General features: G+C 39.5%; 1 protein-coding gene across 4 annotated transcripts; it reads right to left on the bottom strand.

Annotated features, from left to right (window-relative positions):
• Positions 1-10,936: 10,936 nt before the first annotated feature.
• AADAT (aminoadipate aminotransferase) lies at positions 10,937-29,003 on the bottom strand. Of its 4 annotated transcripts, none has more exons than XM_068403174.1 (14): positions 28,971-29,003; positions 27,535-27,603; positions 25,688-25,856; positions 24,505-24,637; positions 23,801-23,875; positions 22,283-22,492; positions 21,687-21,752; positions 20,420-20,502; positions 19,053-19,149; positions 18,151-18,212; positions 15,765-15,829; positions 14,174-14,280; positions 13,415-13,516; positions 10,938-12,228 (listed from the first exon to the last, which is right to left on the bottom strand). In XM_068403174.1, exons 2-14 carry the CDS (start codon positions 27,599-27,601, stop codon positions 12,187-12,189), a joined length of 1,278 nt encoding a protein of 425 aa, XP_068259275.1. In that variant the 5' UTR covers positions 27,602-27,603; positions 28,971-29,003; the 3' UTR covers positions 10,938-12,186. The 4 variants fall into 4 exon arrangements, with proteins under 4 accessions (XP_068259277.1, XP_068259275.1, XP_068259274.1 ...); XM_068403173.1 differs by lacking the exon at positions 28,971-29,003 and adding an exon at positions 28,627-28,942; XM_068403175.1 differs by lacking the exons at positions 27,535-27,603; positions 28,971-29,003 and adding an exon at positions 28,627-28,942.
• Positions 29,004-71,041: the final 42,038 nt, after the last annotated feature.

The raw sequence follows: 71,041 nt of genomic DNA, 5'->3' as shown, positions 1-71,041 counted from the left end.
CATGTGAGACAAAAAATAAAACAGTTTCTTAGAAATAGTGTCAAGCAATTCCCAATGTAATTTTCATTTTTAAGTGACAGGTAATGTTCCAAGTGGCAGATGTTTGGAGACCTCCCTATTGGGAGGCTTACATCTAAATCTATGTTTATTGTTACTTTGTCTTTTATCTTACTAATGCCATGGAAAAGGAAAATGTTACATAGTAATACAAACACATCACTCACTCACGTGCCTCAGGAAGCCTCATATCCATCTCTGAAGAAGTTGGGATAATGGTACCCAAGAAAGAATTATCATTATCACTGCTTAATAATTTGAGTGCTGCTTTGTCAGTTAGTGATCTTTTGAGTACTAGGACAGCAGTTCTGTGGGCTAAGCTCTATCTAAATATTACCACCTGGAGACTTGCTAAAATGTTTTATCGTTCTGCTTCTTCGCTGGTGTGGTGAATGACACTTTAGTTTGAAACCACTCATTGCTTTCCAGCCCCTTTTATCTCTTAATGTGAACACCCCAAGGCCCTACATGTTCATGGTCTTCTAACACACGTGTTGTGGACCATACTCTTAATGCTGTAAGACTTAACAGAAAAAGCTTTGCTCCTTTAAAGTTTTCCTTTACTGGCACAATATTGTTTCCATATGTCCTTCCCTTCTGACAGCTCTGTAACCCTGCTCCTGTTTAACCTCATGCAAGAAAGCAGAGCTGACATGCATAAAAAGGAAAGGCATTTCTTTCTTATTTGCAGATTGTTACTCATATACGCGGAAGCGTCAAGATATGCTCTGAGATCTGCATTTGTAGAACTGTGCTGTAATAAGAGCATTGGGATCAGTTAAAAGGCCCAATTTTATTTTTAATAAAGCTCAACTAAGTAGAAAAGTGAACGCTTTAGGCCTGCTATAAAAAGGTACCTTTAATTGCAAAGATGACTGGTTGAGTGTATGGACTTAACAATGTGACTGGAATAGTTATACCTGTGTGAAGAATAACAGAGAGTGCTGTGAATCACAACTGTCTGCACATTGTAGAGTTATTTCCTGGTCACTGTTCTGGAGCAGCACTTATCCAGGAGGAAAAATAGCAGATGTACCAGGCCCTCAGCTTCTGCTAACAGAAATATTGGTGCCTAAGACATGAAGGGAAAAATGAAGTTACAAATGAGCTAGTTATACTATCACCAAACCCACCATTTTTATCTGCTTTCATTAACCAAGAAAACAAAAAATATTGCAATAATTTCTAAAAACTTATGTTAAGCTGTCACTAATACACATCTCTAAGAGGAGATCCAGCGTGACATGGAACAACAAAAATGTAACATCATGAAAAGAACTATGGAAGATGAGATTCTTCCCACAGAGGTTTTGATAGCTAAAATATAGTGCTCTATAATGAAGTGAGTCACTGTAAGCTCCCCTTAGGGTCTACAGAAAGAAAAAGGAACCTTAGAAATATGATTCATCTGACTGATTTTAAACCTCAGTTATAGGGAAGATTAATTGCATTGACTGATGTGAATAATTCAGATGCAGATATGTACATTGTGGCCTTCATAAACTGACATTTGTGTAGATGGGTTCCCAGAGCAGCATCTAGTAAATAAGCCAGTTTAAAAAGCTTTGTAAATATTAATAACTTAATTTTCCCTCATAATTACTCTTAATGTATTGATGATTTTTTCCCAATTTCCTGCCCTATGCTTCAAATAGAATTGAAATGAAAACACTATAGGACTGGTTCTTGCAATGGCTCTAAGCAGGGAGATGTTTTTAGGAGGCACTTATGAGGGGATCTACAAATGACAGGCACTGTGATTCAGCGACACCGCTGATGCTCTGCCACAGTGAGACTTCTAGAGCAAATCCCGCTTTAAAATCAGTCTGCTTAAGAATGTGAGAACCACTATGCCAAGTTAAAAGTCACGTACATGACCGTGTAGTGTCCAACTGCCTCATTTAACACAAGATTACCTCAAATGCCTCTCACTTTCTGCATTCAGAACTGTGCGTTATGGGAGGCTGAGTTGAGAGTCTGTCTTCCAGGGCCTCTGTGTATTTGGTGGAGAGAGATGGGGTAATTGCCTTCAGTGCGGCTAGAGTGACTCAGAGCAATGAAGCCTCCTGACCAGGACATGCCTCTCTTTCTCCGTTGCCTTCAGAGTGACTGGAGAGATGACCTTCCTAGCATGGAAGTGATACAAGAGCTGCTAGTTTAGATTCTTAAAGACAGGGTGTATACCCTTATCTTTCCGCTCTCTTCTTCCCCTCCTGTGAACACTAGTAAATTCAGAAAAGAATTTTTTCCTCTTTGAATCACAAAAGATTATATGGATCATCCTCTTCTATAAGAATATAATAATATTTTGCAGCTACGAAAAAAAAGAATCTCAAATAAATTTGCATTCTTTGTCAGGTCACTAAGTAATTAGATGATGTAGGTACCTGGGAATGTCAATAGCATCAATGGATATCGAAGTTCTTTACAAAGGATTGTAGCTATCGTTATCCCCATGGATACAGAGAATGAAGGGACTTCTTCGAAGTTACTCAGAAAGGAGCAGGAAATCCCTTTTCTGCCCACTTGGCAACACCATTAGGATTTTTATTCCCTTCGGTACAGAACCAACATGTTGTTTCAATGCAGCTATTCATTCTATCTATATTCAACAGCAGTTAGAAAGGGGAAATGCAATATTGTATAGACTCTGAATGATAATGCAGCCACTGGCTTAAGCTGAGCACACAGAAACCAAGCCAAGACTGGAAAAAAATGTGACCTGAAGAAAAGCTTGAGCTTATTTAGTAGTAAACTGACTTGGTGCCTGTGTGTGGATTGAGGATTATTTCTAAACATTGTCCCTAGATTTTAATTCTATCACTAACTTCCTATACAATAATCTGTCTTGCCTGAATTGTCCTTGCTAAACAGAGAGAGAAGTTAACATAAACACCTGTATTGCCATACTAGTTTAGATCAATGGTTTTTCGTCCAGTATAATGTCTCTGACAATGGCCAAAGCAAGAGCATAAGAAATGGGGAAATATTTAGTGATCCTTTGAGCTCCTCCCTCTTTCAGGCAATCATTGGATTAGGAACTCCTCATCTGGACCATGCAGATCATTGTGTTTAATAGTCTTTTATGGACATGTTCCCGATTGATGTGTTTAATCCCTTTTTCAGACCCATTTGTATATTTGGCCTGCACAAAGTCCTCTGCAATGTTATGGTGCATGCAACACTTTTTTGCTGTTTTTTTTTTCTGTATCTGCTGATTAAATCCCCCCTACTTCTTTTGCTAGGAGAACACTGCACACTACGCATTTTGCCTATGCCGTTGCTGGTTTTATCAAGCTGTCTTGCATACCTTCAATCTCTTTCCAAACTGCAGTGCCTGGCCTATTTTATACATCCTTTAGAGAAGCTGTATCATATCCCTGTGTGCTTTCTAATGCTGTGATGCTGGCTGCATGTGTAGAACTGTTCTGATTTTCTGAATGAAGAGCGCTGCATAAGAGAGAGAGAAGTTTTGTTGCAGGTTTTGTTTTTTAGCAGGGGCAAAACATTTGTGTATCTCATTCATCACAGTATATTGTATCTTTTGTGCTCTGTGAATCTGTTACTGGTAGCAAGCTGTGGCAGATACTAAATTTCTAGTTCGGTGGTAAAGATGTTAGCAAACCTATTAGAATAATTCTGTTATAGCCTGGGGAAAAAACAGAGTAAGCAGTATTTTCAATGAGATTCTTTGAAATGTCAGTAGTTACATAGTCATATATGATTGTTTCGGCCTGATGTTTATCATCTTTAATACAAAAATAAATTTTAAAGAAATAAAATATTGATGTCCTTTGAGAAAGAAGGCCATTTCACAATCAGGAGGTATGGACAGCACTGTAAATGAGTATTAGAAACATCTCTGACAGAGCGAGTCTCTCTCAACAATATGTAGTGGCTTTGGGGAAGATTTCTCCTTGTCTGTTATCACTGGACTTTTCTCATATGCTTTGTCCTACTCTCCTCCTCTGCTGTTGGACTTTTCTCCAGTGTTATCCTTCTCACTTCATTTGTCCTGAGAATCACCAGTACTTTATTTTGAACAGTGAGAGAAAGGTCAGAGCATGCTACTAAGCTGTTTGCAAAGATACTTTCCACTGTCATTAGACCTCAGAGGCAACGTGTGGGTGTACATGTGGTCATGGCATTGCAACATTTCATTCAGAAAGCTCAAAAGAACGTGGCTAAGATTTCCTCTTGCCCTTACAATTCTTTTCTATGGGATTTCATTAAAGAGGACATCAAAACCACATAATTGTCCTAGGAATTTTGGTTCCATTTTAAAAACTAACTAACTTGGTCATTCAGGAGTCTTAATTTACAAAAACAATCAGTAGGACTTCACCTTCCTAAATGCTTTACTAGCTCTGAAAATCAGTTTTACTTTTATAAAAAGTTAGGAGATTGTAGGAACTTTTTTACCTCATTCCACAGCTAAGCAATTCCAAATAATTTTTCTGAATGCCACTTTTACAAAATGCACCAATGCCTAAACTGCTAGAATGCAAAACAGGCATATCCAATGGCCTTCTAAAATAGAATGCTACTGGCATCAGACGTCTATGTTTTTTATGGTAGTAAAATAATCCTAAAAGGCTCAAATGTGCTTTCCTTATTTCTGACACGAGACAGCAAAGGGTAATTTGCCAGTACAGAAACTATTTCCATTGGTGTATTTCCCACCTGCTCTCTTATCTGCTTTACAAAACCTTCCTGTCTAAAAGGGAAATTTCATGTTTCCCTGCTTAGGATACGTTTTAGGGGAACTATGGAGACTCTTTTGAAAACTCAAACTCATTAATTAGGAGAGCAGCTCCAGACTTCTGAAATAAATCTTTTTTATCCCTTACTTAAGGGAATTAGTTGAATTCATACAAGTGACATGACTGGAGAGAATGCCTTGTAATGAAGGGCTCTTTAATCCAGTAGATTATTCTGGTGGGTTTTTCATCATTTTAAGCCTTAAAGCCAAGATATGGTGTCTTTCTCAGAGATAATGAAAATGCGTGGCCTTCATTATAAGCTGGTGATTATTTCCTCTGGCTTTGAAACTCATGAGTCACTGGGATTCTCGTTCACAGCAAACACCACTTCCAAACATGACTGATATCCACAGAGTTCAATCCCTGAATCATCTGTGCATGTTGCTTTCTAAAGGTCCTCTCTGTCGTGATCTATTTTGTGGGAACTAATTTAACATCTAAGGGTTATCGCAGAATTGCTAGGGAGAGAATTAAACATGGCCATAGAATATTGCCATTGTAATAGGCTTGATAAAGATGCTACTGCTGAGTAACCTAATTCATCTTGAGAGTAAAAATAAAGAATTCCTAAAGGTATCCAACAGAAAAGTTTAAACAGAGCAACACAAAGTAGTCACTTTCCTGATAAATATGACTAGTTCCTAATTTATATGACTGGTAATAAGTGACAGTAACTAAATAAAAAGGAATAAGAAAGATAAAAAATGGGAAACATTTTATTATGCAAATTAGGAAGCAGAAACAAATAACACTCTTACTCATTTGGTATAACTGCTGTTACTTGAAGAGAAAGGCAATATTATATTCCTGATAGTTACCCTTCTGAGATACATCTCCCCAAAGTCAGTGCTGGTCTCCTGTAGTGATGCTGGCTGCTTTAAATGAAAAAGTTTGGGTCAGACTTGCCACCAGCCAAAGATTAATTATGGATGGGATTATGAATGATGTGACCTACAACAAATGCAGAGAATAAGGTAATAGCATACTTGGTCATCAAATTAACAGATAAACAAAATGTGGAGGGAATCATTAGAGAGACCCATGAAAAGAGGTGAACAAAGAAGTGCAGATGAAAAAAAAAATGCGCTGAGATTGCAAAAGTGTGGGTTCAACACTTGGGGTAGAAAAGGTATGAAAAAAATTGGGTACTTACTAATGTATCTGTAAGAATCAAGGCTGTTCTCTTTTGGTTTAGCTTTGTGATAAAGTATTTCCTTTCCTGTCTTAAGGGCTTTTTCCTGTTTCCTTTCATGTTTGTAGGATGCCTAAAATGTTTACAGTTTAACTGGCTATGCCCATACTAAGACAGTAACTATCTCAGTCTTTCTCAGAGATGCAGGAACTAACTTATTTGCTTATTACATAATCTCTTCCAAGTTCTTGGAACTGTGTTGAAAATGGTATTTTTACATAGTCTACCAAGAAAACTGAACTGGTGTTCCCATCCCTCCTCTTTATTGTTTTGGGGGAGAGGCAGACAGTGAGAGAGTGTATTAAATTATGCATTGTCTAATTGAAAGATAATTCCATATAAGGCAATAAAATAATTTGATCTTCTCAGAAAAACTTCTTTATCCCAGAAAAATGGAAACAGAAGTCATCAATACAGATGTAATTCAAAAAACTTCTCTGGGAATAACTAGGCTAGCACTAGTGCAACTTCATAAACATGCAGTGGTGTAGGGATTAGTTTGCTGAGTTAAACTTTGTTTAATGTTGGCTTTCACTAGATGCAATTTAAATTTTAATTTAAAGACATTTAAAAAGTAAAATGTAAAGGAAAAAGTAAAGAAATCCAGTGTTTCAAATTGTTCCTGTGTTCTGATGTCTACAAAATGGAGGTGAACAAGCCACGTACGTGATTGCTAAAATCAAACTTTGCAATCAGTTTCACAGCAAGAGGTGTTCTACCTTCTGCTAAATCTTCATGGCTAAATAACAATGGAAAATTTAATGTTATATCAGTTACCCTGGGTATTATTCACTTAGGAGCCAGACTGGATAGGTTTTTCCTGAAGTGTTTTTATATGCAGATAAACTGGTGATAATTCATGCTCATGACACAAATAAGCAGATTTCTGGTTTCGAATGATGTAACAAGCTGAAAAAAGAACAGAAAAGACTTCTCATTTCTGCAAAAACAATAGTTTTTATATTCTCAGATTCTGGGTTTACACAGATGGTCATATTCTTCTTCCTGAAAGAGACACTGCAGCGGTTGCTGCTCCAGGGTTCTGCTGCTGATCCAGAGTGCATGTACATGCCAAAATGTGCAGTGTACAAAAGCTGCGATCTTGTCCTTTCTTTAGGTCTGTTGACTACCAATAATTCAGGCTGTGCCCCCATCATCTTCTGGTGCTCATTCCAGTACTGTGGAGCCACACAGATGCTCCAGCATGTCCTTAGCGGCTACAGGCTGGTGGTGACATGCACTGAAAAGATCGAGTTTCCTATCTGCTAATGCACCTGGATACGAGGAGAGTTTAAAGGGCTGGTGTCTCAAGCTGGGTCTGGTTAGAAATTCCAGCGTACAATAAGCAGGAGCCAAAATCCTGGGCCAGGCCAATGGTATTCTACCTCTGTTAATGTCTGATTTTTTTTGAGGAAAGTGCAGGAAAATATTTTTAATCTTTTGAACCTTTTAGGTTCAAAGTTCGTTACTAGCCAAATGTAGAGAAAGTTCAAAGTTCTATGTAAATCATGGAACAGAAATACCTTCATGTTAATTTTTTCCAGGTCACATCAGGGCACATCCCCTTGCTATATCAATTCAGATCTGATTTAATATAAGTTGAAAATAAAAAGAAAATATAATTTTGAAGGTATTCTCCAAATTCTGTACAGCTAGCAGGGAATCTTCTAGCAGCAGTCAGATTTGTTAACAGATTTCTGGGATACACATTCTCAAAAAGAATCAGCAAGACCCTTACCCTTCTCCCATGGTGATATCTGAGCTTTGCAGGGTTACACAATAGCTTCCACAGCCATTATGAGAAAAGTGAGGTGCCAGTATTCCTGGTAGCAATGTTAGAAGGATAAAAATGTATGTTTCTTCGTATTCGCAGAGTGCTTTTCATTCAGAATGATTGCAGTTCAAACACTGCAATCGTTCTGTTCCCATCTAAGACACTGCCTACAGTGGGCTGCTCAAAACCTGTTATTAAACAATAAAGAAAACAAGACAGATCAGGGCAGCTCAATGGAGTTCTTTTAAACCTTTGCCCCAGTGTATCACAACCTGGTTGCAAAGGCAGAACCAGAAGTACTGCAGATCTGTGGGCCACAAAGTTTTAAAATACAAGGTTCCACACAGAGCAAACAATTTTTAAAAGATAAAGTTTAAAATGAAACTTTCATTCAGAATTTCAGGCACAATCCCCCCAAACTAAGCCAAGTGTTTTTCACAAAAGCTATGAATTCTTGGACATCACCACTGATGCTCAGGGACTGACATTCAATTGGGTGAAATAATTCTCTACATGCTCACAGTTTAACATATGAAATGTCATACTGTGTGCACACATACATTCTCTCTTCCAATGAATTCCCCATAAAAATCTTTTTTTCTCAATTCCTCATTAATCAAAGCTGTGCTGAAGGGCTCTTCTTTGAAAGTAAAGGGGGATATTTTCCTTCAGATCAATGACCTGTGTGAACCTAAACTTTGCAAATGTGTTTTATGCAGAAGTTCAGGAATTACGTTGAAGTTGTTACAGTTAATATTTCCTTTCTCCCAGGGAAGAACTGCTCGCCCTTGCTACATCTGTAAAACTCATAAAGCAGAAGTGGGATGCGTCGCATGAGTCTAAACATGTGGAACAACACGTGCACACATGATGTGTGTAGGATGGGTTGAGATCTATGTCCCTTGTAGAGCAGAATTGTTTGGGTCATGTACAGTGGCTATTTGTCCAGAATTTCTAGGTGTTTGTCGTCTGCCAAAAGCCTGAAAATCCAGTGGAACCAAGATGTAGGTACAAGAGCATGGGCAGGTAATTGCCCACTCAGAAATAAGTGTGGAGACCCAGCCTGCCCGGAGCTGCCCCCATGTCAGACAGCTCCCTATAGCACTGCTGTAAGCTCTCCCACGACTGCCCGTAGCTAGGTAGCCTGAGAGGATGCGCTTACCACACCAAGTCCTTTCCTTCCTCTGTATCCCCTCTTCCCCAACGGTAGACTGTGTCACTTGCATCAGATGGCTTAAACCCAGCTATGAATGAGAGAGGTTATTTGCTCTTGGATGGATGAAACAGAAAGGGAAAACCAAAACTTTCATTTGCCACATCATTTCTTTCTATGTGAACCTGTTGCCCACCCTTTTCCTTTTGCCTCTAAGTAGCTACTCCAGGGACATTTAATCACAGCGAATGCTCTCTCCCAGGAGACCAGAAACTGTGCTTTAAGAGGTGCAGGGAAACAGTGTGTGCATATAAGATTTCACTGCCATTGTTCAGTTTGCATTGTTCAGGATAATAATTTAATTTTAGATGCTTCATCACAGTCAGGGAAAAATACAAACTCTCTCTGAATTAAATTAGCTGATAGAAAAAGCATCTAATGTGGAGCAAATGGAATTGCATTTTGCTTACATTGAACTAAATTAACATTTACACCTCTGAAAATTAAGAGGTATATTATTCAACACATCGCGAATATAAAGGTTGCTTAATAATGATATTTTGATTATGTTTTTCTAATTCAGGTCTGGCTGAATGCAATATGACAATAGTATTTGACAATGACAATAGCATTTGCCTGAGAACTAGAATCAGTCTTAAGTGACGTTTACATTTATTCCGCTGTAAAAATACATTATTTTAATTAAACAGACACATCAATTCATTCTGTTATATAAAATGATTTTCTAAATTGAACCCAAGATAAAAATTGCCTTACTGATAGCAAAGTCAGAGCTTTCTAAATTTCTACATTTGGTTACAAAACCGAGTTGAAACGTGAAAACTGTCTGTTAAGCAGCATTGAACAGAAGGCACTGCTAGTTCGGACCCCCCCTGTCAGCACCATCGAACAGTGTGAAAAGGGACAAGTTTCTCTTCAAAGACAGTGTTGGTGCCCTGAGAGCAGCTTCAGGACTGCAGGCTCTCCCCACACTATGTCACCCCATGAGTCCTGGCTGCCCAAGCCCAGCCCAACTCCATGGCGGGGCTGACCTCATCCACTGCACCAGCTTGCCTGCCTGCCTGCCTGCTGCTGACAGGGAGGCTCGGAGGGCAACTTGGAGATGCAGGTTGGGTTGCAGATGAAGTGTGGTGGGAAAACAGACCCAGCCCCATGTTTGCAGAAGGAGGGCAGGAGTGACAGACAAGTTGGGACCATGCAAAGTACTTTGCAAGGGTCTGAGAGGAAAGGTGTCATGCACTGATACCAAACTGGAGAAAATTAGTCTGAAAATTATGTGGACTTGACTAAATGTTGCAGTAATTTGGGAAGGGGGGAAAGGATTGAGCTTAGCTATGCTGCTCAAGAAGCTGCAAAGTGCAGAGATGGCTTGAATGTGTGACTAAATTAAACGGCTTGAGATAAAACGTGATGCTGGGCTGAAGGCACTGAATGATCCTGATGATAGAAGAGATGCTGGGAAAGGCACATATCTGTGCTAGTTTGTTATGACACATGCTATTTATAACTAGGGGGAAAAGAGGGAACGAAAATTATTGTTAGTACTAAAACCATGGCTCTTGTGAAACTTCCAATTAAGCGAGTACTGTGTTCAGTTCTGGGCCCCGCACTTCAAGAAAGATGTTGAGGTGTTGGAGCAAGTCCAGAGGAGGGCGACCAAGCTGGTGAAGGGTCTGGAGGGTCTGACCTACGAGGAACGGCTGAGGGAGCTGGGGTTGTTTAGCCTGGAGAAGAGGAGGCTCCGAGGTGACCTTATTGCAGTCTACCACTACCGTGAAGTGGGAGTTGGCCTCTTCTCCCGGGCAACTAGCGATAGGACAAGAGGGCACAGCCTCAAGCTTCGCCAGGGGAGGTTCAGGTTGGACATCAGGAAGAATTTCTTTACAGAAAGGGTTATTAGACATTGGAATGGGCTGCCCAGGCAGGTGGTGGAGTCACCATCTCTGGATGTGTTTAAGAAAAGATTGGACATGACACTTAGTGCCATGGTCTAGTTGACAGGGTGGTGTAAGGGCAACGGTTGGACTCGATGATCCCTGAGGTCTCTTCCAACCTGATTGATTCTGTGATTCTGTGATTCTGTGAGGTTGTGCCTGATCCTTATTTGGTTGGGTTCCGTGAGCTGCTGAAGGATTGGATGGATCCTTGAACACATATTTTTGCATGTAAAGAAACAACCATCTGCTATTGGTGGAAAACCACAGTGCTTTCATGCAAACAGTAAATAAATCTTAAGTCACTAAGCAGAATGGGAAGCCTTGGAGAATCTGTACAGTTAAAACTTTCTGAAAGTTTTGTGCATGTTGCCAAATACCAAATGTTTGGGATGATAATGACCAAGGGATTAGAGGTAAAACATTTCTTTAATTTTTCATTTTGCTTGCTTTGTACATCTGGCTGCTACGTCCCCTCTTCAGTTACTTACGCTCCCCGTTCAAAAACATGTCTGATATTGATTAACTAAGAGCAGAGAGCAGTTCCGTTAGCACATCGACATGCCTTTGCAAACCAGTGATTTTCTAACACATGTACAGAGTGATTATTCACAGACTGAAGTGGAAGTCAGCAATCAGAAAACCTTTTACAAATTAGAGAATGAGCTGCAAAACCCATGCAAATTGCAAGGGAGCTTAGGCCAAATGGTTTTATTTGTAATCGTAGCTGAATTTTGCTGGATCAGTTTCAATTTTAACATCCTTATATCAGTTTTATCTGACAAAACTTTAGTAAAATTAAATACTGATCTTCAAATCTTCAAAACCAGGTGCCATACAGCAGGACAAGAAGGGAAGTGACACACAAAACCAATTCCAACATGAAGTGTTGGGGGAATGTATCAGTTGGGATTAAGTAATAGTGGCTAAGACCACCTCAGGTGCAACTTCCTAAGTAACTGATTTCCCTGTTTCCCAATTCAAATAGAAAACAAAAGCCAGCACAAAAATCAATTCAAATCTAACAAAACCATGGATTTGACAGGAAACAGAACATTTTGGGTTTGAGTATTTTAAGTGTTTCTGAATTGGAATAAATTTAGTAATGCAATGTCCTGTCAAAAAAATTAAGCAAATTGGTTTTCACTCTTTCATTTTTTGCTTTTTTAGCTGAAACGATCTAAGGAAACATCCACTGTATTGTGCTTGCTTTTAAAGTGTCCTGATGAAATCCAAATGTTAATATTTTCTGCAGACGATTTTGATTGCTGCAAGAGCTCTATTTAGCTGCTTCACAAAGCTTCTTTTACAAGGTCAGCCAGTCTCTTGAAGGCCTGCAATGACACAAATATGGTTCACGTTTATATTCCAGCATTACTTAAATAGGCAACACACCAAACCTGTAAAGCTGCTAAAACTACCCTAGCCACATACAAACTTAGTATTTTATACTCCAAAATTCTGCTGATATTCTCTGTTTTCCTTTTATAACAACATGTATGGGCTTTGACTGGACAATCTTCCACTTCTCTGATAGAAAATAAAAGGCAGAGCTTTCTGAAACATAAAAATACATATATTGATGTTCAAAGGTTATTTGGAGTTCAGACACAACTAAACAGTTTTACCTTTAATACAACTAGTGATCCCTGGAAGAGTATCTCTTTTAACTTAATATAAGGGCCTAGAGGCTCCAAAAGTGAAAGAAAAGGAAGAACAGTTGAGTGGGGAAGCATATAAAAGATATAACTTGACTGTCAATAGTATCATTATGAATTACTTTTACGATGAAGAAAGAAATATAAGAAATACACAGAAGAAACAGAAAGGCAATAGAAGCGCTTATCTGCTACAAACCTTCACATCTGAATCAAAGTACAACTCCAAATACTTAACTGTTTCAAGCACCTAAATCAAACGAGTATTAAATTTGCACAAATAAATGTCTCCTATCTTTCTTCACATTGATTTTATAGATACAACTACATAACATCCAAAATATTCCTAAAATATATAGAAGATTAGTTCCTGAGAAATGAAATACAACATATATGTCAACTGTATGAAAGAAAAACAATATTCTTCCTTATAAAGGGTTGACAACACACACACACAAAAGAAAGCAGGTAATTCCATCTCAGAAATGGGAAGTCTGGAAAATAAAAGATACATGATGCCTCCTAATGCTAAAGCAAATAGCAAAACCTACTCTGACTTCACTAAAGCCTTTATGAATAATGTCTGGGAGGATTAAGTGTGAGAGATGATGTATGAGATGATACACATAAAAATTTTAAGTGGTCCTAGAAAAACCTGGTACCTTTCAGGTCATTTGGATATGAGTATCTTGTCTAAGATAAAGCTAACACTGCTTCAAAAGTACTGGTTAATCACCTAAGTACTAAAAAAACTACACTAACATTCAGGAAAACATAAGGAGAAGTATGTAAACATAAGGGAGCATTATTATGTGAGAAACTGTCTTGGTAAGAATGTAAAAAAAAAAAAAATCTCACTTACCAGATCCATCTGGGCTGGAGAAGACAGAGAGAAGGAGGCTCTGACGTAAGAACTAGGCTCTGAACTATCAATATTGAATGCTCCTCCAGGAACCAGTAACACCTAAGAAAAATAGATTAGCCACCCAGTTATCACCACTTCTACAGTTTCAAAACACTACGTTAAATTAAATTTGAGAAGGCTCACGGCTGAAACACTGGTATCAGAACATGGCATAATATATTTCTTCTCTTCAAAATGAGAAGCCAAAAAAATGCAACCTGGAATCAGACTTTTCATAACAAAATCAAAGGGCTCTTAGGTGTGGGTTACCAGGTCTGGCTTATCATCACAATGTTTAGAAGCACCAGTGAGGTGGGATGTAGTTTGCTCAGTACACAGTGCTGGCTTTTATAAATTGTAGAAATAAAATCACACTTAATTTTTCTTATTAAAAAGATATAGTGGACAGCTATCATTCATATAGGTACATATGTTAATATTATATATGTGTTGTATACATGACATTGTACTATATATTATAATGGTTTAAATTTAAGTAAGCTGATTAAGTATCAACATCTGAATACAGACATGAAAATATTCTATTAATGAGTCATTATGTGACATGTCTGCAAGTCTGCCTGACTTGCAGACTCAGTGACAGTGCACAGCAAGTTCCCCTGCTTTTTTATGTATGTGCCGACAGATATGGTAAATTTATTTTATGCTTCCCTCATTTCATTTTAACATCATAAGCCATTAAACCATGGGCCATACTTCTTTCTGCAAAGCTTTTTCCATGATCAGCTGCTGTGTATCAGAAACACCCTTAATTTTAATCCATAAGAACATGCCAGCAGCAGGAGGGTACCATTCTGCCAAGTCTGGAGAGAGAGAGAAAAAAGTAGTGAATCAAGAAAGAAACTTCTGCCCCACCTTTAACTGATACATCATAGATTCAGTGATGTTGTGGATTTGTTGCTCTAATGAACCCAAAGGCAATGTAGGCCACAGAGTCAGGATGCCACTTGCCAAATTTAAAGTACTCCTAATCAAATTTGTGTGGGCTTACTGCACTTGTGGTGGTATCCTCAATGCTTTTTGTGAAAGTGATTGCTCTGAATTACAAGAATCCCAAACATTAACAAACTATATTTGTTGATTACTTTCAGATCAAACAATCTAAAATATTTTTTCTGATGCAGTTTCTCTTAATATCACATTGACTATCAATATGATTTAAAGTGTAGCAAAGTGCAAAACTGTTTCCCTTTCAGTTACAATAATTATAGATTTTTCCTCAAAGAAAAGGAGTGCCTAGGAGTTATGAGGAGAATGGGAAGGCTTAGAGAGGATTTATTTCTTAAATTATATTTGCAGACTTACTGTATACCTTTTTTTTACCTAAAATTCTTTATCTGGTTTTGGATATATTTTTGAAGAAACTATTTATTTGACTTGACTTCTTCTCCAGCTCTTCCTTGACGTATTTAACCACTACACATCTACAAAATAAAGGTCTGTCTTCCATAATATTATGGCTCCTATTACTAGAAAAAATGAAGACCCTGTAGTCTTTTACATGAGTATATCCTCACAATAAACTTTAAGGTAGCCCAGCGCTATTACACTGTTTTGATGCTTGGGGAATTGAGACAAAGGGGGCCTACCCAGGTCAACAACCCATGGTTGTTCAGAGCCATGTAGAAAAAGAAGAAATACTTCATATGTAAAAACCTGGCATTAGCAAGAGTAAGTATATTAATGATTGTGTGGTGCCCAGGTACCCATGTCCCATGGAAGTGTCACCTAAGGTAGGTGGGCAGCTCTTAAGCGGTTATTGCTGATTCTACTTAGACTGACAAAAAGGAGTGAGTCACTAACTGTAATTGCATTATTGTTGATCACATTCTTTTTATGCTCTGTGATTAACCACAAAAGGGGACATTTGAAATCGATTTCTGACAAAAAAATTATCACTACTGCTATGTAGATTGCTTATATCTTCTTTTAAATTAAGGCCACTAAATCTGGCTATTTCAGACAGAGATTTTAAAGACAGAGATTTTAAACATAAAAAGTACAAGAACATAGTGGAATGCAATATATGCTCTTTGTAAAAATGTTTTATACAGTAATGTGGTGAGCTTTTTTCTCATCACCATCTCCTCGTCCCACCAGAAAAGCACGAAAACAGCAGCACTAAATAATTTGTCGTAAGCTTAATATTTAATGTCATTGATTTGCTTATAGTGCTTATCTGTCACTTCAGCCAAGAGATGAACTTTAGTGATTTTTCTTGAACACAAAGATGAGAAATAGCTAGAAAAAAAAATCTTAAGTAATTAGCTATGTTGCACTCACTGACCTTTTAACCACTTGTCAGCAGCAATGAGCATTGCATCCCGCTGGGTCCTGTAGAACGCCACCACTCTGAAAGTAAATTATCAATTCAAAGTCATGATCCCAAAGCGCTTCAGAGTCCATTTGTTTCCAAAGGCAGAAACAAAGCTTTTCTACTTGAACAACCTGAGTGCATATTTAATGGAAATACGAGCATATCCTAGATGGGCACAATACAGCATACTGTGTGTATGAACCTTTGTATATGTGTCAGCGAAGTCTTGAATGCTTCAGCATGTCTCCAACAAAGCACTGATCAACCGGACAGAGGAAGTGCCTGTGTGGCTGCTTCTTAAGCTTTACATATGTCATAGAAACTCTTTATATATTATATCCATTCTGTCTATTATATCAGTGGATATGAGCCCTGTTAGCAATATTTACCATGCAACATCAGCCATACTGAAGAAAGTGAAGGACTTATGCATGTGCAAAAGCAAAGACTCGATATTTGTACATTTGTGTTGAATTTGTGGAATAGGTACACATGGAAATGATGTTTCACAAGGTAAAAAGCAAATAATATGATAAACCTGTCGTGACTATTTGACAGCTTCCCCTTTTCTCAGCTTTTGAACCTATCATCTCCTTCAAACTTTAAGTAAAACTTCCAAATAATTCAGTCTCTTACTGGGGAAAATGACCCTAATCCAAGTTTCAACATGGACATGTCTTGTGCAGTGGCTTTTGTTGACATAAAATGAGACAGCTGTGATTCTGCAACAGGACACACAAGAGAAATGCCTGATACAGAGTTCATAAATCAGATGCAAATGTGTTTCCTTCTCTGTAGAGAAACCATACTTATTATTTGCATAATTTTATGTTTCTATTTTTTTTACTCTCTGAACCAATAGCTTTGATTTCTGGATGTATTTTATTACACCTGATAAACAAACACTAACACCACCAAAGGCTTATATAGTTTTGGGACTCAGCCTATACCAATTGCTACATTCTGCATGAAATGGCAAATCTCACTTATGCAGCTTTTACCACATTACAAATTCTATTGCAAGTTTTTTGCCTGTTATCATTTTATTTTCACATTGGAATGAAATTATAAGTGTTAGCGAGACAAGGCTTCCACAGAAACGCAGCTGCTCCAAATAGGCTAGCTCCTACCCAGAAGCATGATCTAACAAGTCAACTTTGTCCAAGTGAAATCACCTGGAAGATTGCAGTCAGCTGTTGGGCCTCATCAATAAGTCACCTGACAACCGAGTCTAGAAGGTTATAAAGGGTTGCAGCTACCCTACTGCAGCAGTATTTTCATTAGTCAAGAGGAAGAACAGTCTTCTGGCTTGAGTAAAGATGCCTTTTGGCCTACAAGAAGGTAAGTGAAGAGATGTGTTTAGGATTATTTTTCTAACTGCTGAAAGTTGAGCTGAAGTGGGGTCCAAGTTTCCCTGCCAAACCTATCTTTATGCTCCTATTTTGTAAAACAAGGCAAAGCCAGGCCTGGTGTGTCTGCTGCTTTTTTTTTTTGTTGTTGTTGTTGTTGTTTAAAAAATACTGACATTTACACTATGGACAACAGGCAGGTGCTCAGGGGACAGAAGTGGCTGTTACACTGAGATATAAGAACTTTTTCCATGCTTTGCTCACATTCCTATTAGAGGCCTATGCAGAGTGTAGCACACTAGTCACTGAAGTAGGAAGCTTGGGGTTCTAATGGCATCCAAGTATGGCATCTGAAATGAAGTATGGATACTCAAGAGACACTATGCTCCTCCAGCATAATAAATGAAAAACAAACGTGTGTCAGTCAGTATATAAGAAATGCTTTGCTGAGTTAGACCTTAGCCCAGTGCTCTGTCTCCAAGAGTGGTGACAGAGGCAATGTTTAGTAAGTGTAGCTGAACCTTGTTGCCCTCTGTAGGTCTTTCCATCAGCATCTGCAGTCATTAGATTAAGGGTGTTAAAGGGTGAATTCCTGCAGCGTTAGTGAGGCAGGAGCACCCTTTATAGAAGCTATGCTGAGTCTTTCTCAACAGATTATTTGCTCAGTGATCTTAGCCTTTGCTATAGATCCTACCACTTTAGCAGGGATGAAAACTTTATTCACTGACTTGGAGCTCCCAGGATCCTGGCACATAATGACTGTGCCAGTGGACTGGCAGATTGCTGGTCTGTACTGGTAGTTTACATGCCCAGACCTGTGTGTCTGCAACTTCACACAGCTCTTTCAGGACTCTTGTGTGAATACTATCAGTCTTAGTGACCTGGCTTATCCTTTTGGCCTAATACTGATGCACCTCCTCTGACCTGTTTACTGCAAAGAATGTTTTATGTAGGTAACAAGAAGCAGAATGACAGATAATGGGATTCAGTATATGACATGACCCTACCTGTCTATATGCTCCAGGAAACCCTTTTCTCCCCATTGCTGAAGCAGCTGTGATATCATAATCTAAAGAAATAAAACACATCATTAATACCATATTTTAAACAGGACTGTTCCACAGTCATCAAAAGATACATAGCCTGATGCATTATTCAAAATTCCACACAGGCAAGAAACTGCAAGCGGGGTCTCTTGGAGCCCTTCATAAACAGAGGTGGCAACAGGCCATTGTAGTCCATGTTACTGCTGTCTCCAAGGATCATGGCAGTGTTTGGAAGGTGGGGTGGGGGGAGGAAAGAATGGATGGAGAGCTAGATATGGTAATCTGAGAGAAAAAGGAAGGCAATGTTATATTGCTTTACCTTCCTGCCCCTATCAGCCTCTCTGCTTTAACACTGCTTCTGTGATGAACAAATGGAGCTGTAAGGTGGAAGCCATGTCTAGATGGGCTCAATGTGTCCTCTCTTTATTACTAACTATAAAGAGGCTGTAGCTGGCAGCCTGCTTTGTGATGTCTCTGTGGGCTGCTTGTATTGTTCTAATTACAAAGTAGAATGAAAAAAAGAAAAAACCCTAAGTGCTTCCAATGTATGCTTTACATTGAGGTTTTTCAAGTGAACCTACTAGCAAGAGATACAAAGTATTTTAAATCTTGATTCTTGAAACCTTGAGGGTTAAGGGCATTATTAGCTGTGCTTTCCATGCACTGAGACTGCTCTAGCTCTGGTTGTAATTCCTATGGTTTCTCTTCCTTTGGCAGAATTAACAATGTATGTGCTTATTATAAACAAAACTGCAGAAGAGCAGAGCAACTGCAGAAGCGCAAAGCGGTTCGTTTGTGGTTTCTCATGGCTTGGAATATGTTATCCTTTCTAAATACAATTCAGTTGGCAGTTTGGTACTTGCCTGTGTGAAAGTGCTGGTGTGCATTGTTGAAACCTGAATGTGCAGAATAACTCTGTCGATAAGAGGCTTGGGACCTGTCAGAAAACCTATTCTTAACCTAGAAAAAAAAAAAGAAAAAAGTTACTACAGAAATGGAATGTGCTAATACTTTGTGTGAGTTATGGTTTAACTTATAACTGGGAAAATGTGTAACCAGTTCGTTGATACTGTGAGTATCTTTTACGCATTTAAGTTTATCTCTATCTTAATACTGCCCTAAGCCCCAGGCTTATGCAACTCATCAGCCGAGTATCAAAGTCATGAAATAAAAACATTTAAGGGTTTTTAATGCTTGTAGTAGCTGCTTAGTTCTGAGACTTCAGGACATATCCCACATTTGTAAGCTTTCCTCTGCAGCCATAAATATTACATGAATCAAAGGGAAGGAAAGATAGGTTTTCACATAATGAAAAATCATTAATACTCAGGCTTTATGAAAAACAGATGGGAAGCGGCAAACAGCGTTACTCTCTTTCACTCCCTTTCAGTACTGCAGAATTTGGACTGATAAACTAGATTCTTATTCATGCTTCAGTTCTTATGATCCATCTTTACAGATTGGCGGAAGTGCTTCTTTGAAGAAAAATAGAACCAGTAAGCTTATATGCATCTTTGACAAAGATAAAATTGCATCATGCCTTTTTGCAGTGTCACTTCTGAAAGTGCAATCACACTTAGCATCATGTTGTCTCCTCACTTTCTCAGGGATGGGGTTATAATCCACTAGCTGCCAGTGCAGAATTCATGTTACTTTCTTATCTCTATTATGATAATAAAAAAAAGCAAGTTGAAAATCAAATATGTTGACTTGTGTGAAATGGAAAACAGCCAGCTTAGTTTTTCAGGCAGGTGGAAACAACCTGAAAGAACTGTAAGGCTAGAAGATGGGAGATCAGTATAACCCTATGAAAAGTTTGTGGAGAATGATGCTGTCATTTCTCTTCTGTATTACCAGTTCAGGGAGTCTGCAGGAATAGTAAGAGATAGAAGGAGAAATGGAAAAAGAAGAGAGAAAAGCTCCTAGAGTTCCAGGAACAGAGCTGGAATCCAGCACCTGTCTTTTGCCTACATGGTGTCTGCAAGAATGGGCTGCCTGGGCAGAGTGGCTTAACTATCAGCAGAGAAGCAGAATCTGGAGTTAAATGACTGCCAAGAGATGACATGAAAAGTGAGCAGACTGAGAAAAGCTGTGGATCCAAAAGTACATTCCAGAAATGGATAGTATTAGATGAAAAAACCACTCTGACATGTGTGATCATATCATATGAAGTATTAGTCTTGTGCCTTAACTGAACAGGCAAAGTGGAGCAGTCTGAAGCTGGTCTTACCCAGATGAGAGAATTTTAGAGAAAGAGTCAGTCCTGATAACTCTGCCATCCACATCCATTGAGAGGAAAGTTGGAGCCCATGGCTTGGAAGAAAAATAAAAAATAAAATTCAAGGTGCTAGTAAGGATTATGATGGAATTATTTTCTTCTACTATGAAGACATAGTAAATATTTAACAGATGTGCATTCCAAGGAAAAAAAAATGCAGTAACTTGCTGACAAGTGATTGTTTAGGCTAGCTGTCTGAGATGTGATTACAATATTCTATGAAAGTCATCAGGAAATCAGCCTTTATTTTTTGATGCTTAGCCCACTGTTCAGCATACAAGTATTCAGCTCAAGTGTTGGTATGATGCCATAAGTAAGACCGATATAAATAATGAGTTCTCTGCCAAGATTTTTTTATGGAGTAAACAGATATTGTAATTTCTGAGATGGGGCCCTGTAGCTTTTAGCTTTATCTTAAAAAAGGAAATCAGAAGATATGACCAAATTTTGATGATCTGAGTTCAGTCTGCTTTTTCCTTATCGCGAGTTCTACTTCTATACCTTTTCCCCTTACACCTTCTGACAAAGCTACACAATGCTATTCAGTGAGTAAGAGAAGCAGTTTTATTGTCTCCTCCCATAAAAACATATTTCAAAATAGAAAATACTGAACTTTAGCTTCTACCAATGTTTTACTGCTTTGTAAAACCAGCTTTTACTCCTGAAGTTAGGTGCTTTTGCAGATTGCGCAACTGTAGATCCGTGTGTGAAGACAGGTCCACACTTGATTGTTACTCATTTGGGGAAAATTTACATGAAGGAGGGAAGCTGCCTATCCAGTACTATGTCCTGCAGTATCTGGGAGAGCTCTCTCGGGTTCTCCAAAAGGCAAAGGGGTAAAAACGGGATATAGCAGATTGGGAGTAGGCAGTCTTCCACTGAATGAAAGAGGAGATTGGGCTGAAAGGAACATTAAGAGGCTGCTATTTTCAAGTGCTGCTTCAGTGGCATACTTGTTTTGCTCTGGAGGTGAAATTTTTGCCATTTTCTGACTACTGAAGGAAATTCTGTCCTGTATAAGGCTTGAACCACTGATTAACACGACTGATGCAATAAAATGTCACAAAGGGGACAACAACTGAAAGTGGCATAGACTGTGAGGCCTACAACTACCTTGGTAGGACATGAAGCAGCAGCATGCAGGGAGATCCATGGCACAAACCTTAGTTTTCTCCTGGACCAGAAAAGGTGTTACTTAAGAGTATGGAAGACAAATTACCTTTTCAAACTGAAGAAAGTAGTAAGGATCATCTTCTATTATGAGGAAATCATATTTTCTTGCAAGCTAAAGAAATGAATAAAAAGAAAACATTTGCTAAAATGTAAAGACACTGTAGGTTCAGTTCTTCCTATACCCTGGGCCTATTACTGGGGCCATATTATGATCCTATAGATTGCTCATTCACTACGTACAAGGCCCTATCAAGAGAAGCTTTTAAATGCCCAGTTTAGACATCAAGCAATTATAACAGTAAACATGGTACCAGCGGTACAAGGACACGTGTATATATATAACTGAAGGTCTGTTCCATGTAGCGTTCAAACTGTGCGTAAAAATTGCACTAAATCCAGTTTGAAGCCCACAGCAAAGGTACCAGCCAGCAATGGGCTACTATTGCAAAAACAATTTATCTAATGCATAGTCCACCTCTGGAGAGTTGTAATGAAAGAGGTTTTGCTAGAAACAAGTTCTAGGAGGAATGTCTACTGGACCAATAATGGGCCCAAATACCATACACAGGGTATCCTCAACTGACACAAGACTGACATTTATTCATTTCCACCTACAAGGTTCACAAGGGCCCAGCTACGTACCTGGTAAATCTCCTTCTTGCGCTCTGTGGTCAGAGAGTTTCCAGTTGGGTTGCAGCCATTTGGAATAGTGTACAGGAATTTGGGGAGGTGGTGGCTATGATTTTTTACATCTTCTGAGCTCCAAGTAGACAGAATTTCTTTTAGAGCTTTTGGAATAATGCCATGTTGGTCACTAGGAACATTAATTATGTTACAACCCAAAGGTCTCAGCTGTTGATAGGAGGAACAAAACTGTCATAATGCTGTAATTTGAAGGTTTTACTTTTGTCATTGGCATTGTAAAATTTCAGTGATACACAGTCTTTCTGACTTTACAGCTATCTTAAACTCCATTTGCTCGTGATTCAGAAGAAAGTTTGCCTGAAATTGCTGTGAAGCTTGTCAAACTTACCACATTACTCTATTTGCTCTGTGAAGCCAACTGAAAAGAAATGAGCTCCTATGTCCAATTGCTGCTTTTCTCTAGGAAATCACACATGGTTTTGCAAGCAGAAAGGGATTTTGTGAATTTGAACTGTGTTCTCTCAGGACTCCTCACGCCCTCACCACAGATAGGAAGTTCACAACATCTTCATTTCCTACTGACAAATTACCCTCTACTTCAGTGAAAGTGCCAGAACTATAAGGTACTCTTCACTGACAAAGGGCAAAGAATTTGCACTCAACAGATATATTCAGCAATACAAGGCAGAATGAAATGCTGCTACTGCAATGGCATGTTGACAGCAGTATGAAAAAATATAGGTAAAATACCAACAAAAGCATGCTGTCTCCCCTCTGTGGAATTTCAATTAGTACCATGTAGTGCTCTGCATTTTTAAGTAAAAATGCAAGTTGCTGCATTGTCAAAATATATTCCTAACAAAGTATATTTGATTAGACAAGATATACTCAAACTTAGCACAGCAAATAATAACAAAATTCCTTTGATGCAAGGGGAGACTAGACTGAAACTGTTGTGTATTATCTATCCTAACCCTTCTTACATACAGTTCTTATGCATTTTGAGCTGACATTTAATTACATACTGCTTACATTATTTTTCAGAAGAAAACTTTGTTATTTTTGTATAGTTCTTACTAATTCACACCTTCATACTCATATATGGATTTTTCAGGCCTATTCTAATTTTATACTATTTATAGCTATGGTATAATCAGACCATGAAATACTTCAGGTGAATGTGCTGACATGTTGAAATATGCACTTGTTATAACTTTGCTTCAACCTGACTAGGTTGTGATGGCTTTCTTTCCAATCCCAAATGTGACCTTAACCCTTGAATATATAAGAATTTGGAAGAGGAACTTCTGTTCTGGGAAAAGCTTTTTTACAACTTTTAGTAGAAAAGCTTCTATAAATTAATATTTATTAACTAGACTAATGCTAGAAACTTGATTCTTAGATATGTTTTTACAGTAAATACAGACAGTGTATATAAGCCTGCAGATCAGGTACTAAATTGCTCTTTACTTCAAATGCAACATCCACAACATTTTGTAGCTAAAAAATACTTACAGCTGCTAGTGTCCCTGAGTATGTAGGTGCATCCAAAAGGATGTTGTCCCCAGGATTAATGAGCATTTCAAACACCTGTGAAAGAAAAATCCATTTTAGAAAGCTTGTGACATTCTTGTACACAAGCTTCAGACTTCTGACTTCTTAGTGGGATTAAAAATCTTGATTAGATACTAGTAATTCCCTAACCATTTAATTATACTGTCTGAGAAAAGCAATGAAGAGAAAAAAATCTGCTTTAGAGCCAACTGAAGCTAGGTAATCAGCTAGAGAATATGGAAAGACAGCACTCTTATACAGTAGAAACAGAGCTTTGGTTACAGAAAGGATCAACTAAGCAGCAGTGAGAGTGGACTGGAAAGGGTAATTATTTAAGGAAGTCTAACATAATTAGAATTGAGTTATGGTAAAGCAAATAATGCACCTATGTACTTATTACTGCACTACTTGAGTAACATGAAATGTTATAGCACATTTTCTGACAGGCTCTTTGGTCTACCCGAACATTCATGCAGTCCTGACAGATTAGACCGCTGCACCACTTTTATTTCCGTTCTGTTATCTTGTATTGGTAATACCATCAGACATATATTTAACAAACTTCCCTGCATATAGCGGCACTTAATGCCAAGTATAACTGAACTGACGGAAGAACAAACATCTCTGAAAGAAATGCTTTTAACATATGAAGCTTTTGGCCTTACTTTACACAAGCCTTCCTGGCTGCCAGTTGTGACACACACTTCCATTTGTCCTTGCTCTGGGCTGTAGTTGGCTGTGGGGGGATTATGTAGATTCCGCTGGAAACCCTTTAGCCAAGACAACAGCTCTGGAATCCTGAAACATGAATAAAATAAGGTGTATCTAAAACATAGGCTGACGCTAGGCTGGTCCTCTAAATCACTACCAAATTTAGCACGCAGTCCTGAGTCTGATTTCAACGGTCACACAGATGCACTTAGATGCCGATTTTATGACTGCTTTATCAAATGATGAAAATTAGATAAATGTTTCTTATGGAAAAGCAGAAAAGATGGGCATCTATGGTCCATATACCAAATTAGCATACTGAAATCTGGGCAGAAATGATTTGCCAAGGATGGAATAGGGGTGGAGGCTGAACAATGTCCACTCCTGAGTGATCTTTCCATACTCAAATGTCGCAATGTGACAAAGCTTGCAATACTGCTAGTAATAGGCTGCAGATAATAAGGATTTCTGCAACAGATTTTTCAAAAAAATGTCTTAAGATCTTGTAGATGTTCACAAATTGCTGGGCTCATTTAAATATTAAGAAAAGTCTTAACTTCACTGGTTAATGCCCTGTGTGCCTCTGTAAGTTCCTAAACATTTTTGCAAACCTGTCACAAGCCTGACTCAGTGCTGTCTGCCGGGGAGTTCATGAGTGCTAAAGTAACTTAGTGATATGTAATTTTTGTACTGAAAATGACAATACTATAAATACCTCCATTTGACTACCACAAGTAGTACATACGGATTTTAATATATGGTACCAAATGAGAGCGAAACAAATACTCCAGAATGTGGAAACTATATATTGCAATGCAGTATCTTTTAACGACTATCTTATTGCAAACGACAAAATGATTCCCCCCAGTGATCTGGGAGTCTGGATTCTCAAATACTAAGAGCAAGGAAATGTGCTGGCTTGAGAATTACTAGTATTAAGTTTTTTCTTTTTTAAATTAGTAATCTGCTCAAAACTTTCCACTTAAACTGAAATGTAAATAGTGAGGCAAATTGACAGAAGCTAAACTTGGTTTTGTAAAACAGGTTTTAAAACCACAGGTGAATTAATGCAATAATAAAAGGTTTTATGATCCTTTGATTCTGGTATCTTGAATTGCAAGCAGCCCTGACAGATACCCTGCTGAGGCCGAGTACTGAAGAGCTCTCTTCATCAGATCATCCCCAATCTCAAGAGCAGTACCATCTCCAATGGTAACAGTAGCCCTCTTAAATGGAAAAACGTTGGGGTTTGGTGCCCCTCCAGCCAGAGAGATGAGAGATGGAGGAGACTTCTGCATCAATTCAGCTAGAGTAAAAGGAAGAAACCTTGGTTACAACTTGATTATTGCAACATTGATCATATCCTTTAGTCAGTATATAATAATGGTCCAGAAGTTTATTTCATTTTTCACTTTATTAAGAGTCAGGAATTCAAAAGGATGATAATTCTTTTTAAACTCACCTTTCTACTTGGATTAAATAGGTGTTGGGGAAGGGGGGAAGGAGACATGGGTGATACAAACCAAAACAAAGTCATCTTTGTTTTAAAATAAATTATAAATAGCTTTTTTTATCTTACTTGGACTCTTCTACAATTATAAAAACTTTTTTTTCTGACTTCTGGGACTGATGTCTTTCAAGCTTCAAGAATTTACAATGTTATGACCTTCTGTTTTAGACTGACTTGGAATGATTGGCTTTGTTTTTTGTTCAATCTCACTTTAGCTGATGTGGCAGTAGTGCAGCTACACTGATAGTTACATCTATGATTACCGCTTTTTCATAAGGGAGTGGTTAATGTTTCTGGCAGCCGAGCTTTAGTGGCAGAGGCACTGTGCAAATAATTCAGTACGAAGAAAATATTAACAACGCTTGAAGTCAGTTTCACTATCACTTAATCTATGCAGCACAGACTGGACCTTAATCCAGCAAGGGCATTTGATTGCATTAAATCTAAAAGCTCACAATATGGCATTCATGCTGGCTTGCCACTTTTACATCAGATATGAGAGGACAGATGATACCAGATCTGGCTTAAAGCCTCCTGTTATCAAGTTTATTCGCCAGTACTTATTAGCAAACTTGAGCATGGGGAGTTAACTCTTATCAGTTCAGCAATACGGGTCATGTCTTTTGACTTTTGGTCTGGTAAAATCAGATTTACTTTGTCATCAAAACTGCAGCCTCGATGTGTCTTTCTGCACAAGCTGTGCTACTTAATATTTGTGTTATGATGCATATCAATGTATCACCTGAAAAAGTATAGAGACTGACAAGAGTGAATTAGTTGACTTAGCTGTACCTGTATGAAGCATTTTAAGCAGAACAGCAAATGCCAACCCCTTATCAAGAAACGAAATTGTCCCCTGAAGTCTTAACTAGTGATCTGTGTCTCATGCTCTGATTCTGTCAGGTCCCTGTAGGTTTCAAATGAGTAAACAGTAGGCAGTTAACCTTTTCTATCTGTTACACAGATGACTATATAACATGCTAGCCTAAAGACAGCGTAATATGGAAAAGGAAAGAGTGGTAACTCTGAGGTGGTGTATGTGGTGAGGAATTTATAGACATTAACAGGACACAGGAAAGCTAGGTGGAAAGAAGCATTATGCTGGGACTGAATTTCAAGTCATTAGCAGTTGCTTCTGGACAACCAGCATAAATTCAGTTGCAAACTGTGCCCAAAGCCCTCCTTCAGAGGCAGCTGCAGAGAATTTTTCAGATACATGTTGAAGTGACAATACTATTTCTTCTGTCTGGATGGGTTTTTGAAATGGTTCAAGGCTATTTACTTTATTCTTCTTTATACCTGCTTGACATCTCCACTTGACAAAAGTCAAAGCAGTTAACTGGCCTTGCTTGTCAGCTTATAGCATGATTTTCTTTCAAGCCTTTTCAAGTCTTTAGCTGTGATACCCCAGCAAAGTCCAGAACATAGAATGATACCCTTCCAGAGAACCTGGAAAGAACAGGTGTATACTCACTCAGAAGTCTTATTGGAGATGCTTTTCTTGCTGCACTTACAGTGGTGATGAATCGAGAGTAATTCATATCTATGGGGAAAGAGCAATTAGCTGGACATGAAGCTGGAAAATTGAATAGGAACACCTGTGCTTTTGGTAAGCGCGTCTCCCACAAGCAATGCTTCCAATTTGTCATCTCCATAGATGTGCTCTATCATAAATTAAATGTCAATTTATTCATGTTAAAATCAGTGCTGGAATTTATTTTCCTTTTTGAATTTGGGGAAAAGGTTTCTACTTCACACTCATGGGTTCTGTCACAGCCTCTCAATGACACTAGCACAGCAAGATTAGGGCAGATGCTGCTGTTCTGATAAATGCAAACAGCAGTACAGCTTTGAGCTGGGGAGTTTGGTCTGTGGTGAACAGCAAAGAGTGTTCCCCCCCCACCCCCTTTACTGCCAGCTGTGGAGTTGTAAAGGCAGATTATAAATTTGAAGATATGACAGATCTTAAACACCCATCAGCTCTTTCAAAATGAGAATCCAGCTTTATTTAGCTGTCTTAAGTATTGCATTTGAAATGCTTTAACTATTGCAAGCCATCATTACAAGTCACAATGCTGGTCAAGTTAGAGGTGTTTTTTTAGGAAGGATAATCAAGAATGTCTTTCAAAATGCCTCAGATGTGTGTTTTTCCCCCTTTTCCCTGATGCCTGTAGAGATTCAGTGGGTAGTGACCCGCAGTCCTGCGGGAAGCCTCAAGGCCTGTTCTCACAGAATCACAGAATGTTAGGGATTGGAAGGGACCTCGAAAGATCATCTAGTCCAATCCCCCTGCCGGGGCACGATTGCCTAGACCATAAATTTGCATTCTCACAGCAAAGCCACCCGCTCCTTCAGAAGGAAGGAAAGCACAGGAATGAAACGATGGGCAAAGAGACCCTGTCATTTGACCACCACTTCCAAGTGTGCTTCTACTGAATTCACAGGAAATAATCCTCCAGCAACCACAGCAACACGCATGTGCTGGCAGTTATTAAAAACTATCTGTCGAGCAAGGCTGCTTAAAATAATCCTCATGCTTTCTAAAAATACCGTTAACTTCCCTCACCCTCAAGCGCGTTTCCCCCAGCAGGAGCACACCCAGGCCCTGCCGTGGCGGTGCTGGCCATGTACACCGCCTTCCTCCAGCATTTCAGCCATGGCTCCTGCTGTTCCTCCTGCCGCCGCCTTCAGCCGGGGGCCGCCAGGCAGGCTCCGGCTGTGTTTCAGGGGACATCTGAGGCAGCGCTTCGCCCCCCTCCCCGAGGCGATTCCCGAGACGCCTCACCGCTGCCCCCATTCCCGGAGGGGACTCGCCGAGGGGACGGTGCCTCCAGGGCCACCCTGAGCAACCCGACCGCCTTCCTCCGCTCGCTGCGGGCTCCATCCCGCCATAGGCCGCGCCGCACCTACCGGCAGGACGGCGCTGAGCAGGCGGCGGCGGCCGGAGAGGTGCTGGGCATGCGCGGGCCCGCCCGCTCCGTGTCCTCGCAGACGGGCGCCGGGGGCGGCCCTTGGGCGCCGGGCGGGGCGGCGAGGGCCCCCCGGGGCGGCTTTGGCTGCGTTCTCACGCAGAGCCGCTTGCGGGCTGCGAGGGGAGAGGGGGAGGAAGCGGGGCTGGTCGGTGCAGGTAGCGCGGCCGTGACGGCAGCTCGGCGGCGTTTAGCTGAGCGGGTTTGGGCAACGATCCTGTCGAGATTCGTGCGAAACCCGTAAAACGCGCAGCTCCGCTACCGGTTCCTGCTGTGTAGTGACCTAAAAACAAGAGCTGGAGCTGGATAGGTGCGGGCAGGGGGGAGGCGGCCGGGCAGGGGCACCGCTGCGGGCTGGGCAGCCTCGGGGGACACCGCAGGCCTGCTATGGGCCACGGGGCGAAGCAAAGGTCGGCGGTGAGGGAAAAGCAAGGAGAATATGAAACCCCTCGTTTTCATATGGAAGGATGGACTAGTGGCCCTGGCTTGTTTGGTCAATGCATCAGTTTTTTAATAAAATTATTACTTCATAAATCGCTGAAAAGAGGGAGCACCGTGGAGCAGGACAACTAAACCCGGTGTTCCTTTGCAGGCCTCCCTAGGGCGGCAGTAACAGTGACCGGGGCTATCATTTCCCTTGTGCCCTGAGCTTCCTAAAGCAGCAGCGCAGCCAGCCTGCGCTCCCACGGCTCGTCGGGGATTGCTCTTCTGGAGCTGCAGGGGATGAAGGAACTGGCTTCGGTTAAAGCACAGTGAAGATGTTCTTCAACCTAATTACGCTCTACTTCACTTTATCATGTTTTCACTAAAGGTTCTGCTGATAAAAGGAAGCAGGATTTAGATCAAAATCTGACGTGGGACATCTGAAAGTACATTTTTTTTTCACAGATGAGCAGGATCAGTCGTGTTCCTCCTCTCTGGGTGTCGCATGCTGTTGTCTGTGCAACACACGTGACTGTAGCTGCTGCTACGCAGAAAGGTCCGGGGACACAGTGTCATTTTCTTGTTGTGGCTTTGGACTTCAGCACTTCAGGGCTGCCATGGCCCTTGCTCCTGAGTGCAAAATGGAAGAGACGGGTCTAGGTATAAAGTAGTCTGAAAAAAACAGTGCAAGGACATGTGAAATCAGGCATGCTTTGCAACACGTAGGTCTTCCTAGTTAGCTTGGAGGCAGTAGAGTAAAAATGCTGTAGGGGATGAGCACTGGAGCATTTCTCGGCTTTAAATAAGTAAATCACTAGGCCTTAAGGTGCCCAGTGCTTAAAGCACTTTAACTGGCACCTTCCAGAATCTGCTCAAGGCAAAGCTGAGGTCTGAGAGTGAAATGGCTCTAGAAAAAAGAGGAGGTACTATATCAAGATACCTTTTTTCCTTTTTTTTTTTTGTTTGAGTGACTTTGTGCAGTGTTCAGATCTGTTGAAAGGCTCCATAATTAGATGGAGTGGATTAAAAATAGAAATGGAGTTCCCTTCCAGGTTTTGATCTAAGTGAGGAAGGATTGTTTGCTTAGTTGGTATGTAAATGCTGTTACACTGAAAATCAAATTTCGTTACTTTCATGGCCTGAAGAATTTCAAATTTGGGTAATTACCTTCTAATAGTGTGATGTACAGATAAAAATAAAAGATGGGTGTATTAATATGAAATAACCTAGAGATGACAACCTGTAAGAAGACCATAGAGTATATTGACTGTTTCCCCAAGCAGCCACAAATGGAGAGACACCAGGCTTCTGTGGGGAGCTGGCTGGGAAAACACTGACTGAATCTGAGCTGCTGTTTGTGTAATCTTGTTTTTTCATTTCCAGACTGTCAGTGTTTCAGTTCATGACACAGACCAAAGCCCAGAGAAGTCGAGGATTTCCATTGATTTCTGTGGGCTTTATCTGGCCTTTTAGCCAATTACGGTGTCATCCTGTCGAAACAAATAAAAAAAAAAAAAAAAGAAATTAGTGTACAAATGTTTGGATGCTTATCCCTGCTGGATTCATATGGCAGATCTCTGCATCACTGTTTATATTCCTTAGCAACCACAAGTTGAGTGCTCTTGTTTTCCTACTGTGTAAGAACAGTTATTTCCTTGATGTCTTTGTGTTTTACACGCACACTTAGAACAATGGCTATTTGGTGCAAGTCTTAGATAATTCATGAAGCATTGGTATGGGCCCACATATTGTTGTTTCTAATAAGAAATATCTCCTGTCGTTTTAAAAGGTCCTCTACCTGCGTCCAAAATCTCTACCTGACGAGGCTAAGCTAGATCCAGTTATGTGTTAAAAAACAACCAACAAACAAAACGAAAAACCCTAAAGCGATTTGCCTTAGGAGAACAAGGAGATTAGGCAAATAACATCCCACTATTTCTTTCTTCTGTAAGGACTTCAGAAATACCAAAGCAGTATTCCTTTAAGAGGACCAAGAGGACAAAAGTGTAAATAACCATAAGAAGCTGTGATGTAGCTTGGAGTACTATAATTTTTATAGTTTTGAAGCATGTTTATTCTGTAAGATTTGTTGTGTGCCCTATTTGAACTTATAATTACATCTGTTAAATGTGAGCCTAGGAAAAATATGATACTATCTACAGAGGACCTAGCTGGGAGTAAAACTACTAGAAGAGTTAAAACCTCGGTGGTCCAAGAGATGTAAAGATTGCCTTTGACAAGCCTGGTTTGTGGGCTCGCACCGCTGTTGTTGGCCATAAGATGGCGCATACGCACCTCCTTTGCAGACAGTGAACTCGACCCAAATAAAAATTTCAGATAAAATCATATTGGCATCTTTTATTTGACTGTAATTGCTTCACTGCAGGCAGTTTCTGAAACTCGAAATTGAGTCCCACCTGAACAGCTTGGCTATCTGCATTTCAATTAATGGGTTAAATTTCAGCCAGTAATGTTTATTACTAGTTGGAGACAACAGAATTAAAAAGTGGCACTGTCAAAACAGTGTTATGATGTGAAGGTAGAAATTTTAACGTGATGAATTGGAATGGCTGCCCATGAGAAAATCCCATAAGACCAGAAAATGGGTAAGTGTGAGATCAGCCATTTTAAACATCAGAAGCAAATTGTTATTGCCAAGGGCTGCTTTCCACAGGAAAAATGCTGACTTTGGCAGTACCTTTGTGTTTGCAGAACTCCCTGTATGCAGCAAACCATCACAGGTGTGCAGTAGTCATGAAGATCAGGAAGATCTCAGCAGTGCAGAACAGTTTGAATCTGGGATGTGAACATCCACTGACACAGTTACTGTAAAGATCACAGGTACCTCTTTTTCCTATGGGAAGATAAAATTGCTAGGAGAGTGCTGGCTGTGTCTAGAAAGAATTAGTGGAAGAGATGTGATGTTTGTTGTCCTTTGGCTTGCAGATCACTTGATTAATTTCCTGACTGTGTCTTCACTGTAAGCTCTTGGGAAAGTAACTCTTATTCTTCCTTTATGTAGTGCCTTTTTCAGTGGGACACTGATCTTGCTGGCCCCTAATCAGAGCTACTGCAAACCAAGTAGAATGCTATGGCTTGCTCCTGTCCCTTTTGAGGCAACTGCATTGTAAAACCTATTTATAGTGTCTTTATCCAGGGCTTTAGAACTCGATGCATCCCAAAAATTGGAGAGGGCTTAGGGAACAGTGAAGAAAGATTCTCAAACAGTTACAAATCCACATGGGTCAGAGCAATCCCAAGCACAAATACAGGCTGGGTGGAGAATGGATTGAGAGTAGCCCTGAGGAGAAGGACGTGGGGATCATGGTTGATGAGAAGCTCATCTGTATCCTGGGCTGTATCAAAAGCAGCGTGGCAGGCAGGTCGAGGGAGGTAATTCTGCCCCCTACTCTGCTCTCATGAGACCCCACCTGGAGGTACTGTGTTCAGCTCTGGGGCCCCCAACGTAAGGAGGGCATAGAGCTGTTGGAAGCAAGTCCAGAGGAGGGTCAGGAAGGTGATCAGAGGGCTGGAGCACCTCTTCTGTGAGGAAAGGCTGAGAGAATTGGGGCTGTTCAGCCTGGAGAAGAGAAGGCTCTGGGGAGACCTCATAGCAGCCTTCCAGTACCTGAGGGGGGTCTACAGGAAAACTGGAGAGGGATTTTATACAAGGGTATGTAGTGACAGAAAGAGGAGTAAGGGTTTTAAACTGAGTGTAGATTTAGATTAGATATTAGGAAGAAATTCTTTACTGTGAGGGTGGTGAGGCACTGGAACAGGTTGCCCAGAGAAGTTGTGGGTGCCCCCTCCCTGGCAGTGTTTAAGGCCAGGTTGGATGGGGCTTTGAGCAATCTGGTCTAGTGGAAGGTGTCCCTGCCTGTGGCAGGCGGGTTGGAACTAGATGATCTTTAAGGTCCCTTCCAACCCAAACTGTTTTATGATCCTGCTGCCTATCCAAATAAAATTCAAAGCAGTCTAGGCACACCTATATGCTCTTCGTGCTTCTTGATCACCTTAGACTCTGGAGGACATTGTTACTATGTCAGTGTGCTTTCTGCTGGTGCTTGTTTTGTTACATTTTTCCTTTTTTTTTTTTTTTAATGGCTGGCTCCTTATGCTTCAGAAACTGACAGATGAAAGTAGTGGGATGTCCATGGTATTCATAATATCCATAGTAGCTGTCAAATGATACTGGATTAGAGTGAAAGACTTATGGTCCTGCAGAGTGAGAACTGTGGCTTGTATATGTTTGAAGCAGCCCTCTATGCTTGAAAGATGGTTTCACCCAGATATGTAGCAGTCTTATTCTCTGATTGACAACCTTTTTCTTTTTTTTTAGTGTATCAGGGCTGTCCTCTTTGCTACCGTCTTTGCCTTTTTCCAATCAAGTAGAGAGGAAAGCACGGTATCTAGAAAAAGTTTTCTAGACATTCTAGTACAAACTAGAAAAGCTGACATTCACAGTAATGTATTCTTCAAAAGCGGTTGCTTATTCCAGAATGTGTTCCTTTGACAGGCTGTCTAATACAATGAAATGTTTTCCTTAGACATGCGTCAGACACTACTATGCTTAAAAAAAAAAAAAAAGCCAGGAGTGATATTTTTCAGATCACTTTGTCCATGCTATAGAAACTGAAACTGGATGGAGCAAAGATCAATAATGTATCCAGTTAATACACTAACATATAAATGAAATGAATCATAAGAAATGAAATTACTTCTCCTGACAATCTTGAGATAAATGCTGTTCCATAATACCTCGGTCTTGTCAATTTGGATTTATATTATAGGCAAACAGTTGCTGACATGTGAACTCTATTGTGTAAATCTCCCAGGAAGTGGGTACTCACTATTATTTGCAACATATGTTATTCCCTGGGCTCAGCCTTTCTTACCCATTCTCATTTAGTGCAGGCAAAAGAGTTTTTCTCCCCTGGCCTTGTATGTTCTTCTGTGGCTAGCCCGGTCACATGTTTTAGTCTGACACAAGAGTGCCATGGAATAAGGAAAGATCTTAAAGGCAGAACAAGATCATGGAAAAGTGAAATTGTTGCTTCGTTCTTCTCATTGCCTGGAGAAAAGATGCTTCTCGGGTGTGGTGACAACTGGTACTGGAGATGTATTGTGTTTCTATGTGTATTTTGCAGTTTTGTGTATTCTATTCAACATGGAATATCTTGCTGGTTTTCTTCTTCAAGCTGCTGAAGATACTTTGTTGTTGTTAATTCTTGATTAGAATTCAGCCTCTTGTCATGAGAGTAAATTTATCTTGACTTGGGCATTTATCAAATTTTAATTTATGGGCCTTGCTTCTGTGAACATAAGAAATAATTCAGACTATTCCTCTGTATCCTACTGCAAGCCAAATGTTACATTCAGCAGTTGCGATAGAATTATACTTCTGTTCCATTAGGTTTTGTTCTTCTTGAGAGGCAAGTCTCTTCAGTTCATGTTCAGATTACATCTGTAGTAAAAAGAAAATTATGTCACTTCTGAGAACAGATGTCTACATGTGTTATCAGAGCAGGGTGTGGATAAGCAAGATCCTCATATCAATCAGTCTTATGGTGGTTATCTGCCTGCAGTCATTACATGGCTCTAGAGATGATACAGAATTCCTAAAGCAGCCTGAAGGTGCTTCTGTCACCCTGAATATACAGGGAATCTGGGGAGATTGCCTGATGTAGCTATTGCCTTTGAAGTGTGCAAATTCTCTCCTGTGTTACGTACTCCATAACATTCAGTCTTAGCTTGATATACTTCACGTTTTTTGCATGTAACTAGGCCTATTTAAAAATCTTGGAAAACTTTTGGAAAAGCATATTTTATATTTGTAGAGACTTATTAAATGGACCAACTACATCTCGTGCTTAACTTCACTAGTGGCTATTGTTCTAGTATGTTTTGACACATTGTATTACTGTGTTTAGCATCTCGTACTTACCTCACTATTGGCCAATGCCTTTGAGATTCAAGCCTAAAATAGATGAGAAGCTTCAGAAGCTGCGGAGTCTGTCCTTTGATGTAAAAAGTTTCTGTAACGCTGACAATAAGTTAATACCTAATGAAGCTTAAGTGTTCTTCTACATACTTGAAGACAGGAAAAAAAAAGACTAGGCAGGCATGGGGAGAACTGAGTAGGTGAGTGTCATCCATTTATAGGGGTGCTTCAGGGATACTCTGTATTTTTTTTTTTTCATCAGACCATGTCTCATTTTGTCCTCCTTTTCTCTCTCATATTTGAGAACATTGTCTCTGTCAGAACATGCTCAAAGCACGGAGTTTCTCTTCTGTGGACAGTTGCTACATGTGGCTGCTCCTTTCCTAATGAAATTTCTAAATGCACCATTGTTCTGATAATGCTAATCTGTTAATTCAGGTTGAAGCAAGGTTTTAATTATGGCATCTTTTTCTACTCTGTAATCCTTATTCAAACAAATGCTGAGTCCTGCAATTCCAAGAGTGAAAAATATGCAGTTGCTCAGATTCTTGGGGTTTTATCCTGGCAGGTGGTCAGGGTGATCCTTTTTCATGAAGTATATTCATGTCTGCCTGAATTCTGCAGTGCTGCAGGATCTTTGGGCGTCACCTCAGTTTTTTTCTTCCTTTCCCTTTCAGACTTTTCATTCCTCAGTCCCTTGTTTCTCTATCCTACTTTCCTCTTGGACGTATTCCTCTTCTCATTTTACTTGCTTTTTTATCATGTTCTTCCATATTATGTGGAACAGCTCCCCAGTTAAAGCAAATCCTATTTCTTCTCTCATTTCAGAGGAGATCCTTAACCAACCTGTTTGGGTTATAACCAGGGTACATTTTGTTGTCTACATGCTACTCAGTACCAAATGTGGTGTTTTGGTTAGTTTTGCTTTTTTTTTTTTTTTTTCTCCTCACTGAACTTTCCCTTAGGCAGTGACAAACTGTTTTGCTGTCTAGTGCTGTAAAGCACAATGTAACTTTCATACAACCATCAGAATGATGTATGATCTGTTGGAATAATAGGACAAATGGAAGCAAAATCATGAGTTCTACAGGTCTGGTAGATCTTGGAAATGCTCCTTTAGTAGTGACGGATACAGATTGAATAATGTTATATTAATTCATCATCCCATAATAAAAAGAAAGTTCTGAGAGGGATAGTTTTATCTTGTTTTTAAATAGTACAGTTAGTTTCTTCTGATGTTGAACTCCTCACTCTCACTTTGTAAAACAGCTTTATTCCTGTGTCAAGTGAGTCTTGATTGTGCTATCATTGTTTAATGTATTTTGTACTTCAGTGTTTGTGTCCCAGACAAGTTCCTCGTCCTTTTTCCTTCTGGCTTATCTGGGGCATGATTGAAAATCCTCAAAGAGACAGCTTCAGCCAAGTTCGTCTTTATGATCTTGATTTGTAAAGCACACTAGCTTTCTGTGTTTTTTCATACACCACTAAATTTAAAAAATGATAAACAGTTCTGCAAGCACCAACAATCCATGGACTTGTACCTCTCTGTCAGCATATTCAGAGGAAGCAATTGCATTCACAGAAAGAATGATAAAATTGACTGTATCATATAGACCATGAACAGCATTTTAATGGCATTTGAGCATTCATCAAAAGCTCTTAGCTCTGCAGTTGCTTTTGTTTTGCTCCCTGTTTGCATTCATGCTATAAATCACTGCTTTTAAAATGGATTTAGAAAGTGCTTTTCTAACACTGTCAGCAATTAAACTGTGAAAGTTAATTCCTCAGGAATTATTAAATTATATAAATTAGTCCGATTAATTAGTAAAACTAAGGCAGAGATTGGTACAAGGAAGATGAACTGTAGAATGATGGAAGTAAACATAGAAGACAAGAATATTCGCAAGGCAAATTCAACAGATGGCATAATAAAACAGTCTATTTTTATGTATAGAATATGTCTGAATTTCCTTCATATCTCTGAAGCACTGAGTATAAGGAACTGTTTATACAACCAGGCCATGTTTTTAGGGTAATTCTGGCTAATGCCCCGTCTGTGTCATGGAGCTGGGGGGAAAGACAGAGGGAATAGTCTGTTGCCGATGCTTATAGGTAGGTGATCTTATGCAGCAATATTGTCTCTAAATGATTAGCTGTGTTTGTGAGAGTATCCTTCGGATCCCAGGAATTATGAATCAAAATTCTAAGCCACATGTGAGTTTAGAGAAGTTCCTTGTTTCTGTGGTGTGCAGGAATTCTTAGGAGGGATTATTACATTGATGTGAGTTGGTTGGAAAGGTTGATGCATGTTCTGGGATTCCCTGGAGCCGCTGGGGTCAGGACCTGAATTAATATGCTTTGGCTTTTAGGATGGCTGCATACTGCCCATACAGGTACTTCAGGCTGGAACTTGCAGTAATTTTTTAAAAAACTGTGCTTGTGTTAGCATGCTTACCTTGTGCCTAAATTAACCAGATGCCAGCCTTGCCCTGATTACACCTGCCAGAGGCAGATGTAGGGATGATACAAATATTTAAAAATCTTATTTAGAAAATTAATCGCCATGTTGAGTGTTCTTGGAATTTGCCCGTGCATTCTTGACATCTGTCATGTTCAATAGCATAATGTATTACCCATGAGTCTTAGGTATTTGTGATTTTTTTTTTTTTAAGTCAGTAGAAGACTAAACCATCAGACTGAAGGAGCTTTGAAGTTTTCTCCACTTTATGCTGCAAGAAAACCATGATTCCAAAAGGGAAGCATGTGTCTGATGCCTGGCTATCTCTTTATGAAAGACTGTTGAGGTGCTGTGCTGGATATTTGTTTGCTGTTGGACCTTAGACTTGTCAAACTTGGTAAAATATCAGGATTTTTATTATTTTTGCTATCTTGATAGACAGTGTTGCAGCTTCTGAGGCTACCAGGGCTGAGGTGTGTTAGGCACATTTTGAGGATTTCCTATCAGATGGTGTGTTCGAGCCTTCTCCAGCTGTCAGTTGGACGGTTCTGACTTCTATGACATGAGTCTCTTGGCACTAAAGCATCTAGAGGCAGTAAAATACTCTTGAGAAGATTCTGTAGCTAAGCTTCGCTTTTTGGGGGGAAGAAGAATACTATATATACAAGGCTGTGAGCCTGTAAGAGTGGAAGGAGTGAGGCTCAAATGGCAGCGAGAGAGTCATAGATGAGGAGCCGTAAACATTTCCTTTCAGACTTCTGGGTTGTGGCCAACAGTGAGTGGAAATAAATGTGTATGCTGGAGGTGAGAGGAATACAATATATGAGATGTTTTTACATTTGTTTCTTAAATGAGTTCCACTGTCAAAAGCTTTCAAATATTATTTCTTTCAAAATGAAAATTAGCATCAGTTTCAAAATATAAATGTCTTCTCATAAACAGATCAATGTATAGTAATATCATATACCCTGTCTTCAAACTTATTTATTTAGATGGTGCTGGAGTTTTCTAAAGGTTTTTTTAAATTATCTACTTGGAACATTGTTTTTACCCAGCTTCCTCTGTAATCTAGCACTATCATGTCAAGTGAAGTCTTTAATTTGGATGAAGCTGCATCAAAATTTTGGACTTAGTTTTTTACCACATGAAACTGAAAATGTGAACACCCCCCAAATCCCACTTCTTGGTTTGATGGTGCTCTATTTATTTAGTTTAATATTAAATGACTACAGATTTTTATATATTTTGGATTTGCTTCTCTTAGTAGATAAATGAAAGGGAAAGATTTTGTCATGTAATATTTCAGCATGATTCTAGACATTTACAGATATGCTTTGGATGGCACCGAGACAACCTGAAATCCTGACTAGTTCTCCTAATTATTTTTTCTATCTTGCAGGAGTGATGAGCATGCTCTGTAATTCTGGGACTGCATATAAAGCAAATCTTGCAGAAAGTAGCAGAAAGGCCTTGAAATCCATGGGGTATTAAAGTCTGTATGGGCTTAATGAGAGAGTTTCAGGCTTTAAACTGCTGTGGAGTGCTGGGCAGTTCAGAGGGAGGCTGTCCAGCTGAGTGTGCCTGCTTACTTAGCAGAAGCTATTGTATTGAAGCAGAAGTGGGAAAAGTCTTAACTTTACTGGCATATTCCTCAAATCCCCATGCATCTTTGGTTATTTCACAATTTACAGAATACCTGGAGGAATGCAGTATTCCATAATAACCTGTTCTATAAAAAACTTTTTGCATAACTGGTCACTTCAAAAGATTTTCTTCCTCTTCAAAGGATACCTTTTGAAGCTGTGGAAGGCATAAGCCAACTAATAGGATTTCCACCCTTGCTCTAAGGAACTGATATGACTAGCCTTGGTGGAAGTAGTTCTTTTAGTGTTCCAGTTGCCCTTCCTTAAGGTAATCTTCCTATAGTTTAAGGCAGAAGCTTCTTTCCCCAACCTGCAAATAACAGTTTCAAGGCAGAGAAATGGTGCTAAATATTCAGAGAGCTGAGGTCTAATCTACACGTTTTCTCCCTGTAATTTGTATCCACAGCTTTTCATCCCACCAGAAGAAATTGCAGAAAATGAAAATTCAAACCTCTTGACTGTTTGTATTTCCCATATGAGTGCGTAGATGGAAAAGGGCGCTGCGATTTGCTTTGGAAACTAAATTTCAAGTTAAAAATCAGTTGTCATTGGAAGAAGCTGCTTTGAAAACTCGATCTGATAACTCATGAAGATTTTTGGTTGCTAAATGGTATGCATACAGACTGTGGGAATAATACATTTTTCTAGGTTTGATGAGAATCACGTGTAAACTGATTACGGATCTGTGAAGGTGCTTGAATGAATTTAGAGACTGATTGTATTTTGAGCATTTTAAACAAGACTTGCACTACAGTACAGAAAGTGATTTTCTGCTGTTGCCCTGTCAGTTGTCTACTTTATTTCTCTATTTTCAGTGTCCCTAGAAGATGGGCCAACTATAATCCTATATATTTTATAAACCATGTTAGCTTCTCTGCTTTCCACAGAGAAATTCTGATTTGCCTGATTGTCAATTGACTTTTCTCTATCCAGGTATAATGTTGGTTTTGCAAGTTCCTGCAAAACTGACAGTAAGCTTTCAATAAATAGAATTGTTAAAATGATGGCTTACTTAATGGCTCTTGCTATGTGGAGAATCCAATACTACATAAAAGATTGAGACTTGAGTGAAATGTAAGAGTATTTTGAAAATTTCCAAAAGAAGAGAGGATAAACTCTCTCATCTTGCTTGAAATATTGTTTATAACTAATTTTGCAAACTCTTCCCTATCCACTCTGGAGATACTTCAGACTTTTCCCCTCAAAAATACACCACTGAGAAAAATGATGTTTGTTTTGTGAAACTTTAACTTTGATATAACTGCCTTTCCTGACAAAGACGCTCTCGAAATTTTGCCATTTATCTCTATTGCATTTGTCTGCCTTATGGGCTGACTTTCCTAGCAACGTCTTGGTTTAGGAAAAGTCACCTAAGAAGCTGTTGTGCTGACGAGGTTTTGGAATTGTCTGAACAGTTTTCACTCCTCCTTTTATGCTGATAGCTAACTTTACTGTATCTGCTAGCTTAAATTTAACGCAGCTTGAGTAACATTTCTTTTCCTCCCTCTGGACTGGTTTATGTTGCTTTCATTCACAAGATAATTGTTGGCTGTACTGTGGTCATAGACATGGTATTTGTCAACTCCCAGACTAGACTGAACTGGAAGTGCTGAGTTTTCAGGTTTGAAGCTCTCTCGCTATTTTGTAACTTGTACTGTATCTATGCAAGAATAAATTTAAAAGATCCTGTAAGCTGCTTCAGCTTCACCACTTGTCAAAGATCTGAAATGATGGCCTTATGTCACTTCTCTACCTAGGAGAGAATGATGCCTGCAGTAGCTAGAACAAGAGAGAGTACACAGAGTACAAAATATTAGCTGGAATGCATATGCTAACTTCTTGTTTTGCATTTGTGGTGCTATCTGAAGTCCCAAGCACTGATGACTATTGATGACAGCATGCCAGAGGCTGCAAGTCAGTTCTTGTGTTCAAGGCATGATTTGTAATTCATTTTCTGTCTAAATTCTTGAGGCCTCCTCTTGTATTTGAGGTCTTTTGTATAAGATATGAGTAATAATCCTACAAGAATAATTAAAATATACCTAAGCTGCAAAGGTTGAATTTTGTAGCTGTTTGGACTCCAGTGTTTGCTTCCAATTATAAAGCATAAAATGAGAAGGCTCAGTTTTTGGACTCATGAAACTGGAGTTACTTAACATTTGAGTTCTCTCATCCCTGACTTCAGTGAAGCAGTGCGGTTCAGTGAACAGAGGACAAATAATTCTTTTTAAGGTAATCTTTAAAACAGATTAATGTAGACTTTAGGAGCACATAAAAGTTTCCTTCCTACCACGTTATTTTCTTTTCTGGATTTTTTTGTGAACAGTTAATATGAAATTTGAGGTAGATCTTGCACAAAAATAGTAAATAGAGGAGAAAACATTCTTTTATTATACTTTACATCCAGATCAGACTTCTCTTCATGTCATCTGAAGATGCAGCTGTTCTTTCAGATTGATTCCTGTCACCCACAATTAAAATGTCCTTGCTATTTAAAAAATGCTTCTCAGCATGTCTAAAAAACTTGTTGAAACAATGGCTTGTTCACAGTGAGAGAAAGGCTCTTGATGCTTTATAGAAGACTGATGCAATGACTTGATTAGAAAAATCTGGTTTTGTCTGATTTCAGATGAAGTCATATATCTTCTTGTGTCTTGACAGTTTACAGCCAGGTCTTCCTGATTTGGAGCCAGAGATGGTAAGTTACGCTGTATTTGTGATTCCTGGGTTATACGGCATAGTTACAAGTACTTTCATATTGATCTGATTCAACATTGCCATTTCTATCAAGCACTGCATTTCTTGCACCAAATGCATTACTTCACTTGTTATAGGTACTCAGCGATATGCAGTCCAAACTTTCTAAACTCCAGACCATTGATTATTGATGAAGGAAGTTGCATTCTTTCTGATATGACTGACTCCTTTGAGGAGAGCAACATCATGAGGCTTGCTCTTACTTACTTAGTAATAGTTGGGCATTTCTAAAATATTGGAAAAAAGAAGCTGCTGTTCATTCAAGTTGTTGAAAAGATTGAGTTGTCACAACTCTTAACATCATAATAAAATATTAGCAACATAATTTTAAACTTCTTCCTGCCTTCTGGAATTCACTGTCCCAAATTGGACACGTAGGTATCCTGTACACTGTGTGGGGAGGGTTCCCATCTTTTGCGAGTATGGGATCCTGGTGTACAAACTCCTGACTAAATGACTAATGTATTTCAGCCCTTGGTACTTGTTAGGATCCTTACTGTGTAGGGCTGCCTAACTCCAGATTGTGGCAGTGTTTTTTGCCTGCCATTCAAAACCCAGGCTTCTCTCCGGGAAGCTGCCTTGCAAGCAGTGGTTAGACCACTTGCTGGAATACTGGAGAACAGAATCCAGTCCCATTCCCTGTCTTGGTGAAAGTTCCTGACTGCAAAGTTACTGATGTTTTGTGACATGAAGCTTTTTCAGTTTGAAGCTGTTCCTCTCTTGATAGTATAATTTGATGTTCACAGACTGGATGTCTGTTATTGTTTGTGGATGGAGGGTTATATAGATCCTTGTTCAGTGAAAAAAAAGCATGCACTGAAGCAGGAACTGCAAGTTGGACTGTTGTAGCAGTTGAGTAGCTAGACCACCTGCCAGCCGTACTTCAAATGAAGAGACTTGCATGTTTGTTTTTTTGTTTGAACTGTTTCAAAGCATAATTCACAGTTAAGGTTGTGAATTTTGAGTGGGGGAGGCCACCTTTTTTTGCAATGTGAAAGCAAGACATCTGAATTGCACTGCTAGGTGGGTTTAGGGTAAAGGTGTCTATTTTGCTTTTTCTATGGTCTGGTCAGTGTGAGGAGATTTGTTAATCCTTCCTATATATTTGTAATTACCACCTCTATTATTAAGGGAGAAAGAGAAAGAGCCCTCAGGGCTTGTGTGATTTGTTGCAGTTTCAAGATGCTTAAAAATTGAGTACCACAGTTCTAAGCATTGGTATGTCTAGGTCCTTTGAAAAGACCAAAGTACCTAAATTCAATTAACATTTGATCTGGTGCACCTGTGCCACTTAAGCCTGAAGATTTTTTCTACTTTGAAAGGGCTAAGCCATTCATCCCTTTCCCATTATCTGTTCTGTTCACAGATGTGCTCAGTGTGATTGTCATCGTATTCCTTAGAGATGTCTGCAAGTCACTGTGGCAAAGGGTTTATGACATTGATGTGAGTTTTACATGAGGACTTCTAACAGTCGAGTGCTCTTGCTACTCTTTGAATCCCGATGACTACCGTTTTCATTTTGCACATGGAAGAAAGTTTATTCCTACAAATACTACTAAATAGTCACTATTTATCTTTTCCCTTTCCTTCTCCATCTTCTGCTTGTTGATAAATACACGATGAGCATGTGGGTTGACCATTTTTTGAGGCAGGCGTCATGGTGATAAAATCCCCACCCCAAAGAAACCGATAGGATTTGGCTTAGGATTTCCCATTTAACCCAGCATATGTTTTCAGTAATATCTGTTACCTTTGGAAAAATACACATCTCATCTAGGAGGACCTGTTTACATGCCAATCTTTATGCACATTTTCCACAGCTATTTTTTCACCTTATCCAAAACCAAGATGCTTGTAGTCTCATTTGTATTAAATGTCTAAATTGATCACTTACTTGTCTAACTTGTGATGTACAGTAGCAATAAAAGATATCCCCATTCATGTGAGCAATACTTTGAGGCATAATGCAGGTTGTTGCAAGCAAAAGGAATTTGCACTGTAGAGGAGTAAATATGGTATGGTCATGAAAATAACAGGGATCACAGAATCACAGAATGTTAGGGATTGGAAGGGACCTCGAAAGATCATCTAGTCCAATCCCCCTGCCGGAGCAGGGTTGCCTAGATCATATCACACAGGAACGCATCCAGGCAGGTTTTGAATGTCTCCAGAGAAGGAGACTCCACGACCTCTCTGGGCAGCCTGTTCCGGTGTTCGGTCACCCTCACCGTAAAGAAGTTTTTCCTCATATTTATGTGGAACCTCCTGTGTTCCAGCTTGCACCCATTGCCCCTTGTCCTGTCAAGGGATGTCACTGAGAAGAGCCTGGCTCCATCCTCATGACACTTGCCCTTTCCATATTTATAAACATTAATGAGGTCACCCCTCAGTCTCCTCTTCTCTAAGCTAAAGAGACCCAGCTCCCTCAGCCTCTCCTCATAAGGGAGATGTTCCACCCCCTTAATCATCTTCGTGGCTCTGCGCTGGACTCTCTCTAGCAGTTCCCTGTCCTTCTTGAACTGAGGGGCCCAGAACTGGACACAATATTCCAGATGCGGCCTCACCAGGGCAGAGTAGAGGGGGAGGAGAACCTCTCTCGACCTGCTAACCACACCCCTTCTAATACACCCCAGGATGCCATTGGCCTTCTTGGCCACAAGGGCACACTGCTGGCTCATGGTCATCCTGCTGTCCACTAGGACCCCCAGGTCCCTTTCCCCTACGCTGCTCTCCAACAGGTCTGTCCCCAACTTGTACTGGTACATGGGGTTGTTCTTGCCCAGATGCAGGACTCTACACTTGCCCTTATTATATTTCATTAAATTTCTCCCCGCCCAACTCTCCAGCCTGTCCAGGTCTCTCTGAATGGCTGTGCAGCCTTCCGTTGTGTCAGCCACTCCTCCCAGTTTTGTGTCATCAGCGAACTTGCTGACAGTGCACTCTATTCCCTCATCCAAGTCATTAATGAATATATTGAATAGTACTGGTCCCAGTACCGACCCTTGAGGGACTCTGCTAGACACAGGCCTCCAACTGGACTCTGTCCCATTGACCACCACTCTCTGGCTTCTTTCCTTCAGCCAGTTCACAATCCACCTCACTACCCGATCATCCAGACCACACTTCTTCAGTTTAGCTGCGAGGATGCTGTGGGAGACCGTGTCAAACGCTTTACTGAAATCGAGATAGACCACATCCACACCTTTACCATCATCTATCCACCGGGTTACGTCCTCATAAAAGGCTATCAAGTTGGTTGTCAAAGGCTATCAAGGATGTTTCTCCTCGTTCAGAGAGTGCTTTCTATACAATATAAAATAAACCAGCCTGAATTTATTCAGGCTTGTCTTGCCATATCCTGGGGTGGCAGCTTCCTGGTCTCCTCTGCTTCATGTCTGTCACGAGATTAAGGCAGGCATGAAGGATCACAAGAGAAACATAAAATCAACATCTAGCAGGACAATTAGCAATCTATTCAGAGCTCATCACTGTACAAATTAAGATCCATTACTTTTTGCTGCTATCTTTAATTTAATGAGGGTAGCAGCTGCTCTGCTACTCCTTATAGGAGTCACAGTATTACAACACTATGCAGAGGGGCTTTGTTTATTTTTATCGACATAGAAGGCAGCAGTATATTCAGCAAGCTGTATTTAAGGGGAAAAAACTGCCTGTATTAAGAGACCCTTCAATTTTTCCCCCAGCTCCATATGACTTCCTTATGTCTTCACTAGTCTTCATTATTCAAAAACTCATTTTACCATTGAATTGTAAGAAAATATTTTCCACAGATAATGGAATTAAAGAGGAGTCAGGGACAAGTCAATAATCACAGAATCACAGAATCACAGAATGTTAGGGATTGGAAGGGACCTCGAAAGATCATCTAGTCCAATCCCCCTGCCGGGGCAGGATTGCCTAGACCATATCACACAGGAACGCGTCCAGGCGGGTTTAACCATTAATAAACCACTATGAGAATCACAAACATCATAATGTCACAAAAATGACACGTGGCCTGCTCAGAGCTATGGTTCTATTGCGCTGGTTTACAAGGAGACTAATGATTTAGCAGTTACTGTATTTTTGGTTCTAGAGAACAGTAACAACATTTCCAGTTGAATACTATTTTAAAAAATTATTTTAAATCCTTCAAAAGAGGGGTTAAGGCTGGTCAGATTAAGTCTAATGTGACTAATCTTTATTAATTTTTAACTGCTAACAAAAAGACGAGTTTCTTCTGGTAATGCTTTAAAGTGCTTGAAGATAAGTTTTGTTCTGAATTGACTCCTAGGGAAGGATATGCTGTCTCGCTGTAAACAGAGCGATGTAAGCATTTGTGAATGCTCCCACAGGTGAAGAGTTTTGAAACCTTGTGTTTCGGGGTTCATGAAGCTTAGTGCTGGGAGTCCTAACTTGGACATCAAGGGTATCAGTGTTATCAGAGGAATAACACTAATAACAGTGTGACTTGGGAAATAATTGGGTTTTAGGGTTCTGATAATGTTGGGATTTGACTGGGGGTATTTGAATCAAATGGAAACTTTCCTCCAAAAAGGAAAGTTTGAGCAAATCTGAATGAAAAAAAATTACTGTATGAAGTTGACTTCAGTGTTTACTTAACATGATGTTTAAGTATTTTGTTTTGATGCCAGATGTTTCTCAATGTGTATTTTATATATAATTTATATATATTAAAATATTATATGTGTATACTTTAAAAGCTAAAGGTTAGGGAAAGATGGCACTTTCAAAATGCTGGAATGTTCTTATAAAGGTTTTTATAATATGAAAAATTCAATGTGACTGAGAAATTTGCAAAGCATTTTATGTTCCAGCAAAGACGTATGCTTTGCTAAAAGCTTGAGTAATTTTTTTTTCATTGTCTAATGTTTTATTAGGTCTGTTTGGCTCAATCTCATGGTCTTTAGTGTACATATAGTGCCAAGATAGTGTAGATGTATTTCAATACTGTGAAAGAAAGGCATATTCATCTGCTATCAGCTTGTTTCATTTATATACATGATTGGTTATAGAATGTATCAAGTGAGCCATTTCTATCCAACATGAAGGTTGTGTAGGACATGGCTGAGGAGTGACTACTTCAAGAAGAGCTGGATCCACAAGCTTAGAATAATGAAAAGAGAAAGTCCATTTGGCTGGCTGCTGTCTCAAAGATGCACTCTGAAATGTGCTGCAATTGTAAAGGTAGAAGCTATAATATTGCATTTGTGTGCCTTAAGACTTCCAGCCTGACCCACCCCCTGCCCTGTTGCAGGTAACATTTCTGCTTAGAAAGGTTAAAATGAATTATTTTAATTCACTTGTATGAATAGTTTCGTACCTCAAAAGAAGCCAGCTGTGGGGACTGACTCAAGCGGAGGGTCTGGGGTCTAGGCCGTGGTTTGCATGGTCCAGAGAGAAGCCCAGATGCCAGCTGTCTTGGGCAGGTGGTTTGAGGCTGAGAGCTTTGTTGTTTTCCCCTGTTTTGTGTACTTCTGTTGAAGTAAAAATCCACAAAAGGAGATGAATTATCAATTCAATATGGGGTTATTAAAGATGAAGCTTCCTATGAGGCTTAAAATTTATTTCTATATTTTACAGACCAGATTCCCTCAGTCTTTCAATTTAGGGATGTGGCTGGTTAATACTGTTTCTTCTCATCTGCATGCTTGCATTTCTTTCCTGTGAAAGGGTGAGGGCAGGAGCAGTGTCTGAGATAGGGTGCGAGCGTAGAGAAACACTTCAAGGTCCTACCCTAGGATTGCAGTCAGAAGAAAATGAATAGTTGGCCTGAAGATTCCCGTGTGTGTGAAAATTTGTTATTCAATATGTAGGAATTTATCATTGTGGATGAGACTGTGTTTTGGATGAAATTAAGATAGCTAATTTAACATAGATAAAGGTATAATACTCTGGTGTCTATCATTGAGGAAAGAAATTACTTCAATATTAAATGACAAAATGCGTACCTAACTGGAACATAATAAGAATTAATGTTTTAACCTGATCAAAACTCAGGCGTTGGATACATCTCCACTTGCTTCTGTTCCGTTAAGCAAGTAGCTGTTTTGATGATTTGTTTAACTGTAGCTTTTTAAGTCTAAGATGGACTATAACACAGACTCTCTGACCCCTGGAGTAGTTTCAATCTCCTCTTGAAAATAAGTCTCTTCTATTCTATACCATTGTCTTGACCATAATAGCACTTGTATTCACATCATAGTCCTTGTAGCTAATCATACTATCACATGAATCTATTCAGTCCCTGAAATTTAAAGTATCAGCATATTCCAAGCCCTCTTCTCCTACTTGAATTACAAATGGTTGGTTGTTTCTTGAATCTGTTCTTTTGAAATCTTTGGGGTTTTAAATGTGGCTTTATGTTGTGGGATTGCACCTCCTGAAAATTGTCATCAGACTTGAGGTGTATCCTGAAATTTCTTCAGGCAATTAGTTTAGAAAATGGTATGTGACTAGGGCAGAGCAACCTTGCCTTTGTAACGGGGAAAAAAAGGCATGTAATAGATTTTAAATTAGTATAATTCTGTTTGCGTGTATAATACATACAGTTCTGTTACATACTTTGTATTATGATCATTCTTGACCAGGAAAGGACTTCATGCATGGTTTTTGCAAGTCTTATGGGTTCCTTCTGAATTTTTTGAACACTCTGAAAATAAGAATGTGTTGTATAGAATTTATTTAATGTGACTTAAGTATTTACCTTAAACATGGTTTTTCCTTAAATATTTTTGAAATCATGCAGGTATCTGCATGTTATCCCGTGTTAATTTTGGTTGTAAGAGAATTAAATCATTAAAAACAGTGAGCTTTGCACTGCACTATGAAAGTTAATGGGAGGTTTGTAGTTTATAGCAATGGGCTTGCAGGATCAGTAGTCACCCAAGTACTTTTAAATAAGGTCTAATTACAAATAGAAACATATTGACTATGTGTAGAAACCTTAATCTCTGCTGGAGTAGAACATCGGTGCCTATTCATTTTGCTAGATAACCATCCTCCCACCCTGTCTTCTTGTATCAGTGTAATAATAGCATTGCAGAGAAGGCCAGTGAAATTCATCAGGGAGTTCTCTCTTATTGAAACAATGAAATTAAAGACAAATTTTACTAAAGAAGCACCTGTTAAAACACTTTCTTGGGTGGTGGGAGGGAGAAGACTAGCTTCAGGCATTCTTTGTGCCATGCTCTGGAGGGAGGCTGCTTATCTGAACAGTCTGTGTCTTCTTTCTAGGAGCTGTGAAGAAAATACCTCTTTCAAAGAGTTTGCAATCTAATGCCCTAAACCTGCATTGGAATTCAAAGAGCAGAAGACTGCAGACTTGTTTCTTATTGCTTTGGTACGTGTCTGTGTAGGTGTCAGTATAGGTCAGGCTTTCCACACTGATCACAGTATAAGGTGGGGAAGTAGGAAACAGAAGAAATATTAGTGCTTTTAAATGTGATGCTTTTTTTTTACACCGCATTGTGACTTTTTCTGTCACAATTCCTTCCAGTAACAGAGGGTTGATGATTTGGCTTTGCAGTTCCCCCTGAAGGTGGGATGGTTCAAAACTAGGTAAATGGATACAAAAGTTGTGACAAATTTCCCATCATTGTGTGAAGACAGAGGACCTGAGCCTGTGCTTAATGGTATGTAGTTACACAGCGACTGTGTCTTTAAAATACTGATGCTCCAAGAAGGATGTACCTATTTTAGGTGACCCCATGAAGGACTTGTGGTTTTGAGCAGCTTTGCCAAGCAGCTGACTTTTGTTAGTACTCAGAATGATTACTTAGGAAGGTTTGCTTTAAACCAGAAATCCACTATATGACTTCTTGTCAAGGACTTGCAGCAAAAAATGGCTAGTCATTTCACTTTATTACTTGGCATTAAGTAGTTCCAGAAATTAACAGTCAAATCTGCAGTGTATTTCCAATTGCAAGAAAGAAGAGCTGTGGTCACAGTGGAAGGAAATAGTTGAACAGGTTAAGCAAAGTTCCTAAAACAAGAATTGAAATTGGCTGACACACCAGTGTTAGACGTATTTGGTACTTCACCTTGGACTTACTAGTATTTTCCTGACTTATACGTGAATGAGAAGAACAGATTTTAAAAAAAAAAAAAAAAAAAAAAGAAAAACAAGATTTACATTATATACCACTGGTATATTCGACTCAGCTGGTTGGGAAGAAATTTTAACCAAAAAAGCAGAAGTCAGTGAAAGATCCTTCTGAAATAATGTAATTCTGTTACTGTTCAATAACATGACTTATTCATGCAAGTAAGTCCCACTCTGCTTACTCTTAGTTGCAGTGAATTTGGGTAAAAGAGCTGCGCTTTGTTAAAAAAAAAAAAAAAAAGAGAGAGTTAATTTGGTGACATTTAAAATGCTATTCCTGTTATGACTAAGGATTTCAGTGGTGACACCATGACACTAGTGATTCCCTGGGTATTTTTGAGTAATGCTGTTAACACAAATGTTGACTGAATCTTTGAATATGATGTGAAAGATACTGTAACATACATGGTGAGACTGTGTATACCCATTATTTGATTTATACCTTGTATCCCACATATTGGCAACTTTGGCCTTGGGAGGAAAAGTCTGCTTGGCAAGGAGCGGGAAAGATGCTGTTTCCCCATATAACCTTGGAAAACTGCATTCGGGCTGCTGTGACACAGCGTAACTATTTATGTGTAATGTAAAATTATATGTGAATGTTACCTGATAACATTCAGATACCTGACATTCAAGGTAGTTTTTAAAGCTTGTCTGTTACATTTCAGTAAACCTTCTGACCTGCTGCTCTCTAACCATTAGATTTACCCAAGGGCATGCTTGCTACTGCTTTTCTTCTGTTTTTCTTACATGAACAAATTGGCACAATGTATGAATAACCCCCGCCATGCAGAAATAAAGATAGAGACCTGCTTTGTTCTTCACTCTCTCCCCCTGGGCAAATCGGATATTGAGATGCTCACCGTAACCTGTAAGGAAAATGCATGAAGAAATCCTGCTAGAAGGGTAACAATACAAGCATGATAAACCAGTGAAAACCAAACAACTCTCTTCCAACAACACCTGCTTTCCCCTCCCCATTGTCATTTCTGAAGAAGTTAAATGATGAAAGGACTACGTTCTCCCCCTTCCCATATCACATTAACATTGTGGAAGATGGTGTCTGTGTTGTTTTGCCTTTCAATGTCCTTTGTAAAACAGCTATAAAAAGTAAGCCCATCAGAAAAGAAAGTAACACACCTTATCTGATGGACTGTGCTTAACAATTGCTTATTATAGGAGCTTTTGAGGAAAGTGTCTTTACCTGTAATAATTCATTTAGTTGTGTGGTACTTACAATGCAACTCATAAGGAAAAAGGCATGGATTTTGTAAGTTTTTGATCTGAGACTTAAAGCGTCTGACTTAATAGTTCTTGTAACTTTGTTCTATCAACTATGAGTGGAGACAGTGTTATTCTTGGGCCGAATATGTTATCCTTGCAGAAGTTTTATAGAGGGTCTCTGTAGACATTTAATCATATTCATATCAATTTTTCATGAATTTTAGTAAATTATTTACTTCACTGAACTGCTGCAGCAATAAGTCTCATTAATTTATTTTACAGGACATAAAAATACAGCCCTTTTTATATCTCTAATATATATTGTAATTTTGTTTCCTTAATTGAGTATGTACAATACCCTAGCTGGCCCCAATCTACACAGTGAGGGTCAATAAGTTTTCCAGTATTTTCTGTCCGTATGTTGTGGATGTAGAGTCATTATTTGACATTGCTATGGAGGTTACAGAGTTTGAAGCAGACACATCTTTTCAGAACAAAGTATTGTTTTTTTTCCCTTTGGCAAGCCAAAATTTTATGTTGGTATACTTTGATATATTTTTTTGTGGTTAGAGTTAGTTTCTAAAACACCTATAGAAAGTGAACTTAGACATTTAAGGGGGCCACTTTGGATGAGTCATTTTAGAAGCTTTAACTCTTGAATAAGGTGGTTATTTTGGGAAACAAACAGGCATAGTTCAATATTGATTACTGTTTATCCCTTATTTATCTGTTCGTTAATAGCAGTCACTTTGAGGGATACAGGACACAAACTGTAGTTCTCTTAAGAGTCTCTATGCAACCAGACTGTTTTTGAAAGCTTCACTATATGTCATCACCCTGACATTGTACATATCAGGAGTGGCAAGTACAGCAATATTGTTTGGACAAATAATATTATTTGACAGTAAACTATCTTTCTCAAGAACTCCCCTTTCCCAACAAAGCTTTCAGCGTTCACTTGCCTGAGAATTATGAGGGTTCTTATGGTCACAATTGGTGTAAAAAGCCTATGATAGAACAATGTATCTATGAACACCAAGCGTAGTATCTGCTATTTACCTGTATTTGGCTTGTGACATACCCAGTACTACCAATGGTGTCCATCATTAGGGATACAAATATCATAGAATCATGGAATGGTTTGGGTTGGAAGGGACCTTAAATATCATCTAGTTCCAACCCCCCTGCCATGGGCAGGGACACTTTCCACTAGACTAGGTTGCTCAAAGCCCCATCCAATCTGGCCTTGAACACTTCCAGGGAGGAGGCATATCGAGAGTGGTGCATGTTCTGCTCCACATCTGGAGTCCAGCTCAGGTGGAAATGCACGTGGAAGCATCAGAAGCGTGGCAGAGGTGCATTAATTTGGCACCACTTGTCGGTCACTTCTGTTGATGTGCCCCTTGGTAGTCAGTGCTTTTGGTTCACAGTCAGTGTGTGTAGATATTTTTTTTCTGCTCACTCCCCATTTGCAAACCTCTGTCACTGTTACTAGGTGATTCTACACATATGCATCAATTTGTTCTGCAGGTGGACACATACATGTGCTATTGTTCCACATATCTGTACCAATTCATGTCTGTGTCTGTTGTTTGTAGATCTATGTACAGGGGTAGAAGCAGCAGCTGTGTATGTGCTTGTAAAGGGAGTAGGCAAGAAAAGCAGCTGAGGTAGTTGGATACATATGTGGGGAGCAGGTGGTTAGGAAGGGAAAGGTAAGAAGACAGTGGAATAGGTCATGGCACACTTGCCCTTGATCCATCATCTGTTGGTTGTGCCTTCAAACTTAAGCAGAGTTATCCAGGGCCCTAGGAGAAATGGCTGTGTTAGCCAGTCTGTATCCCTGCCAAAGTGAAAATGCTCGCTGCGGCACACTTTTAAAATTTTTATCTGTGATAGCCTGAAACATGAAGCAGTTTCACAGTGTAATATCACTGATGAAACATCTCAATAAGGAAGTTCTTATCAAAATTTCTCTTTTCTGGTCGTCTTCATTTTGCTTCTAATCCTTGTGTGTCACACTAGATAGATCTCCTCCTTAGAAGTTACATCTATCAAATATTCATGGATACTCATGCTTGCTCTTCACTGTCAGTTAGCAAAGATCCATGTGTTTAACTCTTAATCTTTCCCCGTAAATCAGTTTCTCAGTTGTATCACTGGTGTTACTCTTCACAGTCTGGTGGTGAATATTACCGGAGCTGCACACAGCATTTCAAGTGGGATCACAGCTCATAGAAGTAATGATTATTGCCATTCTGCAGTGTGGGTTCATCTCCTGTGATCACCAGGAAGGCTTTATAAACCACCAGTAGCATATCCTTTTTCTCAGGTGTTTCTTCCTTCTTTGTCTAGTTGGATTCTTTGGTTTTGTTTCTATTTAGCTTAAGTTTAACCACTTACATCTTAGTAGGATACAAAATTTTTGTTTTTGAGCTGCATCTGTGCATAAGTGATTTTGCTAATAGTGATCCCTGGCCTACAGCTCTAAGGTGACACATTGACTGCAAGATTGTAAGGTGTTCCTTACAGCAACAAAGAACTAGCACTTTTATTGTTCAAAATGGTACTAGATACCCCCAAATCAAAGTATTCCATATCTAGTTTCAAGAGAGAATGCTATTGTTATCAGGTGGGAAAGTTTTCCTGTAGATTTTGCAGCTTATGAATGAAAAATACTGTATTGTTGTTTGATTTTGTTATAGTAGTGAATTGGTGTGATTTACAGTTAGAAGAAACTCACTTAGGCTTTCAGTGCACTACCTTTAATTCTGTGTTTCTTCTCTGTTTTCAATGGGTCATCTTCCTCCTTAAAAGCTTACCACTGAAGTGTTTTTAAACTTGGATTCCATAATGGCCCTATTTTTATCAATACCTGTGTGAAAATGTGAAGAAATAAGCAATCTGTTTTTTTTTTTTTTTTTTGCTATTTCTCAGTTAGTTGTATGCCAAAGACGATAGCCACCTCACTAGTAATTTTGATGTGCTCCAGGTGTTCAGAACTGTTGTGGCCGTGATAATTTTATGTGACATTATGCTGATACAACTGCCCTTGTATCATTCCCACTTTTGGATTGATACAAATACTGGTATTTGCAGATAGAAATCTTAGAAGCAGTCATTCCTGCTTGAGTAACATTCCGGGCAAGTAAAGAATGACTCTGTTTGAAATGCATTGTCAATTTGCTTACTATGTGTTTTGCAGCTGATTGTGCTTTTAACCTTGACATTGCAATGGATAGAACAACTCCAGGCCATATTCACAGCAGCTCCATCAGTCATGAAATAAATCAGTTAAGAGACATCCTCCTCTTTGCACACTGCTGTTCACTTCTAATGCTCAACAAATATCCTATCATTTTAAATATTTAAGTTCTCTTTATAACACTTTGCAGTGCACAAAAACTTGTGTTGGTAGTAATTTTTACCTTTCTGTAGGTGTTCTGCTATGTTTGTCACTAATCTCCATTTTTTAACATGGGCAAGGAATAAAATTGTAAAACATTGGGGCAAAGAGTGAGTCTTGAGATAACTGTTTCTGGCTTGAACAGGTTAAAATCTACTGAAAAGTATGGAGCAGAGAATGCTTATTTGGTCAAGGAAGAGGTGTATAATCTGAGTCACCATTGGAATAAAATGCAGGTCTTCCTGCAGACCTTGTTTTCAGGAAGGAAAGCTAATCCTTTTCAGGAATCTCATAAAAAACATGTGTGTATTAGCAAAGGTAGCAGACCACTAAGAAAAGATAAAATACTCAAAGAAAAGCCCTAGTACTGTAGAATGCAGAGTGCTGCTACATTGTTAATGTGCTAAATTGTTGAAGTATCACAGTATGATTGTTTAGTGTTGGAAAGAACTCTTTGTGGCATGTGTTGAGAGAATTATTTAATGGAACAAGGAGGCTGTGTTTTTGCTTGCTACTCAAGCCTTACATATACCATATAGTGAGAAATTTAATGAGAAAGTACTTTCTAGAGTAAACAGCTTCATAACTGCAAGACTGGTGTATAGAAATATGCCAGTTTCGGTATCTAGACCATATCAAATAGACACAGTGCCTTTGGGAACTTTTTTTCCTCATATAGTATGCAGTCTTTTTCCAAGCTCCACACTGCTGACTCTGAAAGATGCAGTTTGCAGCTCTGTCTGCAGTAGTTTCAACAGAAGGGCTTGGGCCTGACCTTTGAGAGTGATTGCCTTTCTCTTGTCATCTTATGAGTGGGATTGTTGAAGATTCCTTTCAATAAAAAAAAGGGAAGAGATAACAGGCAGGGGATTCTCAGCGTTACAGGATTCTGTGCCTTCCTCCCTTGGTGTAAAACTTTGACCTTTCAGACATGCTGCTAAAGCACGGGGGGTGTTTTGTTATTGTTTTTCAGATGGCCAACCCTCAGCTTATACATTTATTCCACAGCAGAAGTATGCGCGAAGGTGTTTCTCTAAGTGCAGGTTCAGTCAGTTCCTTTGGATGTGATGTTAAAGTTCTCAGTTCTGGTTCTTGGCTTCACTGCAGCTCACAGCTACAACCGTAAAGAAGTTCCTGATCAGCTGTATGCTGAACTGGATTGGTGCAAGTGGCACCTATCAAAGTTTTGGCACTGAATCTCTGGCAGATCTTTATCTTCAAAGTGCACAAATGATGGAGACAAAAGCTGTATATTTGTCTTAGTGGCATGTTGCTGTGTTATAGCAGGTCTTGGCTGCAGATCATGTGCATGTTTGAGATTTTGAGTATTGATGTGTCAATTTTTTTACATGGGGAAGGCTTCTTAGCTTCAGAAGTGATTGCATTGTTTTGGTTGAAATAAAAAAAAAAAAACTTTCACCCTTTCAGACAAGATTGCAGACTTCAACCTGAGCAGTTAAAGTATGTGCAAAGTTATCACAGAATCACAGAATCACAGAATGTTAGGGATTGGAAGGGACCTCGAAAGATCATCTAGTCCAATCCCCCTGCCGGAGCAGGATTGCCTAGACCATATCACGCAGGAACGCGTCCAGGCGGGTTTTGAATGTCTCCAGAGAAGGAGACTCCACGACCTCTCTGGGCAGCCTGTTCCAGTGTTCGGTCACCCTCACCGTAAAGAAGTTTTTCCTCATATTTATGTGGAACCTCCTGTGTCCCAGCTTGCACCCATTGCCCCTTGTCCTGTCAAGGGATGTCACTGAGAAGAGCCTGGCTCCATCCTCATGACACTTGCCCTTTCCATATTTATAAACATTAATGAGGTCACCCCTCAGTCTCCTCTTCTCTAAGCTAAAGAGACCCAGCTCCCTCAGCCTCTCCTCATAAGGGAGATGTTCCACTCCCTTAATCATCTTCGTGGCTCTGCGCTGGACTCTCTCTAGCAGTTCCCTGTCCTTCTTGAACTGAGGGGCCCAGAACTGGACACAATATTCCAGATGCGGCCTCACCAGGGCAGAGTAGAGGGGGAGGAGAACCTCTCTTGACCTGCTAACCACACCCCTTCTAATACAGCCCAGGATGCCATTGGCCTTCTTGGCCACAAGGGCACACTGCTGGCTCATGGTCATCCTGCTGTCCACTAGGACCCCCAGGTCCCTTTCCCCTACGCTGCTCTCCAACAGGTCTGTCCCCAACTTGTACTGGTACATGGGGTTGTTCTTGCCCAGATGCAGGACTCTACACTTGCCCTTATTATATTTCATTAAATTTCTCCCCGCCCAACTCTCCAGCCTGTCCAGGTCTCTCTGAATGGCTGCGCAGCCTTCCGGCATCTCAGCCACTCCTCCCAGTTTTGTGTCATCAGCGAACTTGCTGACAGTGCACTCTATTCCCTCATCCAAGTCATTAATGAATATATTGAATAGTACTGGTCCCAGTACCGACCCTTGAGGGACTCTGCTAGACACAGGCCTCCAACTGGACTCTGTCCCATTGACCACCACTCTCTGGCTTCTTTCCTTCAGCCAGTTCACAATCCACCTCACTACCCGATCATCCAGACCACACTTCCCCAGTTTAGCTGCGAGGATGCTGTCGGAGACCGTGTCAAACGCTTTACTGAAATCGAGATAGACCACATCCACACCTTTACCATCATCTATCCACCGGGTTACGTCCTCATAAAAGGCTATCAAGTTGGTTGAGCATGACTTTCCCTTGGTGAAGCCATGCTGAGTGCCCCTAATGATCCCCCTATCCTTGATGTGCCTAGAGACAGCACCAAGGACAAGTTGTTCCATCACCTTTCCGGGGATGGAGGTGAGGCTGACTGGTCTATAGTTACCCGGGTCTTCCTTCTTGCCCTTTTTGAAGACTGGAGTGACATTCGCTTTCCTCCAGTCCTCAGGCACCTCTCCCGTTCCCCACGACTTAGTAAAGATAATGGAGAGTGGCCTAGCAATGACCTCCGCCAGCTCCCTCAGCACCCGCGGGTGCATCCCATCAGGGCCCATGGATTTATGGACATCCAGATTGCTTAATTGGTCCCTGACCCAGCCCTCATCTACCAAGACAGATTCCTCCTCTATCCTGACTTCTTCTGGGTCCTCAGGGGTCCGGGGCTCCTCAGGACAGCCTCCAACAGTATAGACAGAGGCAAAGAAGGCATTCAGTAACTCCGCCTTCTTTTTATCCTCTGTCTCCAGGGCCCCCACCTCATTCATCAGTGGGCCTACATTGCCTCTAGTGTTGGCTTTACCTGCAATGTATTTGAAGAAGCCCTTTCTGTTGTCCTTGACCTCTCTTGCAAGGTTTAATTCCAAGGAGGCCTTAGCTTTCCTAGTTGCCTCCCTACATCCTCTGACAACAGACTTATATTCCTCCCAAGTGGCCAGCCCCTCCTTCCATGATCTGTACACCCTCTTCTTCCACTTGAGTTTGCCCAGCAGTTCCCTGTTTAACCATGCAGATTATGGGTTTAGTCTCAAAATTTAGCAAATTCTTAAGGTTACTTTTTTTATAACAAACTCCTGGAGTACTCAGTCTTGCAACATTTACAGAAGATACAGAATTATTTTTCTGCACCTTTTTGGAAGGTATGAAATAGGTCTTGGTTTGCTTTATATCCTGGAGATTTCTGTGCATTTTAGTTTGTCTATTCAGGTATGACACCAGGATCACCATTAGGGCAACTCCACACATTAGTAGTGCTGTTGACATTTGCTATTCCTTTTTTTCTTAGAGGTAAGACAGGAGCACACATTTAGAATTTCTTTTTATTATACACTGACACTGGAAAAGTAGTTTTAAATAGAAGTAAGTTTTATATTAGGATCCTGAAGGTAGTAAATCTGCAGCTGTCCAAAACTGTCAGCACTAAAACACATCAACAGTCCTCTTAAGAGATTTGATGTTTTTGTCATGATCTATTGCTGAATTTTATGTCAGTTGGATATCACAGCAAAGGAGTGCCTCCTTGGACATACTGCTGCTAGGTGCTTTGAAGAGAAGAATCAGAACCTTGAATATGACCTCATGTCAGAGGGGTACCTAGGCCAATATCTTCAGGTGAAGAGCTCACATCATTATATGGCACCAAAGGAAACAGCTACTGCAATTCAAACAGGTGAAACTTTTCTGAGCATACTTGGAAGCAGCAGCCATCCTAAAGCATGACAGATTATCATTACCCTTTCTTCTATTCTTCTCTTCACTATGAAATTAAGGCCTAAGAGACCTGGAACTGGCAGAAAGCCAAGACCAACTTCAATTGTAGTAGCTGTGAGCCACATCGCTGGGATTCATAAAAGGCCAGCACAGATAATCTGTCCATCCTGTGGAGGGGATGAGCAGGAAATCAGAAAACGCCTCTATTCTGAAGGCAGAAAGGAAAGGCAGAAAGTAATAGCTTTGTCTGTAACTTTAATTAGTAACACCAGATGTAAGTAATCCTTATCCTTTAACTTACCCCATACATGTAACCCTAGGCAAGGGAAACAACAAAACAGTTGAACACAGTAAGACTAACAGTGTGTCTAACAGTGTAAATGAACCACTCTGGGTCACTTTTATAAATTTTTACTATTTAGTTGTCATAGAACATCAAGTTTATTAAATACTCTCCAGGTTACTGGAGCAAAGTTTCTGCTTTAGAGAAGTGGCAGGATCTGAGACAGCAGCACTGAAGAACAAGAATGGCAGTAACAGAGGGAAGCAGACACAAGAGAACCAGAACAGCACTCCACATGTGGAGACATGTCTTGCTTCTACCTAATCCTCCATTTTTCTGACAACAAATAATGATCTAAACTGAATTTCCAAACTGAACTACTTGAGGCTGATGCACACCTGCTGATCAGTTTCTAAACATCTCCCTTAGGCCCTGATTCACCAAACAATTTCAATATCTGCATGGTATTAATCAAGGAATTATTCCACTAGCTGAAGTCTTACACATTAAAAATCTCTGAAAAAAGTCAGTGACAGATATCAAGTTATTATTGCTGTCACAATTTCATAATGCTGCCAATATAAAACTGGAGTCAATCACTTATGATCCTCAAAGGAGTGCTTTCCCCACATGTACTATAGAAAGAAATACAGCATGCATGATAGTAAAACTTAAGAAAGGATGGCTAACCACCCCTTGTCCCTAAAATGGAAGGGAACATCTGTTGAGTACAGGGACTTTTAGACCATGAGCCCTTTGAATGTTTATTTTAGTGCAGCAGAAAAGCTCTACCTACTCCAAACTTCAGAAAAACTCAAAATCTACTGTTACACACACTAACCTTCACATACTTAGATATCAGTTAAACTATTTCCATAATATAACTAATTTAATAAGTTACTATTGCAAACTTTGAGAGCACACACTCACTTTGAGGAACGTAACTTTAGATATTTTGAATCAGTCCTGCTTTTCAGTTTTTCAGTAAGATGTCTGTTAGACCAAATACACTTCCCTAAATATACCCTGATGTTACATGTTCTTATAGTCCAAGCAATTACACCGTTATCAGACATGCAGTCTTGGGCAGAAGGAGACAGATGATGCTTCACGCTGATTTATTAATTGATTAGACTGCTCTGAAGCATTAGGACTTTTGGTTCTCCTTACCAAATGGAAAAAATTGCTCTGCTTCAATTTCTGTATGGGCAGTAGTAGAAAAGAGAAATGGTGCACTTTCAAGCTTCCCCTAGATACAGCACTTCACTTAGAGGTACAGCACAAAAAATTTTTGCAGAAAACATACTCCTTTTTTTTTCTACCTTCGGTAAGAGATATCTTAAGTTCAGCATTACTGAGCCCAGCAATTTTGTCCTCAAAATTATACTAAATACAACAGACTGGATATAACCTGCGTGGATAATTTCAATCATATGGTGTTTTTCCATTGCTCACTACTCGCAACTGAATGGGACCATCTACTAAGAGAGATGCCACTCCATAGACTCAGTACATAACATTTTCAGTTCACACAACATTTTCAGTTTCCTGTCTTCTCTTCCTTTCTGTTCATTTCTTTAATGAGACATTAATACACCTTGGCTAAAGTATGCAGTATATGAAACCCAGGCTTTTAAGTGTTTTATACACCTTCAGAATACTGCATACTCATTTGGTGTCTGTAGAAAAGCAACATTGCTTTGCTTGACTCCCTTAAACTAGCAGACCCTTCTAAGTAAAGGCTTACAGCCTCTGAATTGCTCTCCTGACAAAATGGCCTGGTTTCATCTAACATTCTGCTTTCAGTGCAAATGCAGATCTCCCCTTTCATTTTGCACTTTTTTTAACCAGTTACCCCATTCATCTTTACTTGGAAAACAATCAAAATCAGGAAAGGCTTTTCGTCTGATGAGTTAAGGGGAACAATTATACCACCTTGTGAATATTGTAAGTAATCAACTTGCCCCACAACTAAACAGAGACCAAAAGAAATTTATGTTACAAAACTGGGCACAATAAAGTATGGCCTCTGATCTATATATGGTGGCCAAGTGTCACACTAGTTTTATTGTCAGCAACTCCCTAAGGCATAAAAACAGGCTCAAGACTTTGTCTTAAATATTTTTTAAAACAAAGGAAAGATAATAGTAGATAATGAGAAAATATGTCCCATAACATGTCTTTCATTGGTGTTTAATGCACTCATTTGGAATGCAGAAAATCTAGTGCAAGCTTCTGCTTCACATTTCACATAGCCAGTTTTGACCACAGGGTCACATATCAAATGTGAACGTTACAATCTTTAAACTAACCTATGGTAGTGGATATGGCCAAAATACATTCAGAGTTCAAAAACCCTACTTCAGGGAATCTCAGGCTTCCATCTGAGCTGTAGTAGTGCAAGGCTTGAGGAGCTGAACCAGCCCTCTAGACATGACTGACAGCAGAAACACAAGAACCTACAGGATAAGATGACAGCTGAGCAATAGCACCTAACTGATGGATTCTGACCAAATACATGTAGGAATATGGCTGTTTCAACCCATTTCAATGAGATATTCAATCATATATCAATCTATGATTTCATTGAGATAGTCAAAAGACTCCTTTCAGAAGAGGCTATACTGGAAGGTATCTAGTTGTGCACCCCAAAACTGCCCTTCAAATTAAACCCACAACAGTAAGTAGGGAAACAGGGGATTCACTCAAAATCACGCTCTCTCCAAACAAAAATGATATTGTAGTACAGCCTGTCAGAATTAGCTCCTAAGTTTTCTGACCATTCCATTTTTACCGATCTATAAAATGGGAGTAGTCATTCTGCCAACCTGTGAGGAAAGATTAACTAAAGCTTGTGACACTATGGAAGTGGGAGACAACTCTAAAAAGGTATTTCTTTTACCCATACATATGGGGGCATTTCCTGCATTCTCATAGTTAATCCTTTCATTGAGAAAACTACGAAGTTGCAGCACTCTTCAGTAAGACTGTTTCAGTCATACCAGTTACAATTTCAATAGCAACTCTAACAGTTATAGCTCTTCTAAAAACATTACTTGCCTTTTTTTTTAAAGTTATTTTCCTCCCTAAAGAAGTCCATCTTGACCATAAAACAAACAAGTCTGAGCAGAAACTAATGATACCTGTTTCTTCTATAGATTTTTGTCTCATGCTTGACTGATATTTTTAACTGCATTATAATGAAGAAAAGCAAGGTTTATACAGAGTGGTAATACGTTATTAGGTCAACTGATACCACTGAAAGAGCAGCATAGTTTTGAGCACACAAGCCTTTTTCAGATCTCCATAGCTGTAAAAAGTATAAGCTCACCCTTTATTAGACAGTAGAGAATCCAATAAGAAAAGTATGCTTTACTTGGTATTACATGCTCTGATTTCTAATACAGCACATTATCAATAATTTCCCTTTAAGAATTCTGTGGTAAACAATAGGGCTGAGTTGACACTGTGAACCCTCAGTTCCCTGGAACATAAAAGGATGTTTTCGTTGCTTAGCTACTTACTTTCATGAAATTTGAAGGCAACCATTATCTTCTAGCTCCTCACCCTGTCAAACAATTCAGTCAAAATTCTGGTTCCCTTATGACTGCAGGTGAAAGAAAAAACACATACAATCCCCAGACAGACAGGAACAAGTACTCAAGACTGTATTTATTACCACTAATGTAAGTCAAAAATGTTAAGTGCTTGTAGTATTTCCAAGTCTATTGTGGAATTAGAATCTATATCTAAGCATAAAAGATTTCACATCTCAAGTTACCATTCAAGATATTAAAAACATGTAAAAAACAATCTACAGCGTAATGCAGTTTGTTCTTAATATTGACAGAAAATAGTAACTAAAATCAGTGGTAAACTTCAGAACACTTTAATTCTATAGACAGTCGAGTCTGATTCTGTACTGTTAAATTAGCAAACATGAGATTTTTTTTTTTTTTTCTTTCTGGCTGAGTAAGGACTACAGGATTCAGTTCTTTGCCACATAAAGTGGCATTTTGAAAAATGATGTTAGTTTGGTTTGCAACCTCAGCTGGCACAGGGAAAATGCTAAGATGAATTGCTAACAATTTCTGCATGATCTCTGGACAGGATGATGCAATGTGCTGAAACGACCCAAACAACCGCAAGTGGCAGAGGCACAAACAAACAGCAAAAGCAGCCCCTGTAGTCCATGAGTGATTAACTGCCTGCTCTGATAAAACAGGGAAACCCTTTCAATGCCAGGTAGTTATTTACTTTAGAAACAAAATCCAAAACTTAATACTCTTGAACAGAGTCTGCCTAATTTTCATTACTGCAGTCTATGAGAATAGGTATGTCTGCAAGGCGCAATGCCAGATAAATGGGGAAGCTGCAGCACGACCGTTCAAGGAAAAAAGCATGTGAAAGATTTCAACGTGATTTCCAGTGCAACCAGGCAACCAATTCAAGGCAGCAAATACGTACATTTCTCCTTAGAATATATTGTTTAGGGAAGTAAGCTGGGAAAGGAATTTGTTTCCTCTTATCTTTTCATGTTGTAGATTTAACCATCAGCAGCAGACGCTGGGATAAAGGTAACAACCTTCCTGCCAGAAAACACAGACAAGGAGAACGGTCTTGAAAGAACCAAAGGCTATCAACAGGGGATGAAAAAATGAACCAAGGCAAAAATACCAATGAACTTGAGTTGACATTTAGAGTTGAAAAAAAAAACAAACCAGAAGCCCTGGCACAAAACAAGTCTGTATATCCAGAAGACAGACAACAATTTAGACTTAAAGAGAACTTTGGCAGAAAGCTAAAAAGCAACATCATTGTTTATCCAATATCCCCTTTTAGTGGTCAGATTAGGTGCACTTTCCCCTAATAATGGTAAGTGAAAAAAATCTTCTCCAAGTTTTTCAAACAGAACTGGGAATCTTAGAACTAAGCCATGATATACCCTTCCTAAAAATGTATGAAAGAGTAAGTTTTGTTCTTACATGCAGTGGAACCTGTATTGCCTGTGTTTTCCCAGCACTTTAACTAACCTTCAGTTAACATAGGACTTATCCTTGCTTCACTTGTTTCACACAAATTAAACAAACAATTCAGAGTTCAATTTGCTGTTGGGTGTTAAACAAAACTAAAACAGACAAAAGGAAAACAAAGTGAGGCATTACTAATTATGTGAAATATGAGCTGCAACTCTGGGATTTACACTTCAACTATAAAAACAAATTGCTGCAGTATTATTATAGTAAGTATTCTTCTGTTATCAGATAGGAATTTCTGTATCTCCTCATGTGTTGAAATAGGACTTCTTTGTTCCTCCAGTGGCCTCACAAAAAAGCACAAAAATTCCAAATTACAGAGAAGAATCCAGTTAGGCAAAGAGACTTTCATTATTCAGGGTCTCACTTAACCCTTCCTATAATACATTTTACACAATTCCAAAGCAAGACACTGACAATGTAAATAGGTTTCTTCCTGTCATCACAGGAAAGAAGGTAATCAAGAAAGCAAGCAAGCAGACAGACAAAAAGGGATGAGCAGAAAATAGCTTTCTGGCCTTTCACATGTTTCAGGACTACAGACATTACATGCAATTTTTAAATGCCACATTTACAACTAGCAATGGCAAGTAAAAGAAATTAGGCCTCCTCTCCACATCAGACATCAGCTGAATTCAAGCAGATCAGTAGACAGGTACCTCATGTCCTCATAAAATATTTCAATTGAATGAACTGGTAAATGAGTACAGACTGAAGCAACTCCACTAACTGATGAACCAAAAGCTCAGACAGTTTGAGGCCTCGTAGGTTTTGTATCGGTATGAGTGCAACACATCACTATTGCTACCAGCCAACTCTAAATCAATATGAATAAGGAGCTGTGCTCCACGGCACACCAAATATCCTGGCTCCTTCATCATTCAGATGGTGGCTCTTGCCAGAAAGGCTTCTCAGTTTCCTTGCTCAGAAAGTATTCCCACATCCACAAGTTTCAGAGACATTCTCTAATAAGGTATTGATCCCTTACCCAACAAACTAAAAAGCTCTAATAGACCTATGTTTGAATCCCTGCCATACCCCCTTATATTTTCCTTTATTGCTCAGCCACCACGCAACATTGCCATTTCACTACTACTCTCCCTTACGTTACCCTTACTTCCATTGCCTTAATACATCTGTATTAAGTGTTAACCATTAGAGATTACTCCTCCCCCCGCCTCTTAATACTAAACTGTCCCATACAGTCACGGGTCTCCCAACTTTCCTAGTGCTGCTCCTTTCCTGTCCACTTCCCTAAAAGTGAACAAAAACACTGTAAAGCCACTTTAACTGAAGACATAAGCCATTTACAATTGCTATGAGGCTGTCTTACCCCATCATCTCTCAGCCATTTTCAGGATACAGCTTTATAAAGCAAGCATTACGTGAGTATTGTGTGTACTCTAGCTGGAAGAGCTGTCTGGCTGGTCAAGCTGTTTCAGATTTTGCCCAGACAGTACTATATCAGGGGACTCAATAGCCTAGGACCAGTTTTTTTCCAATCCCTCGATCTACCTGGTCCTAGATTAACAACACTGCTGTGCTTCTGGTATCTGGCTAATGATTTGCAGTGCTTCACTCCTCCTGAGAGGCCAGGGCAGAAGAGGAAGGCATAGAGAGATGAGAGAACTACAGTGGTAAATGGGGGGAACTGAGGCTTAAAAAGAGAACAGCATCAGTTGTCAGTGACACAGTGGATGCACATTATTTATCTTCATTATCTACAAACTGTCAGCCCATCTGCTGGAAACATAGCAGTAGGCCCAAGTAGCAAATTGGATCCAGATCCAAACTTCCCAGTACCATTTGTCTATCCAGACTTCAGTCTTTAGACTGTGCTTTAAGAAGATAAGGAGCGTTTCTGAAGTTCTTTTCTTCTACAAAGCACACCCACATCAATCAAAATAAAGCAATTAGTCTATCATGGTCAGAATGCAACTTGAAACACACCACTCAGAACACCAATCACTAATACAGCTCCACAGCACCTCTTCTAACACTATTATCAAACACATTTGTTTTTCGTTGGGTGTAGTTTTAAAGAGCTAGTAATGACTGGATTCTCTGTTCTCATTAACAGGTTTGTACAACTAATTCTAAATCTGTACAGGACCTGGAAGAATATATTTAAACTCGATGATATCCAGAAAGCCTTTCTTGCCAGAAAAGGAGGCTCTGGCACAGGGTGAATACATTGTGGTTTTACACCAATGAGATATAGGGCTAGCTGAGGTCAGTCAGCTGGTCAGTCAGCCAGGTCAACGATCAGAACTGGAAAGTGTGAGAAGCACAAAGAGTGAAATCCTCTCTGGTAAAAGAGATAAGGGGAATATCTACATGAAGAATCTTCAGTATTAATTTTAGAAACACACACCTAACCTAAGGACAAAGATTGTCCAAGAGATGGTATCTCAGCTCTGGAGAACCATGGGAGACAGCCTTGGAGTAGCTTTATTTGGCAGCCTGCTAGCTGAAACAAAAAGGAACACTTCAGTGTTAATCCTGAGTCACAGGTAGCTTCTAGACAAAATATTTTTTAGTGCTCTGAACCTACCCCAACACATAATGACCAAGTACAGTGCTTTGCGAAGCACTATAGAGTGGCATGCAAGACTCTAGTCCTGAGCAAGGAGAGATCTTGAACAGGTGCCGCATTTGCAGGATCCGGCACCCCAGGGAAGGTCGTCACCATTCAGTGGTAACCCTGCACTGTGAAGATCAGAGAAAGACATCTTTCAGCGACAGGAACAAATCAGTCTCCTTTAGCACTGAGCAGAGTGGGAAAACGGATTAAGGAAGAAGATTAAATTGCAACATCACTATCTAAAATAAAGCACACCTCTGCTTCCCCTGGACATTGTATCTCTCAATTAGCAAGCTATGAATGAGACACCAGCTGAAAGTGAACTACTCTATGACAGCAAAGATACAGGGCCACAAATGCAAATTCACAGAAGTCACAGAAAATTAAGGATAAATCATTTAATCACTTCTCTGCTACAGCTTTCTTACTTGAAAGGACTGATGAGGTGAAAATCCATTCTTCAGAGGTATTGAGCACCTCTGGGATCAAAAAGGGCTGAGGACAACATGGATTGCAATTAACTTCAGCCATTACTGTCTCTGTAGAAGCAGCTTTAATTTATGCCAATATTGAAAATAGTTACATTGTTCTGGTATAGGACTACAATTCTCAATCTTTTCAAGGTAGTGAAAGATTACAGTATCTCTGTAATGGAACTTCTGAGCATCAGAATGACTTTTGCCATTTCTCAAAGCTGCATGATAACAAAAGGTCACAGGCTGGCTCCAGTTCCCTTGTATTTAGCAAAATAATGTGGTTCAGAACAGAAAAGCTCAGCTTAAAGGTCACAACAAAATCTATTTTTCTCCACCGTATTATACAGAATATTTCCTTAGAGTCATATCCCATCCTACAGCAGAGTGAGCGGGTTTCAAAATGAACCTAGGTAACATATTGTACCTGACATTTTCTAAACGCTATCACTTTTTTCTTTTTTGGAGGATGGGGTAGGGGGGAGGGAAAACTTAATAACTCAAGAAAAATTTTGATGGAAAAGTACCAGAACACTTAGGGGTGCTAAATGCTACAGCAAACTGAATTAACACCTGTGAAAGTCAGCTGTCAGGACTTTAAAAGCTTTAGGAAGCAATTCTTATATCCCTGCTTGGACTATTCTTAATAAAAAAACAATCAATAGCGATAAAAGGGGTTATTGCATCATCTGTTTCCAGGCCTAAATGAATTTTCCAGATGCAAATGCTGTATCAGACAAAACCAGACTTTTTTGGCTTTTTGCTTATCTTCTCATTTAAAAGAGCACTGGAGTGCAAAGTTCAGCCTATTCCTTTTGTTCTGTTTCTGTTTCTTTGGGATCAATTCTGAGTAACAAAGTCAAGAGGAGAATTACTAGAACACTGGTATTTTAAAGATTTTCTACTGAGTGAGAATTAGCATAGACCTTTATTGCCTGGAGGAAGCTTAAAAAGCAATGATACTATCTGTGGCTGCTGAAAAGGAAGACATGGGATAAATATTATTCCCACGTTTTTTCCTAGCTTTGAAAAGGTTGTCAGCCACAGACTGCTGTAACAACGCAACTTAGTGAATCTAAGGGGTGCAGCTAGATCTTAGACAAGGAAATAGATACAGAACTACTTTGAATCCTTCCAGTTTACAGACATCCTGTGAAGTTCACGTTTTTGCTTCTGTTTACTTCCCCAAGATTCAGACACATTATAAAACACTAAATAAAGCCAAAAAGCTGATATATAGGATGTACAAAAGATCTTCTGTCATCTTCATTTGTGTAGATGCTTCTTCCTCCTCTCGTCCTTTAAAATAAATGTTTGACATTGATTATGATTCAGTACCTTCTTTGGGGTGGGGGCAGGGGAAATCTCAGAGTACAACCACCTTGATACTAGGTACGCTATGAAAAAACAGCACATACATAACAAGTATATGCACATATGTATCACCAGAAAGATTCATATCACACCAGAGTCTCAAAAAGAGCAAAAAAGAGGCACACTAAGAAGATTCTGGTAAAGCAGTGCAAAGGTGGGGGGTTTTCATATCTGCTAAAGACAAAACACTTCTTATTAAGAAGCAATAACCTTTACAAGCTGTGACCTTATATACAAAATATTTCAGGGCAATTTTAATCAGCAGCATAACTGAAAGTTTATACAGCAAAAAGCCTGTTAGTCAAGGATGTAATTTTACCGCAGAAGAATCAAAGCATATGTCTGAATTTTCACCTTTCTTATCCAAATTAAAAAACAACTGCAGCTCTTGCTATGGACATGTAACATCATAAACTCACGCCAAAGAGTGAGAGCACTGATGCAGAGCACTACTGCATGTAGAAACCTGCAAAGTAAGAACTACATGACCAGCCTGTAAATAAACAAGAATGTAGGCTTGATTTTTATTTTGTATCCTTAATACGTACAGAAGCCAGAATCTAACCTAGAGTTATCTTGGAATAAGTGTAAATAGTATAAAAGAAATCAAACTTAGCTCCATATAAGACATTTTAGCTTGCCTGGGTTTTTGCTTCCACTTTGTTTGAAGGCAAATATTACTGATGAAAACAGAAAAAGCACCTGGTATTCTTGCTTTAAAGGTGAGAAATAAATAACATTAAAGCTTTTCTTCCTTGAATCTTTTACATTTTACAGGCATCAACAGTTCTTATTCAAAAAACAAATCTAGTAGTAACCTGACTAGAAATATATGTGACTACAAATTTGACCTATTTATCCCTTTCTAGCTGAATTAGTAGCCAACCTACTCAAATGTACATAAAAAATTTTTGCTTGCTTGAAGATTTTAACAAAGCAAGAGCAATTATTGTACTTGCAATCAACTAATCTTTTTCCCATATTTAGAGGGTTGATCTTTGTTTACCTATGAAATTAAGCTTTCAGATAACAGCCAGTTTGAAAAACATGATGGAGGTGGGAAATCTTGAGAACAAACAACACAACGTCCTGCTAAAAGCAGTAAGAGGCTTTTGTCATGCAGGTTTCTGCTCAGCTAGAACATACACAGAGTTTGGTTCTCTTTAAGGAAGATGAATTGAAAAGCAAATATTTTTCTTCCTCCTCACACTTATAAAGGATCAGCAAAAACTGATTGGCCTCTTTTTACATGCACACTTCGTACTCAGCTCTATTTAGCATCATGCCATCTGGGCCTAATTTTTTTTTCCTTCTGACATCAGCAAGCTTCATAATGCAAAGCAAATTTCTTATAATGCTAAGGCTAGATCAAGAAGAATGAACAGGTCAGCATGTTTTTCCACATTTAGACAGCCAGATGAACTCCTACTCATCTTCACCACATGCTACTGAAGAGTCAAGATTTTCCTACAGAGGCTCAATGTCTTACAAGAAAAAACAGATGCCATATTTAGGCATTGCTGTAACGTGAACAGGTGGTAACTTTCAAATTCAGCAACTGTCAGCAAGTGGATTGTCCCAGCTCCTTGGATATTTACGCAGAGTAAGCTATTCCCTTCACAGTTGTTTTTTTTTAAAAAAAGTAAACAGATACAAAGTTTAGATCCCAGCTGTACCTATACACCACTACACAAGACTTATTCAATCCTATCTCCTAATCAGCACTGCTTATCAGCATTTGTGTGAGCATCTCACATGAGAAAGGTGCCAGCAACACACATCCACGTTGCCAAGCCATGAACTTCTCGTAAAGCTCTGCCAGCTTCCAAGGTAATAGTGTCCTTGATTATAGCTTGAAGTTTGTTTTCACATACGGAACAGACTTACAAAGACCAATAATCAAGATTTATCCTTCCCTTCATCATAAGATTTTTTTCAGTTGCTTATAACTGGGGTAGTAGCTGGGCTTGCACCACTGGGGCAACGCTCTAGTGTTGAGGTAGACCAGGAGGCCCCCCATCCCCCTGGGGTGAAATCGGTGTGCTCAGCTCACTCCCTGAAATGCCTGTACACCAATGCACGCAGCATGGGGAATAAACAGGAGGAGTTAGAAATCCG

Source organism: Nyctibius grandis, chromosome 6 (assembly GCF_013368605.1).
Source record: "Nyctibius grandis isolate bNycGra1 chromosome 6, bNycGra1.pri, whole genome shotgun sequence".
In the NCBI taxonomy this organism is placed as follows: domain Eukaryota; kingdom Metazoa; phylum Chordata; class Aves; order Nyctibiiformes; family Nyctibiidae; genus Nyctibius; species Nyctibius grandis.
Note: the sequence above shows the minus strand (reverse complement) of the source record. Positions and strands in the feature narration are given on the sequence as shown.

Coding starts and splice junctions, on each gene's coding strand:
- AADAT (XM_068403173.1), bottom strand. CDS start 28,687: ATGGCCAGCACCGCCACGGCAGGGCCTGGGTGTGCTCCTGCTGGGGGA. Junction 20,503..21,686: donor ACTTTCTTCAGTTTGAAAAG/GTAATTTGTCTT, acceptor TTTTCTTCCAAG/CCATGGGCTCCAACTTTCCT. Junction 12,229..13,414: donor CTCCAGCCCAGATGGATCTG/GTAAGTGAGATT, acceptor GTGTCATTGCAG/GCCTTCAAGAGACTGGCTGA.